This window comes from Strongylocentrotus purpuratus, unplaced genomic scaffold (assembly GCF_000002235.5).
Source record: "Strongylocentrotus purpuratus isolate Spur 01 unplaced genomic scaffold, Spur_5.0 spur5_scaffold_7, whole genome shotgun sequence".
NCBI lineage: Eukaryota > Metazoa > Echinodermata > Echinoidea > Camarodonta > Strongylocentrotidae > Strongylocentrotus > Strongylocentrotus purpuratus.
This window is the reverse complement of record NW_022145613.1, coordinates 39,316,427-39,377,409: the sequence shown is the minus strand read 5'-3', so window position 1 is coordinate 39,377,409 and position 60,983 is coordinate 39,316,427. Positions and strand designations below refer to the sequence as shown.

Below are 60,983 nucleotides of genomic sequence, written 5' to 3'. Positions count from 1 at the left end.
CCTATATAATAGTTGGTTAACCCCATTACCAGGGTGGGGGGGGGGGGGGGTAGAAGCCCTCACTCTCCACCTGTCTGAAGGGTTTCTGAAATTATCTTGTGTAGAGTTGTAGTTCAAGCTCTTATATTGTAATGTTCATTATGAATAAATGGTGAAAGAAACCAGCAACCATTCGGGAGAGGGAAATCGGATATTGTAGTTATTCAGGACAATCATTTGCACTACGAAAATATAATAATGGTGTCCTCTCTGCGTTTATCAAAACCGAGGGCAGCTATGAAATTTGACAATAGAACATACTTACAAAACTACATAGTCTCTGTCTTACAGCTACGACTATATTGTTACTGTATGCCTGTACTTATTTACACCACGAATGAATTCAAGAGTATATGAAATGGGGGGGGGGGGGGGGGGGGCTTGGGTTTGCATTCAAGTTTTATTTCTGAACCCAACAGCGTGTCATGATGGTTTGATTTATTTGTTCATTATATGTTATGTGAAAAATTATGACGAGCCCAAATTCAAAATGTAAATTTACCTAGTTTTCTGAATAGGCGATACATAATGATACATTTGCCATCACACAACATAAAACAAACTCATAGAAAAATTAATTTCAACATGAAATAGCAACCATGAAAGGAGCCATTTTCCCCACATTGTGCTTAACAACTAAAGTAACCAACCACCTCTCTGTAACGGCGACAAAGATAATTATTCAAATTGACTTCTTTACCTTGAAAAGTAATTACTTAGTGCCGTGGAAGATTTAAAAAATCCTCATCGGTACTCAACAAGACAGCTAAAGAAATGCATTAGTGAAATGAACCAAAACCAATCTCGTCTCAGTTATGGAATTCGAAATATTATTCGACCTCCAAGGCTGGTTTTATATAGCACAATGAATGAAGAGGAAGCTGAGGAACATACATCGTACACTCATCAGCAGTGATGGGGGGGGGGGGGATCGGAGCGTGCCCCCAATCGAATGGCCCCAATAAAGAGGGGAGAGCGAGGGGAGAGATAAAGAAAAAGGAAAAAAGAACGTGAGATAATACAAGGAGATAGATTGCTCTTCAAAGCCTAGTATTAGGTTAATCGGTAACGAGGGGACAACATGATAACTCTTTAAAAACAATCTGTTGCATGAGGGGCATTAACCGATTATGATTATTGATAAATGCTTTGCGGTGAGCCGATCTACGTCCGAGATGTAGTATACAGCAGCGAAGGTAAAGACATGAAGATAGGAGTGAAAGATAGAAGACAAACGAGAAAAGAGACTGATGATATGCATGTGTGTCCGTTTACTTTAAAATGCACATTTTGTCCACTCTAAACATGATGAAGGGGGCAGGGGCTATATCCCCTTCCGGCCTGTTTAATCTGCTCCCTTAAATTTCGACTATCTATTGCAGCGTTTTTTGAATGATTACATAATAATGAATAATGATAATAATACTAATCAATTAATAATAAGTCATTATTATACAAATGATTTTATACCATAGTAGACTGACAGGGTTAGACCATATGGGAATAGACCGATCGGTGTTAGACGAACTAGTTGTAGACCAACCGCTATAAACCTTCCAGCTGAAGAAAAGAAATAATCATCTACTGGTCGATATCAATCATTTCTACTCGTATATTTCACTCCGATTCGTAGCTTTCTTGGCCTTTAGTAGACTAGAAGGCTTCAACCGTCCCAAATTATCGACAATTATTCATGAACACCGGAACTTTCGTCAAGAAAACTACCATCTTCAAGACTAATACGTTGGCAATATTCTTCAAAAACCTCTTGGTTGTCCAGTCCTAGGTGTATTCATACACAGATAAAAGCACTTCAGGGAAACTGATGTAAGGTACTCAACAATATAAATATTTCTTGAACTTAAATGTACTCTGTAAACTATTTTATTACGTATATAGTTATCAGTACTTCGTTACTTGCATAATTCATTTGTTCTATTGTATTTGTAATACTGTATGGTTATATATGTCATTTTAATTTGTGGATATTGAGTGGAAAAAAGAAATCTAATCAAATCAAATAATTCAAGACATTTGGTTTAAGATGCATTGCTATGTAAGCATATTCGTTGATCACATGTCGGATAAATTCGTAACATTACTTACATACTTCTGAAGCATAGAATCTCATGTAGTAGAACGATAGTGTGTTTACAACGGAAGACATACAAAATCTAATCCAAGTCTTGTTTAGCACAAAATGAAACCGTAGAATGTGGTTATTCATATCTCCGTGTTTGCAATAAGGTTTCCCTTCATTTACATGTTAACAATCTATATCAAAATGTAGATTTTTTTAAAAGAATCGAATTTACTACCTACCGAATGAAATTGTGATTTATAAAACATATATGTATCAAATGTTAATATGTGTGAATAAAACATGACAACATTTTTACATCTAGAGAAATTAGCAGGATAAACATCACAGGGTATTTGACCGTCTTCATCTCAATCACTGAAACGCCGAATATATCATGATGATGGTAACAAATATTTTCATGAAAACAGTATATTATCAACAAAACGTCGGTATTCGGAAATTCTGGGAAAGACTCATTGTTGGGAAAATTACTTCTGAAATTTAAAACAAATGAATTAATTAACTGCATTGGGCAAAGGGAAATATAATCGTTGTCTTGTTCCAAATATCAAGGTAGCGTATAATACATTCTTACGGTTAATATAATTCGTGTACTTTTGACCTTATTCTAAAATGTGTGTATGCTTTATCAATGGCTATGATTGGATTTAAAAAAGCAGCTTTTCCCATCGTGTCACATATTGGATATGAGAGAACTGTTCCGTGGCAAAGTAGATTTAAAGGCGCATCTTTAAAATGGGTCCATGGTTGCCGTTTTGCTGTCAGATAGATCTCGCAATATTGACATTTAAGGAATAGCCTTTGCTACACTAAACTAGAAACTTTGCTTTACATTTTTATTAAAAACAAGATTGCTTTGGTCATGGATATGTTATCAATAGAAATGTATGCGCTTCATAGCACTGAAATACCATGATAGACTGAATCCGATGACCGGGGTAATAATATGATTGCAGGGCCCTCAGGGAGAACAGTATGAATACTGATGAGGCTATCCTGGGTAAACAAGACATTATTATTATTATTATTATTATTATTATTATTATAGCAATAGGTTTAATATTAAACTTGTTGCCTAGTAACATAAGTAATGTAGGACCTATAGGGGTATATTCCAACCAATGTTGTGTGTGGAAAATCAAATCATTATACGCAGGTTTTTTTATCCATTCTGTTACGCCATCAGTTAGATGTTGGATTGACAAATATGTCAACTATCTTTAGTTGAGACATCCTTGAAGACAGGTTGGAGCCTAAAGATCTGTTAGACTAATTCGATTGAGAAAATAACAGAATTACAATCAGAGTCAACTATTAACAAAGATTTAGGGAATTTACCTGCTGAATACCTGAAAAAAAAATTCTTCTCAGCATCATAACAGCCTTATAAGGAGTTTGCCATCTGACGATTTATGGACAAAAGTGAATGTGAAAATAAAAAGTCATGATTAGAAAACGAAACATCATTCAACGTTACGAAGTAAAATCCCTAATAATTAAACATTTAATGTCCTGATAAATCTCAAATATAAACTACATAGCGACTGGATACTTGAATACCAACAGCGATGCGGAGGGAGGGGGGGGGGGTAAATAAGTGATACATACTGATACTTGTCCCTTTTTGTAAATTATGTCCTGGGGGTTTTGGAGGGTATTGCTGTAATAGTTGTAGTGCAATCTGGAAATAATCGAAACGTTATATTCACTAGACAAAATTTTCATTTAAATCCATATCAAAACACATTAGTTGATATTCACACATCCTAAATTTAACTTACATAACATAGAAGACAGTAGGCAATACAGCAAAATACTTTTAATATTATTTTGAAGATATGTTCCCAGAACTTCATGTTTATATACTCTTGTCTAGATTTAATATAATGTAAAGGAAATGAAGTGCACTCATTAAGGACAGGCAGCCTGGTATATTTTTAGAAGCAAAATGGCCACTACAGATTATTTGAATAAATAAAAACTAGCAAGTAATCACGTTATGAATTCCTTTCAATGTAATTATGAGTAGAGAAAATAAGATTAGATGAGGCGAGACGCACAGCTAGGACGCTGTAATCTAATAAAGGTCATTTATTAGTGGTATGATAGATGAAATTTCTCTATTTCGATATTTGTCTTACAAGCATTTTATCTTTATAATCTGGCGTTTGGATCAAATTCAAAGAGATTTCAATTCTTAATTCGTAAAACACACCGTCTTCCATTCTAGCAAGCAAGGAATACACATGCATCTTGAAGAAAATTCTGATGAAAGTCATTGTAGCTCAAATTTTCGATCACATTATTTCACAATCATTGTTAGAAACTAAAATATATACAGCTCACACAGTATACATGGTCTATTGTGTGGAGGTTTGATATTAAATTATCAACTAAACTCAAACAACGACAGTATAAGGTAACTACAAAAGAGAGTGACGGAAGTATTGACAAAGTATCCATCTTTATATTGTTTGATAAAGCGTGCATTTATTTTGACTTGTCTCTCCCCTCTCTCTCTCTCTCTCTCTCCCCTCTTCTCTCTTACAGATCGACTTATGAATCTGGCGCCTTACGAGACCCCATTCTTTCTCAATAATGTTCTCTCCCGGATAAAGGTTGGTTTTGCTGCGATGCTGCGATCAGGACTTATATAATCAAACAGTAGACACCACATAATCAATCGACAAAAAGAAATAATCGATTTTGATACATACCACACTCTTTCTAGCATTGTGTTCAATCCCCAACCCATCTTATCAGTTGGCGGAAGAGAGGTTTGAGCAACTTCTAATTGACCTCTGGGGAGCCAAACATAGGAATATAGTACCAAACGAAGTGTGGGTAAGTCCACTACAAGTACATATGTCTATATTTACAGTTCTCTAATTAAACAGTAAGCATTAATAAAAAATAATACATTTTTTTTAGACAAAACACACACACACACACACACACACACACGCACACACACACATATACACACATGCGTATATAGCATCTCTATGATGAAGCATCCAATTAAATTGTTAGAACTATGATTCTATATTATCTTGCAATTTTAGCGGAACTCTCCTCATATTAATATCAAGACTAGTGTTTAAACTACTCAACTACGGAATTCCTAAATGAAATAGGACATGATTGACATTTTTCTTCAAATAGACACATTAACCTAGAAACGATGTATTTCATAAATCTAGGTAAACACTGGGTATTATCAAAATCTTCACAAATAGTGCCTAAAGCTTTCTGATAAATTTATTTCGTTGAACAAAATCAAGTTCAATAAGCATTGAAAAGAATATCTTTTATATATATGACGACTAAGTAGCGTCTTTTTATGGGTGTCATGATTCATTGTAAGATGGTAAGGTTGGTCTACATTGTGGTCTAGTTACTTATCCTACAGTGTGTTTGAGATATACACACCTATGTCGCCTTTCTAAGCATTGACAGATAGATTAAGATTTCAGACGAGTATTTGAACCTCTGAATTCCCTGAATGTAACTCAACTCCGCAGTGCCATCAGCTGCCTGCAGTATGAATACTAATGCCCTTCAGATCCATAGACAAGTCATTGGTTATTCGATATCTATTGAAAGGTAGGCAAAAGCATCAAGTTTAACTTGATCTATGTTTGGCATACCTGAAATTATACTTTTATTCAATTTGTTACAATTTCCTCGCAGTTTGGATTTGCTTTAGGCCACGTTTCCAATTATCTTAAAGGATATTGCATAGGCATGGAAAGGCGAACATAATCCGTCTTCAACCTGTTCACATAATTCCATATCACATAGCCATTGATATGTTCAAATTGAGATACAAAACTAATAGAATGAACAAAATGTATTCCAAAAATGCAGACTTTCACCTGTGTTATTCCTATGAGTTATTATAGATGTCCTCACTTCAATGACAATAATCATATGTCATGTCTGTTGCATTGTGTCTTTAAGTGCTTGTACAGAATTACAAATAAAGCTGTCAAGAGTACAATTTGAGGTTTATGAAATCAATTAAAATGAAGATTTTATTGCAAGCACATGTGTTACATGCACTTTAAATATCCTTGTTTTATTCAATCAAATTTTGTATAGGTGTGAATTATCGTCATCTCTATGAAATTACAGACCTTCCAATTTCCATTTAGATTTTAAATGAAATAATTCAATTAAATGTAAATTCGCGTATATCTAAAGGGGAATGTAGGTTCAATCAGTTTGGTTGTCTTCGCAATTGCTATAGACTGACGTTAAAAATTCATCTCATTTGTTAAAGTGTAATGCATTCTTTTGTTTAGTTCTATGCGCATTTATAGTATCCGTGGAAAGCTGATCAACTGGATCATCAAGTTTCTCACAAAAAGAAGGCAAAAAGGTTGTCGCCAATAATGTACAAGACGAAGTCTCCGGCATTCCGCAAGGAACATTACTGAGTCCTTTGCTGTTCTTTCTATATATTAATGACATCACATCAATTTTCAAGTATGAAATAAGCTTATTTTCCCGATAAGTGCGTCGAGTATAGCCTGACCGAAAGCGAGAAACTCCAAATGAACATTTACCAACTTGAAAAATGTGAGGAAAAATGGCAGATGGGATTTAGTACTAAGAAATGCATTGCCGTGAACATGGGCACCAAGAGGAAGAATTTGAGATTTCTCTACAAGCTACATAACTAAACCTAGGACTCAGTTTACCACCATCAATATCAGGGGGTATTCGTATCCCACAAAGAGTGTTATGACCACATTACAAAGAAGACAAACAATGTTCTTGGCTCGGTCTTATGAAACAGATCCAGAGAGGAGACGTTGCCATCCCTAAGTCGTTAAAGCCTTTTGCTGTTGCCAGATCTCATCGATCACAGTTAGCAATAGTCAGCAATTAGAGCAGACCTTCTGCAGGACAGATGCCTTCAAGTTCTCATATTTCCCACGTACGTGTATAGACATGAATAGACTACATGACAGCATCATCAATATTAAATACCTTGACAGTTTTAAATCCCAAAAGTTAAACTATTTTAAATAAAGATCATTCCAATATATATTAAACATTAATACATTTTCTAAGAATCGTAAGTGGGAAAAAAAAAGCGAACATGATGGTCATTTACATGGTATTATCACATTGCCATATCATAATGTAAAAACGATGATGACCATATCCCCTTAATGTGTTTTATTGTTGATTCTCATGTAAGCGATGTAAATGCATTCCAATGTTTGTTTCATTTTGTTGCTATATTTGCTGGCGAGACCCGACTCCCTGGTTTCACTATTTCATAATTACTATTATGACGTTACAATTTTCACCATGTTTTTCATACATAAAATCCAGTTACCATCACAATGATCTGAAAATTAATAGGATGTTTTTTTTTCTAGGGTTTTTATTCTCTTCTCTCATAAAGAAAATTGTACATAATTTATAACATTGTATACAAAATTACAAAATCTTCACATAGGTCTAAATATATTTGCGAGTGAACTTTTACATTTCTATACAAAGTTACAAATAAATTAAGTTACACATTTACAGATGAAAAATATTCACATAAATCAAATTATATTTTCACATTTTAAACAAATCGCAAAAAAAGTTCGTATTGTCCTCGACTAGTTTGCATATATAAATTTCAAAATATTTCTTTTCTTTTCCACAATTTTTTTTTCTTTCTTAAAATTTTCTTTAGAGAGAAAGGAAGGGTTATGATTAAAAAAAGACAAAAGACGAAAGAGAAGAAGAAAAAAAAAGTGAAAGAGAACACCTACTACCTCCGTCCCACGTAATACTTAAACACATAACAAGTAAAACAGTATACAAAACACACACCAACATCAAAAGAACAAACAAAAGAAAGAGAAAAGAAGAAGAGAGAGAGAGAGAGAGAGATTTTTTCTTTTCTTTTTAGTAATAAACTATATAGATGCCTGATTATTCATTTAACAGAATAATTCTGTTAAATGAATAATCAGGCATCTATATAGTTCATTACTAAAAAAAAGAAAAAATCTCTGAACAGCTTCGTCTACGACATCTTCGAGCGAATTGCCGGCGAATCTTCCCGCCTCGCTCAGTACATTAATAACTATTATCGATTTTTTTTCCTTCTTCTTCATTTACATTTAAAAGATATGAATCTCCTGAATTAGTTTTCATGTCATACACTAGATTGGTGTTATCTCCATTATTATATTTATTCTCTGAAGGCGAATTCCTTGCAATCAAGCATTGAACACCCACCGCATATAGGTTTGAAAGCTCATTAATAAAATGAGGACACTGGTACACTAGTGAAATCTTACAAAGATTCAGCATTTACGTGACGCCATCCACTGAGTGAGGAGGCTTGTCCGAGAGCGTATAGCACTAGTAACAACTGTATTTATCTTCTTTACATTTGAGTTCTCTTACTTTGTATTCGTGTCATTGATCCCAAGAAACAAGAAGTGAATTACCAAAGTGGGCTCTCTAATATCAGAAGTGTAAGTGGTATTTCAGCTTTGTGCTCAAGCTATTGAGATATATTGTCTGTTTGCATTGTTTCGTTCGATCAGAGAGTTCAGATGTATGAATTGTGATCTTGGAGCATACGATCCGGCTTGAATGGTGGATAACAAGTATCGTTAAATCAAGATAATCAGAGGTTGATAGCAAGCACTACGAAATCAATCAGAGCAAAAGTTGAATTGTCTTGATAGGAGATTGAAGGAGACACGGAAACTATCTGTGAAGAGCTCGTTTTACTCTGCCAATCTTTAGATGGACATGCACATCTTAAATATTCTAATTGGATTTTAGTATAACTTCTTCATGTCATCGATAATATTGATCGCCATTTCCCCTAGCATGACTCCTGCTGTTCTGCTGCCTCTGGGCTTACGCACGCATTGATCGCTTAGGCAAATATTTGGCATGTACAGCAAAACGACAAAAATGTAATTCATCATACTTGGATCGATATAGGAATGCGATTTCGGAAATTAAAAATATTCCAGTCGACCGCGAGATGAAGCGCGTTCTCCACACAAATCCGGAAGAAAATCAGTTAGTAAACAAGAATATAACTTAGCATTAGGATTCAGATTGGATTTGAATTACGATCTTCATCAGACATATCTGTGTATTTCATTTCTGGATGATCCCATTGTGCCGTCTCGTGTACATTAATAGTGATACTCTTTCCTACTAGTTGCTGATTAAATGAAAGGTTAAGTGCAGTTTGTCATGCAAATACATTTGATGGAATATTCACAACGGTGTAAATGATTCTAACTATCCTGATATGATCTTCATCTTCTACGACAGGGAAAGTACACCGATCTAAACCTGAACATCTAACAATTAAAATAATATATCTACCTCACGGACTCTCCTTATTGTTGTTACATTACAGGCTTGGAGTGAATCCACACATTGTGAATATTGGACATGTGATAAAGATGGCCTTGGATGATGCATGTTATTCGATGGAGAACTATCCTCCCGGAGTGGTTATTCTACCAACATTGTTCAATGAAGATCTACATGTATGTTATCCTTTAACTGACTCTATTCGGATAAGTCTTTCTATGGTGATTGGTGTGACAGCTAATGTAGGAGCTCTAATCTTGATATGGTTTAGCAGGAAACAAGAGCATGTTCCTACTAGTTATAACATACCCAACGTTCTAGTATTGGTACTCTGTGCTACAGACCTGACTAGACTCTTGTTTGGTGAAAGTGTTTGGATAGTAACTATTCTATATGGCTCTTGGATAGGAGGCTCTGGAAGTCTTCTCTATTCTGACTTTGTCAGTACGATGTGTCTTCGGCTCTCAGGGTTCGTTGTCATCTTCATGGGTGTTGAACGTTACCTCAGTCTTCTTAAACCTTTCTTCTATGATAATAGCGTAACTTTACAACGTATATTCATCGCCATCTTTGTCCTAATCATCTACTCCTTTGCTATGGCTTCTTTTCAAGTGACTGGTCAAGTCTACGCCATACCACATACATGCAACTTATCTACAACTTCCTATTGCTTTACATATAGAAACACTACAGTGCATTGGACCTCAGTGATTTATACAGCTTACGATATTCTTACAGTAGTTGAGAGTCTTGCTAACATTGTTATTCTGGTGTTTTGTAACGTGTTTGTGATACGCTGTATGAGACGGATGCGACAAAGGATTGATATGGTGTGCCCTAGGAATAGGGATGAATACATCAAACAAGTAGATATGATACGCGGAGTATCTGCGGAATTCTCCCGTCTTATGGTTGGCATCACACTTGTCTTTGTCATCACAGTCATTCCATACGAGGTAAGCATTTCATCCTAGATAAAATCCTGCTATTTTTATGTTTCACGATTTATCTATCCGTCTTTTTTTGTCCTGAATGTTCTTGAGCCTTGATTCTGGACCACTTTTTATCTTATTGATGGTTTTATCAGGTCCATAGGAACAACATAAAATCACATCGAACAAGTTTGTTTGGAAAAATTGTACAAAACATGAGAAATCAAGGAAAACCCTTCTAATGAGATCTTGATTAATTGGTAATGAGATTATAATCATAATTAAATGATAGCCCGACCAAGGCCTTATCATTAATAAATGTTGCAATATGAAAAATATCGAAAGAAAAGACAATTTAGTGTTATACATTATATACATAAATACTCAAAAAGGTGACGAATAGAAAAGGTCGAGAGAGAGAGAGAGAGAGAGAGAGAGATGGGGGTGAGAGATAAATATTCATCAAACTAAGCAAACGCAATAAAAGAAGGTCAGATATACAGACAAAGAGAGTAAGAGAGAGAGAGAGAGGTGGAAATAGAGAGAACTGGATAGAGAGATAAGAATACAAATACCCCGGTGTATGAACTTGGATGAATAGATAAATGGCGCCACATTACGATGCATTGTAGCATGCAAGAAAGCTTTGTGCAGTGAAGATGATTCAGAGCTTAATGTGATTGTAAACCAATCTCAATATATGTCACATGTAATAGTAGATCTAATGTCTCTTTGTTGACCCCCAAGCTATCATCGTATTGACCTTGTCACGTTAATTTCCGGCCATTTACTTTGTTTAAAGGGGTCATATTCTCCACTCTCTTTTCAGACCCTATTGTACCCTATATCATTATAACCATTGCTTGCAGGGATTCACGTCTTGCTCTAGATTGTCATCCTTGTTCTCTGACCCTGCCTTTTTTTTATTCAGCTTCCGAAAAAAGAAGAGCGTGCTTTGGAAGTTATTTTGTCTTTATTGAAATAATAATAATAACAATAATAATGGTGGCTTCTTATATAGCGCACATGCCCGTTACGTTGTGACGCTCCTGGCGCTGCCCGAAATGAATGCTAAATAATAGCCTTATGATCAATTATGTATTTTCTAATATACTTAGATACGTTAGGGCGTTAGAATGTAATGATCAATATGAACGCACAATACAGGTGAATGCATATTGATATCGAACTGGATAATTTAAAGAAGCATTGGCGAATAAAGAGAGAGAGAGAGAGAGAGAGAGAGAGAGGGAGAGAGAGACAGAGAGAGAGAGAGACAGACGAGGGATGTAATAAGGAGCAAAAGGCCAAGTCCTGTAGCCCACCCTCTGAAAAAGTACACCGATAAAAAACAATTTCAAACTGTGATCGTTGTATTTTTGTGTGGAATCCGGCATCGCATGTGCATGTGCAAACGGTGACCATTGAAACGTCGCTACATTTAAAATGAAGTTTGCTTATAGCAAATACACCAAAACATTGAAATCCCCAACAATAAAAGTGCGAATTACGAGTATGAATATATATACAAATATATATAAATTTAAGGAACTAAGCTAAAGGTAACGTCCTTCCTAATTCAAGCACCTTAATAACATTCATACACATACCCCACTGAGTCTGATCGTTTATTAGATTATTATCATATGATGCTACTATTCCCCTCAGCTAACATTGTTGAAAGTGTCCTTTCATTTTAAGGATACAACTATTTATAAATGTAAGTATTATGTTGCTTTGTTTTCATATATATTTTCCTTTAAAGAGAATTTAATAAGTTAATAATGTTCTCAAAGATTACGATGGCGTTTTCTTATATGAAGCTGCAATGTTTCAAACCCCTCCTTTCATTGGTATTATTTATGGTAATGAGGGCCCGTATGTACAAGAATGTGTCCCTTACCGCCATTTCTCCTGGCAAGGTAGGGGTGGAGGGAGGGGTAGGGGCACGTAATTCTTATCAAAAGAAAACTGAAGAAGATTGATATGATACCCTTTACTACATCTCCCTTATCTTAGTTCGCGTATACTTTCTGAGTAAATATAAATGTGATAATAATCTTGCTCCTATTGTTACAGGTTTCATTTCCCGCAGTGCTTCCCACATTGTCCCCAAATCCCATATACTCAGTACGGATGGTTGCTCTTCTTGTCTAATGTTTTTTTACGAAGTAGTTAGAGACCTCTCTCCCCAAAAATAAATATAAGGGTCGTTGATATTATCTTTAGTTTTTTAGCAACGTTAGTTGCACTGATTGTTCAAGGCTACCATTAAAAGAGAGCTGGCCAAACGACAAGTCGCAGACAGATTTGATATAGCTGAAATGATCCGAGTAATAAAGGATAAAACATCAATCCTTAATATGATATCATCAGCCTTTCTCTTCGTTGCACTAAATAAAAGACCTCCAGTTGAACATGTATTCATGCTATTATGACTTCAGTTCACTCAAGACCTCTTTCAATATGGCTGATAGCCCTGACATTTTAGTAACCGATAAAATTCTGTTTATTCTCATCCCAAGTTGTTCAGTATACGGTTGTAGTTGAAAAGAAATCCATTCTAATTGACCTCAATCCCACTCGTGAAAAACCGGAGCACACCTGACAGAAGCATTTAGCATTTTTCTATCCATTCATTGGTCTGCTTTTTGTATTTAAAAAAAAATAGCAATAACTCTAGAAAAGGAAAGATCTATGGAAAGCGAAGAAAAAATAGCAGCTGAGACGAAGCGAAAAATTACAAAAACCGTGTTCAGAAGGCGTTCTCTGTTTTTAGACACAACCATATGATTAATTTGAGCCATGAGACTGTACATGATTGGCCGTGTCTCATTTCATCTATGTTGACTATGTTACTATATGTATAGAGCTCCTGGATCATATATTTGATCAATAATTTGAACAGCTGTACGTCCTGAAATATGAAATGAAGCGTTCGTAAACACCTTTTTCCCGAAATTTTGATAATTATTTTGCAGTGGATTGCGCCTACAGTTTTCATTTATCGTTTTGGGGGAACATAGTACGCTTTGAAAGCGCTTAATCAGCTGAACATCAATGAAATACATTATGGCCGTTCTTATTCATCGAGGTTATGTCCATATAATGTACCATTTATAATCAAATAAAAACATTACAAACACTTTTAAAAGTACAATCTGTACATAGGATCTCCATTTAATCCTCGTAATATTTTCTAAAAACAAGTCATTAACTAAAATCAAATGATATTTTCATGGGTTTTTCTGTTCATTTCAAATATGTATAAATCTCTATTAATAGCCTCAAGGATGAAAACAAAGCATCTTACATGTATGGCCTATCGGTCCTCATAATTCCTGTATGGCCTAGATTACCAAATTGATTAGTTACCAATTTATCATCGCACAATAATGTTTTTGTAAAAGAACGGTAGCAAGCCACACAGGCGCGTACGCAGGGGGGTGGGGGGGGGGGGGGGGGTTTAACCCCCCTTGAAAAAAAGTGTCCTCTTACCCCCCCCCCCCCGCTTATTCAGCGGCTGGCTAAGTCGTTGCGAAGGGCCGATTTTACCCCCCCCCCCTTGAAAAAATCCTGCGTACGCCATTAAAGCCACATAACACATTGGAATCCATCGATGGTGGTTAAGTGTAATTGATTGCTAGATATATTTAGTCCTTCTAATGCTTCAAAGAATGTTGCATTGGTTTTGATTTTTTATGTCTGATATCGATCACTTTTGCTGTACTTTCTTTTGCTTCACATACCTTTAACCTTACAAACAAGCCAAAATGATCTCAATTTTATAGAAGGTTTCAGGAGAAGAGAAAAAGGAATACCACATCATGAGAGACGAACTCCGGAATACCTGACTGTCTTAACCTCAGAGAAGGAGTTGCGTTTTTTCACAGTTAATATTGCTTATGATTATGGAAGTCGCTTTACCCGCAATATAATAAGTAGATGGGGAGGGGAAAGAGAAAAAAAGATAATGAGGAGAGAGAGAGAGAGATAGAGTAGATTAATTATAAACAGAGAGGAAGATAGAGAGAGAAAGTGGCAAAAAGAGAAAAAGAGAGGAAAAAATATAAGTGTGTGTCTGCGTGTGTGAATGTGTGAAAGACAGACAGATACATAGGGACGGAGAGAGACAATTACCAACGGCGAACGATCGAGATGAGCGATGAAAGCCCTATTTTACTTCGTTCAATCGCACTCTAAAATGGTGACACAAATGTCGACAAGGCAATATTAGAGAAAAAACTAACGTTTCGATGTAGAAGCATTAAAAGTGTAAAGTTTTTAAATCGTCATCATGTACAAAGTGATGGAGAATCATTACCGCAATTAAGTAACCTACTAGGCGATTTGATATTAAAGGTACTCGTGATATTACGGGTATTAACGGAAACGGTATTCGATCGTGGTGATAAGCAGCATAAGAAAAGATCATCATAGTCATAGAACAGTGGCGTATCTACGGGGAGTGGACAGTGGGCCCTTGGATGGGTGCAAAACAAGCGAAAGATAGAAAGAGAAATGGGAGAAAAGGAAGGAAAATCATGATCCTTGAACGCTTGAAGCGCCCCCACACCAGTACGCAAGGTAAAATGCATCAGGCTTATATTCCTTTTCAGGGTTTACAATACGCTCGTAATTCTGCGCCCCAAATAGAATATAGTTTATAAAAAGGTCTCAAAGGGTTTAACATTCGAAAATCGTAATGTATACATAATATAAAATCAATGCTCTTTATCCCGACCTAAGCTCTATATTCCTTTTCCATGCCAAGTTTCAATACTTCAAAATACATTTTCTTTTTAAAGTCAGTGTCTACCCTCCCTAGCCGAATAACATTTTCCCATAACCTTTCTGGTGCCCTTCGGAAAGTGCTACACAAACCTCCACACAAAAAAGCTACTGTTGTATATTCATTGGTATAGAAATACCGATCAACAAGCGTCTATTTTTTGCATTTACGTTTTCCTTGGTTTCATTTAACCTTTGGATGTGTTGATCTATACGTATTGTATCATCCGGTCAATCTCACCTTTCACAGTCCAATGGTGAGTCGGAAATCGATAAATCTTACAACCTGAACTAGAAACGACATACATGTGGATGCGTTTCAGCATTTTTGTCAGGCAGGTAGAAAGCAGCTCGCTACACGGTGGGATAGATTACATTATAAAGACTTACACAAATAGAAAGAGGGGGTGTAAAAAGAAGACAGACATACGAAAAAGAAAAAAGTGGAGAGTGGAATGAGACAAAATAGATGAATAGCTGAAATGAGAGAAAGTGGAAGAGAGAGAGAGAGAGAGAAAGAGAGACAGAGACTGAGACATAAGAGAAAGAGAGAGAGAGAGAGAGAGAGAGAGAATGATGAGGAAGGGAGTGTGTCTTTTCTCCTCGTTCCGAACTCTTCCCAACACCATTCAATTCATTTATCTTACCCATTAATTAACTCATTGTCCATGCTAGGTCTTTATAATTTCAGTAACATTTATTGTAAATTTGAATACGTTCCCTTTCTTGCAGATAATCTATTAAACTGAAAATTTTGTTTGTTTTTCGCATGAAACAAAAGGAGTTAGAAATAGAAAAGAAAGAGAGAGAAATAGAGAGAAAAGGATAGAGAAGGAAAGAGAAGGGGAAAGTGAAAATGAAAAGAAGACGATAGGACCTGTCCCACCTTCAAATACGAATGAACCAATGTCTAATCAAAAGTTAGACTAGGGACCAACGCTCCGCCACTGTGCGATCAGATGAGCAGTATACTGTCTCCGGTTGCTAGGAGACCGATGCTCTCGGTAACAAAATAGCATGTCATTTAAAGGTACTATGTCCCATTTGCAGCCAACATCAAATTCTGTAGAACTTTGCAGGAATTATGAATATGTCAAGTATGTCCTATCGTGAAATTTAAACGTTAGCAGTGTCCTAGTATTCAAATTATGCAAGGAAACCCGATGACTTTCTAGACTGCACTGTCAGACACTAATGAGTGACTGACTGACTTATTTTTTCTTTGGTAATAACATACATAAAATGTGCTGTAAAGGGTACATGAGCATTTTGTGTACATCAATAACCCACTTCTTGTAATGGCCAACATTAAACTGATTGAATCTTTGCGCAGCACAAAACGTACGACCATTCGGTACAAGGGTCTGACAATCAGACTATTTACTAAAAGGACTGCAATCCCTAAAGTCGATCCGACAACTAACGGTCGTTATTTTTCCAACAAGAAGACATTTGTAAGCCCTTTCGTTTTGAGGGAAGTTCTAAATTAGTATTGGATCATGGAAAGAAGGAATACTTAGTCGAGTTTGTCCTGTTGAATCGGATAGTCCTCGATAAATCGAGTGTTTATTCAATCTGTATGACAAATAAAAGATGAAGAAATCCTTAGCATCGTTGTCTTGCGATTGCTAATCACCAATACACAAACCATTAAATATTGACTTTGTGAAACAGGTATATCCTTAGTTTGCAACTTTGCATCAAAATCCTCTTTTTGTATTTACCAATTGTAAATGTACTTCTTATCAATTCACTTTAAATGTCAAATGAATATTTGCAATAAAGATTGAATATCCATTCCAATCTCATCTTAAGTAATGCCTGTGTAATAATTTGTTCTAAAAAAACCTGTCCTTATATATTTCGACTACAATAAAGAAAATACAATCATGAGCTCTCCAGTCCAAATATTCTCACACTGTATCATCTATTGATGTAAAATTGATACAAACCAACATCTGTTTCATTTACCCACTTTCTAAATTGAAGTGTTTCTTACAATAAAAACTTCTCAAATCTTACTGTTAATGCCACCAAATAAATCTAGAAATTGATGCATTATTCATTAAAAGCACATCACCACACATATTTAAGACAATGATGGTAATAACCTAACTGACCGAAAATACTCTCGCCATACCTGGCCATACAAGTTGTGTACATTCCACGCTTGTTAGTTACATTATATTTTAAATCTAAATTTCCACATTATACATTTGCTTAATTGCATTTGAACCCATTGCTAATTTAGACGTACTCGAAACCGTAGAACACAAATTACCCCTCGCGGAGACATTTGTGACAAAACTGATACATCAAAAATGGTGGACAAACACGTTCGTTCTCTGACTTGATGATGTGGCTCTGAACTTACATTTGCCACCTACCGGTCCCAGATATTCTAAGGTGTCCTTAAAGAAACACATGTGATCTTTTTAAAGGAAATTAAGAAAACGTCTTAAAACATGAAAAATCATCTAAATTCTTGCTAGACAAATAACAAATGAAAAAGTGACATTTTCACCGAAACAAGTATTATCTTTCAAATGCCGATGGAATTAACCTTTTCATTTGTTTGGCCTGCAAATCGGGCATAGTACCGTTTATAACAGCAGTCAGGATAGATATCGCGATTAATGATACCGTCTCTAATATTCAATATAGACTTTCTGACATAGTTTCGGTTATGAATTATGTAACAGAGCAAAGTATCTCTCTAGGTGAACTATTAATTTCCATTTACAATACTGTTGCTGCACCATCTTGAATAGGAAGACGCAAGATAAACTACCCAAAATTTTCGAACGAGCTCTTTGCCCTAAAAAATCATTACAGTTAAATGTCATCAAAAAGGATAAACACACTTGAAAATGAGCAAAAGAGATTACTGAAAGGATATTTCATTAGACATAAATCTGAATGTGGGAGATGAAGGTTTATGTGGCCAGTTTGCACCGATCCCTGTACAGGTGGAAGAGTGATCGACTGTGTTTGCATACAGGAAGCCACTAGTGTCACCAGAAAAAAAAGCCTCTGAGATGGAAGCATTTTCAAAGTTTCAAAATATGCAAGAAAAAAAAAATTCTAAAAGTTAGCATCTGTCTCCGTGAGAACTAGAAGCAGTGGCATGGTGGACGCTTAATTCAAAACCTTGGTATATAGGTAAATTATAAGATGCATTCTGAAATACAAATAGAACAGAATTATTTTTTATTCAATTCCTTTCAAAATATGAAATTCAAGTTCAAATAGAATTCAGTTTAATTGAACGTTATTTCAAAGTTATTTCAACACATTTGAGTAATGATTGATAAATTTAAATGAAAACTTGTCGTATTATAAATTATTTTCTGCATTGGAATTAATTTGTGTAAATACTCATAACTGACTGACAGCTCACACTTCTCTTTTATGCATCAATGGTAAGATAGCTTGGTTTATCTAGCGCAGTGTTCATGCGCATTTATCAAATTAATTGAACTGGTATTTCACCATGAGATGACCTGAATATATAAATCAAACTTTCTATTAGTTTTTCTCATCCCTGGGTAATTTATTCGATACAAAAGCAAATCTTGCAAATTTCAAACCTTAATACGATGGTGTGGTGCACTCATTTAAATCAATTACCATTCGCTCAAGGATCATGTTATCAGGGGCGGCGATCCCAGAGGGACGGGGGGGGGGGGAACACGTTCCCCTCAATTTATTTTAAGGGGATCGCCCCCCTCCCCCGGAAAATTTAAAAAGTGCAAACATATGTATCGTAATTACTGACTAAAGACTGCAACGCACTTTTAGGCTCTGGTGGGCCCAAGAGTGCAGCGTTTAGATTAATAAAAATACAATATTTTCTCACTAGGTCGCTCCGCTCCCTCGCATAATATCCTTCAAAATGTACAAGTAAAGCTTACTAAATATTTACAACCATTCGGACTGTACACTTATTAACGACAAAGTAAAAGTGAAGTGGGAAAAAAATTATTGCTTTTTCTACTATAGTTTTGCTAAGGAATGTAATCTTTTAATACACCAAAACTTCATAACCTGTGAAGGGATAGTCACTTGAGTCACCTTCGCCCCTCTCGTTCACTTTATGCTCCCTTGTCCCTCGCATTTCGTCCCCCGGTCATGAAAAGAAATCGCCACCCCTGCATGTAATACATGTCTGATATGATAAGTTAAAGTATCACGTAAATCAATATTTTTGTTAATGGTTAACATGGTAAGTAAATTTGATTTAATCTGCAGATGCAATATTTGGTGTTGATATCTGTTGGACGTAATAATTAAAAGTTAGCTTACTTGTTGTATTGGTTAGTAAATGATTCAATGGTTTATTAACATCAAGTATTCGACATGATGAGATGACCTTGCATCTCTACAGTTAGTACATATGTATTGAAATGGTATATACAGAGGAGCATAAACAAAATTCATATTTCATATTAATACATGGAAAGAGGCATGGACTTCATACGCAAGGAACTTGAAGGGGGTACGCCTTGGTGTATCTATATGCATAACATATTTTCCCTCTGCGGAAGAATATGGTTAGGGTAAATTCAGGCGAACATAGAATAGAGAAAATGTCAGGAGTATGTGGCTTCATTCATGTAAAATATCCTGGATTATATAATTTTGTATTTAAAAATAACATCAATACTTTCATGTTTGAGTCTCTATACACCATTTCAACATTTACATTGATACGTTAAGTGTTGTCACGTTTGTAGTTTCTTCACTGAAAGTAAGGTAAAGTAAAGAAAAAAAAATACACATAATGGACTTTTGTTGCGGTACACTTTTTCAAATTTGAATTGTATTGATATACGATAAATTTCACTCTTTTGTTGATATACAATCCTTAAGAAATTAGTATCATCCAGCAAAACAAACCGAAAGGTAACCTTATAAAAGTAGACAAAAATATTTTATACATAATATAGTTAGGTCATATGAGATATACCACGGCATCGAATAATATTTCTAACCAATTGCCGACAAGAAATGTTATTTCTTCTTCGTGCTGTCATTTATACTGTCCTTGTATGCTAATGTAATGAGTGGAGTTCTACACGCCTATCCTTAACACGCAATTCCAATTATATCAATTTATCTATTGATCATATATATATATGCACCAGCCTTCCTTGAAATCCTGAAGTAGGTCGCATTTTGTAATCATCTGTGGGATGTTATTGGTTTCAGAAATAACCTTTACCATAATCGCTTCAGAGCTACGTTTTGTGTCAACTTCGAGACCCGTAGATTTCGTAGAAAAGGAGTTTTCTAGAACAAGATGACTTCAGACAAAAACTCATTTAATTTCTAATTTCCTGAGAGAAAACGAAGCTCGAGAGACCATTTGCAATCGTTGAACCTCAGATGAGAGATATGCTAATTTTCTGCTGAGGCTCCAATTATAAATTGTACGCTGATCCCACTTCTATTGAATATACATGTAGGTCGGTGTGACTGTTAATGGTATAAGCTTTCTTAGCTATCAGGTAAAATAGCCACCACAATGCAATACAAAGTTGCTCTGATATTGAAACATACCTGTCAATTTTCAAGTTTATTATACGCTGGCTGTATTTCCATTGATGATGAATGTGTGTGTGTGTGTGTGTGTGTGCGTGTGCGTGTGCGTGTGCGTGTGCGTGTGTGTGTGTGATGCGTGTGCGTGTGTGTGTGCGTATGTGTCTTTGTTACTTGAGAGATAACAAGCGGAATGGCAACGTTTAACATAGATTTATAAAATATCAAACCAAATTATTTTATTTCGTAACCATAATAACAAAAAACATTTTGTTGAGGCTATATTCTTATTCAGAATGCGTTTAAACATAAATCAGGTGGAATTCAGGAGCACAATTACGTTCGAATTCCTCTCTTTAATTAACGTTATAACGTTTTAAACTATAGAGAAATGATGATGGTGCACTCGATATTCCCTACTAACAAGTTTGAATTGTGATTTCACTTCTCCAGGATCGGAACACGATGTTAATGGGGAGAGTGTAATGTACTAGCAATTTCGCAAAACATTTTCCTTGAAGAAAAGAGAAATTTAAAATTAAAAGAAACTGTCAACGAGGCTAAAAACAGTTTGTCAGTTTTTTTAAAAACTTGATGACAAGGGCTGAAAGTAATAGTGTTTCACTTACCGCTGACAGAAATTATAAATGGGATATCACACCCCCCCCCCCCATATCTACACCGCAATCCAATGAATCACCTGCTTCTAGGGTGCCTCAATATTCTAATCAAGAAGCTCGACTGTGATCTGTCTCTTCCTCGATACTTCTTTATCCTAACAATGAGATTGCCTACAGAAACAGAGTCTGTTGTCTAAATGTGGAAGACCCGGTTATCACAGGATTGTAAAGCAGACATTTATAATCAGTATTACAAATGTACCAATTTTGAAAAGGTTTCAGGGCTACCTAGCAGCTGAAAATGAAGTCGGTGAATTATACCAATGGGAATCCATCCTACATAGCACGGGCATGTTACACAGACAATGAATTGCTATTACCCTAGTCAGACGCTGACCCTCCAAATAAAAACTAAATCGACCTACTTGTGCAAACAATTTGTGAAAGGTTGGAATCCAACTTATGGTTGCACTGAATGGATGAATGAACATAAAATTTGCTTTAAAATGTTTAGTTTGCAATGTTTAGAGTGCAAACATCGAATGCTTTGCAAAATCTTTTCTTTAGCGATGGCATTCGTAATGCTAGACAAAATAAATCATAATGGCACCTCTGTCACGATGTGATGACGTCCCTATTCCCTGTGAGCTATTTCGAACCCCGAAGATAATATTTAATTCAATATTTATGCTCAAAATGACAGTTTTAGATTGATAGGCTAAATAAATCTTCTAATTTATTAAAGTAAGGTACATAACGGGTTGCAATTTCTCCACCAAAGACCCGTCTACCCTATGATTACGTACTATTATTTTGGCTCTAATTTGCTAATCAAAACACCTCTGAAGGGACATTATGCATGGGAAAGATTCAAAGATTGTTTTTTTCGAATGACAAAATTTGCTTACTTGATGGATTTTGTTATGGAAAAAACTCCCAATTTCCGATTAATGGTTTTGAAGCCTCCGACTTGCAAGACATTAATCTCTTTGTGTGTTACATTACTTGTCTTGTATGTAATTTCGTCCCATGTGTAAATGCCGTATAATAAGTCTGTCTCCGTTTTAACATTATAAAGACCGCCTTACATTATGTTTCTCATGGTGTTAGTCCGGCGTGATGTCACGTTGAATAGGTCAAATCATGAGGACAAGACGAAACAACGCCTCCCCTAAACCAATCCACTGTACAGACCAAGCTGTCATTATTATATCTCTCTGCTTGGAGAAATTGGAGTACTAACTGTAAAATTGACGTTTGTGTTGCAGGGATATATGATTGATTGAATTTCAGCTTAGCATATGATTCAGTTTACTGCAATTGTTTTTTTTTATCAATTGTAATGTTCTGTGAACAAGATTTTGGGTGTCTTTTGTGTTTGGGGTATTTATGTCAATCTCGCTTTTGCCGTCTCTACAATTGTCCTCGTGAGCTCCTTCAAATCCTCCTTTATTTTTCAGAAACCACATAGGCCTTACGTCAGCTTAGTTGTGTATGTATTGACACAAGGTCTTCAGGCGTATCCGGACACCTAACCCATGGACATCCAACCCCCCGGATAACCACCCGGGATAACTACCCCGGACAACTATTGTTGTGGGGATAGGGTAAACGGTTAAAACCCTATGGACGCCAACATAACAAAAACTCAAAACTACATTACGTTCATCGGTTTTCCCGTGTGAACTGTCACCTGACTTAACTAAGCACATGTGCTGTTTGAGTGTGAGCCCCACTTCAAGGATAGATGTAGGTGGGTAGGGCATGATCAGGTTCCAAGATGCCCTTACAACGATAACTTTATCACCTTCTGTAAGGGGAAAAATACTCTCCCCCTGTAACCTCGCCAAGCCCCCCCCCCCCAAAAAAAAAAAAAAAAAAAAAGCTACCTTCATATTGCGCACGTATCAATTTCAAGGAATGTCTAAGGCAACTACAAAGTAATAGTATTACCCTAGTATTAGCCCAGCTGCCCTAAACTTCTAAAGCGCTAAAAGTATTCGATGAATAAATTCCTACCAAAATCCATTTACTACACTTGGACGGAGAGTGACGAATGTAGCCAAAGGACATTATTGCCGCGGCGGGACTCGAACCGCATACCATGTGATCCACAGTCCGGTGACGTATCTACTAGACCACGACATCTCTACAAATGGCAACACTTATGATAGCTAATCAAATCATGGTATATAATTTTTATCAATAGTTTGTATCAATAATGCACTGAAAGAACTGTCAGTAAAAAAACAAACTTGAAGGCATTACTGTACAAGACCATATGAACACATCCTGATTTATAGAAATCTCATATCAATATTGGGATTTTCAATGGATTAAATCTATGGGACAGGTGCGGTAGTTATTAATCATTAATCTTTGCTTGCTGCTCTTGATAGATCCTTACTGACTTTTTGTATTAATCAGAAGTCAGCAGTGAAATGAATAAGTAAACAGGGTCATCGTTTAAACATCGACTAGCATACCACTGGTCATACATTATATATTGAGTGTCCATCATTATTCAGATCCTCTTTCAAGAACCATCTTCTGAAGGCAGATGGTTCTAAATAAATTATCTAAAGTCCGTGTATATTGCGGCCTTTCGTGACTGCGACAGCTTGCTTTTACGACACCTTATTATATTGTATGGTTTTTTTTAGATGTAGGTCCGTGATAAGATAACGATTAATTGAAGAAACGATAACAAAAAGTGTTATTCGTAGCATTGTCAGTCTGACTATCGTTATAATGATCTTTTCTGTCTCTATTAAGTTGCTACGGTTTTCCTCTATTTTCATTCTTCTTGTCTTCTATCGAATTTTGTCATGACATCTTCTTATCCTACTTCCTTTTTCTTTCTCCCTTTTCATTTACGTTTTCTATTCGGCCTTTCAAATTTGATCATGCTTATAACAACCAAAATTCGTTGTTGGTGGACAGAAATACTAATTTGAATCGTAAATTTGAACAAAGTTCTATTCGAGTTCATATCTAATAATAGATATTGGTTGTTGGTTTTAATTGACCAGTCTATTTGGAAAATGATTCCCTGGTATAGTTACATTCAACCTAAGACTACATAAAGATTTAGTCACCTTCTTAAAAATAAATCTTTCAAATATAAGAAAGATAATGAAAAATATAATAAGATATCAATTATTGAGTACATGTATTATTATATACAAAAAGACATAAACTAATGCAATGTTATTATTTCCGATCGTTTATTAGTGGTGATTTGGTGACCACTTTGTCACTCAATCCTTTAGAAACACTGATTTTGTATGGATTTATAAGTATCCTCATGATCAAAGAAAAGGGGGTGGCCAAACTAAAAGACCTTTTCCACATTAATGTGAAAGGGGGTTGAATTGGACAAATCGAGATAAATTTAGGTAAACAGATGGAAATTGGAGGTGAAATGGACGAGTACAAGTTTATCGAAGAAAACGCAAAACGGAGTAAGATGCTACTAAATGCAACATTCCTTTATGAATAAAGTACTTGTGGATTGCCGGGAGGCAAGCTTTCTCTTACTAAGTTTACTCCGGTTTTCAAGTCAATAAATTTATCTTCGAATAAGCTGTATACCGCCGTTGAGAAGACGAACGAGAGCAAAAACAACAAGAATTGAAGTGCGAAATCAGCATAATGGACTCTTGATGATCTGATTGCGGCGCCTCCATAATTAGTGACCTGAGTTCATTTTCAACTTAATGCCAATTACTGTTTCATGATTCTAAACTTGGATTAGTATTGATCGATTGGGAAATAAGGCACTCTATAGATCGTTAAATTGGGAGGAGGTTACAAATCCGGTAGATATCTTAATCTTTTCCACGAAAAAAAGTAATATAGATATAAAGTGTTTCTCTATTGGAAATGCGCAAATTGCGTTAAATTGGGAGGAGATCATAAATCTGTTCTAAGAAAAAACTTCTATAGATAGAAAGCCTTTCTCTATCGAAAATGCGCATCTGTCATGTATGTATATAGAATGGAATACATCGTTACAAAACAATTTGGGATAATGCGCATTTTCATCACGTGAAAATTCTGATACCCGAGCAATTAATGTAAAAATAATCTTTGTTAAAATGCTATTGCATATAAAGCAGTAAACTGCAGTGAAAGAAACGAAGGTGATTAAAACTGAGGATTACGCCTACGCTAAAAGTCTAGAAATTAATCTTCGTCAGAGGGTCATATAGATTTCGTATGAACCGTCCGAATTAGACTAAAGAGAGTGGGAAGACAGGACAAAAGGATGTTAAGCATGAAATAAATTGAGGAAGAGATGAGAACGGAAATGACAGGAGACACTGAGAAAGGGAATCAAATACTAATTTCCTTCATATTCTTTCTTTTAGCTTGATAGACTTAGGAAACAAGAAAAGGATTAGTAAGTATGTCCGTTTGGGATTTAAGCTGACTGTTTACACAATGCCATAAACGCTCTTGACAGGTAGAGAAACTACTTGAAAATGTTCATCCGTGTTGCTAGGCGACGTGCACACTTATAGGACAGGGAATAGACGTAAAAACAGAGCATGATGACTATGAAAAACAAACATTCGTCGTCTGCTGATAACCTAATACACTTGCCATGACTTTTGTAGATATCAGTAAGGACTGGGGGGATTGAAATGGAGCTCATGCTACATTACGATAAGAGAACATCTCAGTAAGGATATGTCCTACAACGGTTCACACAAAACGGTACGTTTACATACTGACCTACGTCAGTTCTTTTTTTGACCTAGACTCAAATATTAATGTTACGCTTCTTGAATAGCACTTTTTGTTTTGTTAGTAGGAGCATATAGAAATGACCAACTTATATATGAAGAGGGCGCTTGAATAAGTCAATGATTCATAAAAGGTGCCAAGGGAACGCTGCTTAGAGATCCAAGAAGATATAATAATTATGGATTCTACGACTACTCCGGTGGACTCTAATGTAGGAACTCTTTTTCACATCCTTCTATGGCCCCGTCATTATTCTAGGATATATTTCATAGATGACAGAGTTTATAATTAATTTATAATGTGAAAAGATGTTACCATATTTTTAAAGAATGTTTTAAGTTTCAGAAAATGTTACAAGCAAAAATATTGCGAAAATCTAGATTGCTCTTATTAGTTCATATAATAGCCTCAAGTGGACTCGGATCGACAGTAAGGTGTTTTGACTTCGTTCCATACCCTATACATCATCTTACTTTTGTGTCCTGTTAAATACTTATCTCTCCGAACAGGAAAGTAGTAACATGACTCATAATCAATCCTCAGACAAGTACTATCTTTGAAATATTCTCGGACAAGTAGTGTATATCTTATATTTGCTAACAAGTACTTGACATTTTTACAAATATTCTCTACAAGTACTTAATTTGTGTCTGAGCAATCTTGATGTTACATGAAAAACTTGATAGAATGATCGTCAGAAGTAGAACACCGGGCAATATCATTTCGACATAAGATGGCATCAATTTAAAAATACGAAATCGAAATTCAGTCACTGAGCCTTAATAAATAGATTCTCTTTCTGAGTGACACTACCTCCATGTTTCAGAAGGATTAGAGCAGGACTTCTCAAAGTCTGGTACAACCCAGGACGCTCTACTTCTTCTTTTTAAAGCTTCCTGCAATAAGATATAGACCTAAAACAAGCCTCATTTAATTCAGTATGACTAGTGTCATTAATGTAAATATTAGGAATACATTGTCTCAGTCTGAAACACAATTGAATAGTGTTTGCTTAGAGTTCGGCTCACCAGCAATGAATAGTACATTTCATATTCATTTTATGTACACGAATGACCGTAAGAATTTCGCGTGAATGGCATCCCATATTTCGGACCTTTTAGCATCATGGAAATTACATGTTGACCGTCAAGGAAGAGTTTGAGAGCCCTGGATAGGATTAGAGTTTTAAAATCGAGCGTTGGCAGAAAGAAACATGAAATCGATGTGTACATATTGATTAAGAAAATTACACTAGCTGCTCGTTTCTTTTTTTCGTGATTGAACGATAAGGAGGTTATAACTTTGTAACCCCTCACACACCGCCTAACCGATTCCATTCCTATACCCCCAAACCGAAGGGCAATTGATGTAATATGAAATGTTTAATTTGGTCTTTGTCGGTCTGGTATCAGTCTCGGTGATGTGACTGAGATTTTAACTGTAAGATTTACAGTATAAACCAGTTTCGTTAGTCGTAAGTACCATAGGTACAAATAGTTGTTTATTTTCATTCGACTGACATTATATTAATAAGCCTAATATGCTTCATGAAAGTAGCCGAAGAGAATATAAAGATGAATATTCTAACTAACGATAAATAGCGAACATCGCTTGCTATCACCATCGTATGGTGTGCTTACCATGGTGTGAAAAGGGTAATTGTGAACGGAGTTACTGTAACGTGGATTAGGCAAATCATTGTAATCACTGACATTCTGGTCACCTATATACAATATAATTGAAAAAAACCTCCATAAGCTAATCAAACGATGTGAGAAATATATAGAGAGAGAGAGAGAAAGATAAACAATATAATTATAGACAATACAATATAATTGAAAAAAACCTCCATAAGCTAATCAAACGATGTGAGATATATATATATATATATATATAGAGAGAGAGAGAGAGAGAGAGAGAGAAAGGTGCAGACAGACATTGCAGAAGTATACATATAAACATACCCGTATAGAAGCAGAGGAGGGGGGGGGGGGGGTAGTTTAGAAATCTATTCTAATTATGGAAGTCAATTTGGAGATACAGAAGCTCATGGTTGGTGGTGATTCTCAGCATAATAATTAACGATTTTATTCTGCACATCACAGTGGGCACGAGGAGGTGTGGATTAAGAAGGAAAATATATGTACAGAGAGAAGTTAGAAGTAGAATTACAAATGCGTTATTACATCTCATTCCGATTTATTTTAAGTATACAGGTATAGTTTAACTGTAATTCGATAACATTGCCCCAATATCTAAGCAAGTATTTTTCATTTAAGCTAATACCCCCCTTCACATACACGGATTTTTTTTTACGAGTCCTTACGGATCGCACAAATTCACGGATCTTTCACGGATCCTTACGATTTGGCCACTTTTACGACCGGTTTAAAAGTTATTACGAGCTTTTTGTGGGTTATTACGGATTTTTACGAATTATTACGATGTTTTTTACGGCAACAGTCCACGATTTGTTATGAGTTGTTACGGATAACTAAGAGTAACTAACGTGTTAGTTACGATCTGTTTACGTGTCCTTACGATTTTTAGCCAAAAAAATAACAACTGAAAATGAAGCGTTCGAATTTGCAGCTTTTATACCTTTCCCCAGTTCGTAAACAGTTCGTAAGCATATGTAAAGTATACGTATCTATTCGTAAAGTACTCTTAACTACATCTAAAAATGCTCGTAATAACCCGTATCAATCCATAACGCCATCGTAAAATGACCCGAATAAAATCGTAAACAACACGTAAGCACACGTAACCATCCGTAAACAACACGTAAGCACACGTAACCATCCGTAAACTGCTCGCAATAATTCGTAAATAATCCGTAAACAAATTGTAAACTAACCGTAACGAATCGTTACAAAAATCTGTTACGAGTCATTTACGGATTCTTGCGAGCAGTTTACGGATGGTCACGTGTTGTTGCGAGCGGTTTACGGATGATTACGGATTGTTACGAGCCATTTACGAGCTATTTACGGACAAATCAATCCGTGGACAATCGTAAGAAGATTTTTGACATGTCAAAAAAATTGCCTCTCCTTTCGCGGATGCTTAAGAGTGTCTACGAGTTGTTGTGAGTTGTAACGAGTTATTTACGGATATAAGCGAGTTATTTACGGATGCTTGCGATTGACTAATAATTGGCGATCCGTAAGGACTCGTAAGAAAAATCCGTGTATGTGAAGGGGGTATAAGAAATATATGAGTATTGTAATTGCTTTGTGATTGTGCTCGAGTTATTTACGGATGCTTGCGATTGACTACTAATTGGCGATCCGTAAGGACTCGTAAGCAAAATCCGTGTATGTGAAGGGGGTATAAGAAATTTTTGAGTATTGTAATTGCTTTGTGATTGTGCTCGCATGTAACAATGTTACATGACAACAGGACACTTCAGTTCGGTTGGTAAATATATTTACGTACATATAAACATCGATTTTGGTTGTCTCTTTATTTTCAGATCTGTGTCCTGTGCAATCACTTCGAAGTAGGGTTCTCGCCGACCTTTGACTACATATCAGCTGTTTTATACATGAGCACTACGACCATCAACCCACTCATGTATGGTCTCTTCAGAAGAAAATATCGGAGAAAAGTCTGGCGCAAGGTCGTGAAGTTATTATCTGCTTGTCGGCAAGGAAACCGAGTGCACCCTCATGTGGACATAGAAGGAAAGGAAGAGATTCCAGCCGTACAGGGAGATGGAACTGGTAGATCATCAGATACTTAAAGATAACTCCATCTTGTAGGAAAGGATGAGATTCCAGCCGTAGGGAGAGATGGTACTGGTAGATCATCAGAATACTGGACAATAACCAGCGGTAGCGGGAGATGGGACTGGTAGATCATCAGATACTGGACAATAACCAGCGGTAGCGGGAGATGGGACTTGTAGATCATCAGATACTGGACAATAACCAGCGGTAGCGGGAGATGGGACTGGTAGATCATCAGATACTGGACAATAACCAGCGGTAGCGGGAGATGGGACTGGTAGATCATCAGATACTGGACAATAACCAGCGGTAGCGGGAGATGGGACTGGTAGATCATCAGATTCTTGGCAATGACTCCATCTTGCTCATGATAGTGATTGAATACTGTTATGTCTCCCGTCATGCGATTCAACCAAATACAAAGAATTCATGTTATAAATCTACAACTCCTCGCGTTTCTCATGTCCTTTCAGAGCCGATTAACGTGGACGTAAAAGAGAGGAATTTGTAAAGTCATGAAGTAATTCGGTAAATGTATGAAACATATTTTACTTCAGGTGGTTAATTCCCTATAAAGTCATCGTATATGTTACTTTTAGTTTGTCTAACCACTTGATCCGAACCACTGGTGTATGTAGGGGGGGGGGGGGGGCTAATGGGCCACTTTGTACATCGGCTAGTTTGAACTATATACAGATAATTATGTTTAGATGATTAGAATACGTTATTCAAGGTGGGTATACATACTCAGAAATCATGGACATTTTCTCCAATGTTCATCGATCGGTCACAATGGGATGTCGTAAAACATCTCTCAAGTCAAACTTAAATATGAAACTAAGGGGATATTGGACTCAGATAACAGAATGGCGTTTTATCGCTCTAACCTAGCTAGAAATGTATTGAACTGTTCCTTATGAAACTACAAATGATGAAAATTAATTAAGGTAAATCAAAGTGTAAATTTGCGATAGTGACAAGGAGATAAATAAAAGGTAACCCTCGTTCCACTAAATAATATATAATAATATAAATACGCTCCCGATCCGTACTTTTCATCGCTATAGGAAACCTTTCCTCATTTACAAATTACTACATTATTAAAGTGGCATACGTTGCAAGGAACGAGGTATTTCATTCCTTGTACGATAACGATTAATTTTTCAGACATATGACTCTTTCATATCCAAAAATAAACTGCGTGTGACTTTCATAAAAAGGTTGGCTACCTCAGCATCCATTATCATTACATCAACTAAAGAATAATATTGTATTGGATTTGGAACAATCTTATACCCTAAGCAGCACCAGTGTTGTTTCTGCATTCTGTCCGTAAAAAAAAGTTACATAAAAGCTTTATTCTAGAAAATTGCCATATATTGTGAACGGTTCTGGATTGCAAACACTTTGCAGAAGCAACGATCCAGCGGAAGGACAATGCATGAAGTAATGTGATAATCTTGGGGATGGTTTCGACTTTTAGGTGCAGGGAGAGAGAAGAGTCAGTGTAGCATTGTTACAATAACTTAGAAATGTTGGGGACTAATTTATACATTTCATGATAGATTATTTTTTATTTTTTTAATTAAATTCCCAGTTAATGTGTCGAAATGTGTCAATTTTCATCATTATCTCCTGTTTTTTGTCCTCGCTCTAATTATTGAATGTTATCATGTATTAATGTATGATTTAAATAAAAGCTTGAGTGCTTGAAATTTATTTACTTATTTCTGTTTCTGTTTCTGTATAATCATTTTGTATAATTTTAAAATAATATAATTTCTGTTGAATTGGATCGAATACACATCACTAAAAAAAGGTGGGTGCGTGGATGGGTGGGAGAGAAAAATAGAGGGAGAAAGAGAGAGAGAGAGAGAGAGAGTGGGTAGAGATATATAGGCCTATACACGTCAATAGGGAAATAGGGCGGGATGGAGGAATACAGAAATAGAAAGGGGAATACAGACCCAATGAGTTATTAAGTGAAAGGAAAATAGGAAATAAAAGAGAAATTGTGAATAGAGTTAGCAAATATTAATCATAAAGGAGAAGATTGCTCTCTGGGGAGTCAAGTGGAGGAAACATTCATAAGCGAAACTGACGCTGACGGAATAAGAGGGAGTTAGAGAAAGAGAGAGGGAGAGATTAAGAGGGGAAGAAATGTAACTAGTCTATGAGGAGCACACATTGGTGGAGCAAGCCATACTTTGGTGGTATTTGTGTAGAAGACATGAATGTCTTAAATATCGGTTTCTTCGTTAAAGGGAATTCCTTTAAAAAAATCGTGGATTTAGCTCATGCTGCAATCATAATCATAAACCTTTAGGTCATACATGAATCCCATGACTTTTACAAGACAATCGCTTGTCTGATTCTCAAGATATCTATGATTCAAATTAGATATTTCAGAATTCGTTTTCCTAACGGTTTTTATAACACTACAGTCTACTAAGAAAAATGAGTATGGTATAACCGGTCACTCAAAGATTTTTACTTTTTGAGGCACTTCATGATCATTTTGAAACGCAATATTTTTAGGGCTTCAATATTAAATCATATCACAGACACTGATAACACGTAGGGCCATGCATCTCGGAGTAAACATTGTTAAACGATGCCTTTAATGAAAAAAAACAAATACATATTCAATGTTCAATGGCAGTATTCAATAACTCACCTATACTATAAGAACCATTATCATTCAAGCATGGCTAGTATTATATATGATTTAGGAGACCTAAGATGTACAGAAGTGATCCCGTCCTTTAGAAGACAGAGACCTTTTTCGAATTTTGTCTAATTATAGGAAGTGTGGTATTTGGCAACAGTACGTTTGCTGCTCCCTATTCTATAAAAAAGAAATCATTTGAAGATTTGTTTAATTCCACTATACAGTACTTTATTTTCTTTATATTTATGTTTCTTTTCAATTCGGTTTATAACTTATAATACTATTTAATACAATGTCTTTACTCTCATTTTCATCCACACACGTCCTCCTTGAAATGGAACATAAGAGGGCGACATATGATTTACAACAGTATTCGGCGTTGATCCATCGGAAGATATTTTCAGAACATCGTAAATCTGTGTATAATTACCCTCATTAGTATTAATACTGAAAGTCCTGATTTAATCAACGATGGAATTGCTCTAATAAAATGATAAGGCACAGTTTATGACCTCGCATGGTTGTAGACATACTCTATTGATATTAGCAAACGTACTCTCGTTGTAAGGTTTGTCCGCATCATGTACGAAACTGAAAGATACTACTTTACATGTTTATTTTTTACTAAGCACTGTTTAATGACAAGCGCGGTGTTCACAATTTCGATTTCGCCATTTTAGCCTTCAAGTGCAAACATTGCTGGTCAGATTCATTTGCTCGCCATGACTTTTAAAAGTGGAATTATTTCTTGCATCCGTTGCATTTTGGGGTTTATACTATTCACTAAAATGTGTGCCGCAGATACGTGTAAGTACAAGTATGGCACTCATTTTCGTTATTGTTAAGAGAATTTATTAATTGATAACATAAATAGTATAACGGGTACAACTTACCAAATCGTATATGTGTTCTCCGGTTTCTACATCTTGCGAGAGAGCAAATTAGGTAATCAAAAAATACACGGTATAATGGTAAAACGTTATCTCGTCAGGAAAGGACACTAGTCGACATATGGATCTATAAGATTACATATTCATACACTTCGCTGTCTGGATATGAAGGTAATCGAGCATGACACCCCCAAATATTTATCTGGTAACGCTTGCCCGAAAGCCGTTGGTTGGCATTCCTGGGGGGAAGGGGTGGGCTGCAAAATTTTATTAAAACTGATTTTATGGAAGGCATATTCTGGCAAGGTTTATCCAGTTTCTTTGTATATTCTGGGACGACAAGAGAGTTGTAGTCCTCCTCGAGCGGACGATCTCACTGAACGTAGTCTGTTGGGGTTGTAAGGGGAAGGAGAATGGTTACTAAAAAAGTTAAACATTAAGATAAGTTTCATTGACATATCTACGAATTCTTTGTTACAGCCTATGTTTGGTTAGCTGGTGATGCTAGTTCTAATCTGTCGTCCATAAACCAGACTGCTGAAGAAGATATTATTTGGATTTTAAATACAACGATCGGCCATAGGATCCGAATCTCCTTTCTAAATTTTGATTTCGAATCGGGCCAGACTTTCATGGACATTGGTGATGAGACTAACGTAGATGGAAAAAAAGTTCGTTTTAGGGACACATCAATTTACACACGATTAGCGAGCTTTAGTGGATCAGATCTACCGAGTGTTGTGACATCAGTAGGTAACACAGCATGGATAAAACTCCGTGTCGGCAGCCGAGAAGATTGGAAAAGGCACTTTGATATGACTGTCACATCCACCGATACACCAGGTAATAATACAAGTCAACCACTTGCAACATAGGTCTAAGCCCTACTTACTTGAATCAGATTTTGATTTTGATTATTATAGGCTAGCTATGCTGTCAATTTAAAAACTGTAGTGTAATATATTTTAATTTGTTTCATTTATTTACTCTAATGCTGATCAAATCCAAAAGTATTTCCCGGAAGACCCGGCAATGATAAAATTTGAATTATTTATTGTCACATTATTGTTTTAAAGAGGTATTGCAAAATTTCAAGAGAGTGAAAATATCCATGATAATTATTGTACATTATAATTCATTCTTACCTCATTCAATTTCTCATAGGGTGTAGATATCCGGAAGTTACTCTCCTAGTGGTAGTTCTCTGGTAATTCAAGGGTCGTCATAGAGAGAGAGAGAGAGACAGAGACAGAGAGAGAAAGAGAAAGAGAAAAAGGGGGAGAGAGAGAGAGAGACAGAGAGAGAGAGAGAGAGAACGTTCTTAATACCGCTTCTTTCTATTTTGAGCTCTATGTATTAATGTTAAGGATATTCATTTTCCATCAGATATAACGGAAGTAAAGGAGGATGAAATGACGTCGATCAAGTCAATGAGTTACCCGTCAAACTACCCAAACAACTTCTACCGTCTATGGGACATCCAGGCTCCTCAAGGCTTCGTCATCTCAGTCATCGTACGAGCATTCGACATCGAAACTGGGAACGACCACCTGTACATAGGTGATGGTGTTGATAGATTCACAAACCATGGAGAAGAATGGCAAGACTGGACAGGAAGGTTCCAGGATGAGGTATTAGCATTACGAGACTTCAGGTCGTCTACCAATTCAATCACGATGATTTTTACCACTGATCAAAGCACATCAAGATCAGGGTTCTGGATCCAGTTGCAGACTATAAAGATACCAGGTGAGCTTCACACCACATTTCACGTTTTCAAATAAAGTTAACAGTATTTTGACTTATTTTCATGTTATGTATTTAGAGAAAATGATAGGGTACCAGTTATTTCCCTAATATGCACATTTTAAATGGGGTCCCACATCTTCTATTATTTACTGTTAAATTCTTTATCTTTACAACATTACAAACCGTGAGAGGTGGGATACATAATTCCAATATGTTGAATCAAGATAATTTAAAATAACGTAGCATAACGTAACGAATAAAATGTAATAGCATCCTGTTCTTTATAGCTTTGAGGCAAGAGGAAAACGAAATGAAATGGTTCTTGCCAAATCCTGGTAACTATAACATAGATTCAAGTTCTTTCTTCGAAATTTTCAAATTAAAATTGTGTCGTCGTCCGTTGCATGTCATAATACTTGAAGTTATGCTATTTCTATATTTTCAAATTTAAAGGTATAAAAAAGACACCTAGCCCATCCATTCCGCGATAACGGGAAAATCACTCTAGAATATCAAATGTTAACTAGAATTAGTCCTCAACCAACCGAAGAATGTGGGAATATAAAATTGTTATCATATATCATTAATATCTAGATTTCATATTTATGTAAGTCAAAGCAAATTAAGTTAAGAACATCACCCACTTTTCCTATCAGGAGGGCTGTATGTAATTGAAGTTGTATGAACAATCACGATTTGATATCAAGAGGCAAGCCGCTTGTCTTTGTAAATCCACCTGCCCGTATTCTGTCCTGTCTGGAGAAAAAAATCCCCAAAGTAATTTCATTTTTGGTAAGGGACGTTCCCTACGATTGGATTTGAAAACAAATATGCATTCTTTAATCATACAGCGCAAACAACAACAACAACAACAACGGTTAATCAACTGATTCCATCAACCCGTTTATCTACGTCCCCAACTTGTATGTAAATTATGATTCAATGTTAAATGAATAATGCTTAGTATTTTGTTCCTAGCAGCCAATTCCATACTTTTAACTTTTAAAACAAATTACCGCTGTCTCTTATTCCACCATAACACATCTCTTGTATCTCGTTTCATTAAACATTTTAATTCATTATAAACATTCGGTAAAAAATACAGTTACTTGTATGCGATTTCTCTTGACCCGAGTATCTCCTTCTGCGATTATAAACGCTAGAAAAAAAGCATGAACATGATGCATATGGAAGACAACCTTCAGATAAACTGAACCCAAAATCGTAAGTGCTATAATGAAGTGCGTTTATCTCTGTATTTTTGGAATCATCGCCTCAATTGCAAAATAACTTTAATGTATAAAGCTTCCATCAAACTTCTGATGCTAAAAGTAATCATATGCAAGATTGTCCTCATAAGCTTTTATCAATGTATTTGATATTTTGTAACATGATTGAAACGACCACATATTTTTCTACTCAGTTATGTATCGGACATGTGTAAATTATTTTGACCATTGTTATGTTTATGTTTGTATTTCCATCTGTATTTGAAATCCAACCTTTTAGTTGAAATAAAGTAATAATAATAATAAATAATGAGACTAATGATAATAAACCGTGTAGGTAAATCACAAACTTAGATAGCGATACACAATAAATCTTATATTTTTGGTGAGGGACATTTCCTATGGTTGGTATTAACAAATGTGTATTTCTTTAATCATACAGCGCAAACAACAACAACAACGGCAAATCTACTGATTCCATCTACTGATTTATCTACCTCTCCAACCGGTATGTATATACTTCAATGAAAATGAATAATACTGCAACCAATTCCACATTTTTACTAACTTTAACGAAATTACCACAGCCTCTCATTCGACCATGGTACATCTCTCTTATCTAGTTTTTAAAAACGTTTTAGTCCTTTAAAAACATATGTGTACATACATAAACAGTTACATGTACTTAGTATGAGACACTCGGGTTAAAAGAAAGCATAAATATTAATTATATGGAGGATAAATCTCATATTAAGTACTTCGATGAAGTGCGTTTGTATTTGTTTCATGCGCAATAAACAGAATGATTTGCAACGAGTAATCGCAAAATACCGTAATAAATGCAATTGCGATTGTCTGCGGTTTACTGCGACCGAAGTCTCCAGTGGAATGGACATTATTCCTTTGCGGCAAGTCTGCGTTTTATTTTAAGTTTCGACTTTGGCAACTGATTTGTATTTCTTTTTTTTTCTTCTCATAAAATAGACTATATAGGTTTTTCAATATTGTGAGCGATGCATTTTGTATTTATAGTGAGAGTATTTTTATATCAATACAATTTATTCGCTGTCTTTATCTAAACAGATTAAAACTATATGCTACATGTGTCCTCTTGTTGAGTGATCACATGCCTTTAACAATGCAGACTGATTACAGTTATGCTTATACTTATAATTATTCAGAGGATACTGCAGAAATGTTAAAATTCTATTTTAATCTTAATGATGATTGATTGAATCATCACGCCCTTTCCTTCAAGATTTAAAAAGCAGACTTACCGGGTGAATTTAAACAAATAATAATGATTAAATCAAAAAGAGTAATAAGATTTAACTCATCCAGATTTCCTTTCACTGAAAATTGAGACTGAGATGGTTTTTTTCAGCTGACTTTCAAACTGTTCTGTAGATTTCAGCTTTCTCGGTATGGATTTTTTCATAGCTCCCCAAGAAGACAACCCATCTTATTCTACAACCCCAATGGCAGATTCATCGACGCCCTGTCAAGGTTGGTATGCTCAGTTAATTCATTTCTGTTATCTATTTACAACATATTATAATCGTGTAGGTCATTTTTAGCGATATAATGTATCTTCTTTTAAATCACCTCCACTTGAATACTTAGGGAAATTTTAGTGTTTGAAACTGAAACCAGCTTTGTCATTATGAAGCACATGTCAGAGCGGAAACAATAAACATCATAGAAATAAGTCGGGATTGAGCCCTTGAACATCTAAGAGGAGCTCGCATTGAGAATAGACAGAACAAAATCGTGAGGGGCCCCTCCGGAGCCCGCACGGGACCTGTAAGAGAGAGGGGGGGGGCACGGTCCCTTTACGGGCTTTCTACGGCCTAACGGTCAGATGAAAACGCTGGGAGAATTGGGAGCAGCCAACTCAGGACCACGGCGCCCGTACGGCTGGTAAAAAAATAACCCGGCGCCCGTAGGAAATGTATCCAAAATGTCTGTATTTACTCGGCGTACGGGCCCCGGACTGTATATGTGAAAGCTCGAAATATTCATGATCCTGGTGACGTACAGATCAACAGAAATTATAAAGTCTTTCAAACAATCATTTTTTTTCTTTTTTTCTAATTATATAAGAAGGGTGAATTTTGGCAGCAAAACATGTCTTGTTCCCTATTCTTTCTCAAAATAACAAAAGTAATCATTCATTTGGTAGATTCTTTATTTTTTAATGCAAATCATTACCATGTGTGTCTTTTCAATTAGGTTTATTACGTCAAGTACTAATATTCAAATGGATAGCAATGCTATCAACATCGATCCTGATCCTAGTCGTTATTGGCTGTGCATTCCTATTGATATGTCGACGATGGCATCACACAAGACGTGATGACCAGGTAATATGTATTTCAATATTAAATATCATTATAATAATAATAATAATAATTACGGTGCTTATATAGCGCCTAACGCTTACTTTGTCAGAAGTCTCTAAGCGCTATAATAAATACATAATTCATAATACATAATACGCTATAATACAATAATATTGCCTTCAGACATTTCATGACTGCTGTTTCGCTTTCAGATTCATCAATAATAGTGTTAATATCATAAATATTTTCATATCTGAAAGAAAGATAGAAGTAACAAAAAGAACACACACACACACACAATCCACATGAGGAAGTGTAGAAGATAATTTGTTACCTGAAGTGTACTAATAAGTTGCCAGGAAAAACGAAAAAGAATCAGAATCCAAATGTCAAGCAAATTTCCATTTAGCTGGAGCCATGATTGTAAAAATGCAACTCTACTGGTGTGTGTACTAACATATTTCAGTACGGAAAAAAATAATTCATTTTCTGCACATTTGGTAGTTTGTAACAATTGATTCAGAAATTTGACAGAATGGATTTCTCTTTGAATCAATATGGTCATTTTACACGAACGCGCGCCTGCAAGTGATATATTTTATACGGAATATCATATGATAACTGATTGTATACAATTGCTTTTATAATTTATTTTACATAGCGGTCTAGCAGCGTAACGATCAGAAGTCCTGGGTCACATAACCGACGTTTACATATGCGAGATGCCCAAAGTGATACAAAGCTTCAAACTCTACCTAGTAGATCGTATGAAACCATCCCTGAACTAGCTCTACACCGTAGAGTCACTCATCATCTAGGGCCAGCATCTAATACAAATGATGACCGAATAGACGAGTCTGGATACACGATTCCAGGTAGAGATGATGAAGAAGGTCACACTTCTTCAATAACAACTGGTGAAACAGTATCAGGCCATCATGATTATGATGCACAGGTTCAACATTCGTACTTCGATGCCGATACGCCTGATGACAATTTAGGAGATTTCCTTCCTATCTACGACAGTTCTATCAGGCCAACAAGCATCTCCCTGGAAAGTACTGATGAACTATCGCATTGTTATTACAACACGGCAGAGGGAATGTCTTTGAACTGTTCTGCAGACGCCCTCTCCGGTAGATTAACAGAGAGGCAGACAATCCCACTCTACATCAATACGCCAATCAGAAATTCGGACCAATAAAATAAATTTTACTTTGAGCTAATTTGGTGTATCCCAGACTGATGACAATGATCAGATAATAGACAGTTCTGAGGAAACGATTGGGTCAAAAGGTATCGACGAATTCGGGTATCTCATTTGAGATGATTAGGTTTAAATCCATATAGTTACCTGGTTGGCAATTATTATGTTCAAGAAAAGTCGAGATTTGTAAACTTTGAAACAGAAAAATCTCGATAGGAAAGAATTACATAGACACTTGATGGTTTATGTATTTGCGCGTACTCACTATACATTTCACCAGATATACAATTGTATTTTCGTAGTATGTAGTATATACAGTAGCGTGGTCACGGAAGTATAAGCACTAGTCGGAGTAATCTTAGTTGAAGTAAAATTAGTAATGGAAGAAACATAAGTAGTAATAGCAGCTGCAGCAGCAGCAATAGTTGTAGTAGTAGTTGTAGGGGTTGTAGGTCTTTGATCACGGGCTTAAAATGCTTCTTGATTAAGGAACTCCACTGGTTACGTCTACAACAAGAAAACACATTCTTTTTTAAGGTCTTCAAATTCTTAATCGTCATGGCACCTGTCTACCCTCCAAATATACACACCAGTTCGTAACCTTCTCTGAATAACTGACAAATATAACAACTAACTATTCCTAAATCAAAACATAGAACAATATCCCACTTTTTATCAGAAAATTAACCTCTTACCTCTTTTTTCTGTGTAAATTAATGTCATTTACCTATTTTGTGAGTTTACGTGTTTTTCTTCACAATCTGCAATTTCGAAAGCGAAATGGTACTCTTCTGTTTTGATATGATCGATATTATTAATATTAAGGGATCGTTGTAGTAGTATAAGTAGTAGTAGAAGTTGTAGTAGTTGTAGTTGCAGTACTATTCGTGTTTAAGTAACGGTAATATGCTATTATTATCATGATAAGTAGAAAGAGCAAAAAGAACTAATAAAGGAAGTAAAAATATGATTGTAATGATAGAAGCCATAACATGAATACTGTCAGTATGATTATAATACAAATATTATATACCAATCACCCTGACATCAGAGATCTAAACCAACCAAGGACATGCCTCTCTATGTTCTTCAATGAATAGTAATTGTAATTCTATACATTGTACTTACTTGAATACATCTTTTGAAAATATTTGATTAGAACAAAACTTCATCACATCCCACTAGCCTTCAAACAATTTCTTTCTGTTTCGAAACCTTTCAATACTAGTGGATTTGAGAAGAATACGTGATATGTTTCGAGTGGGAAAGGAGGAAGAAGTAATCTGAAAATGGAGACGAATGAGTGATGAATATGAGGAGAGACAGAGAAAAGAGAGACAGACAGACATACAGGGATATAGAGACAGAGAGAGAGAGAGACAGAGAGACAGAAATAAACCGTATCCATGAGTGAGTACTCCCTTTTGAAAAGGGTAGGATATTCCAATGTATTTGTTTAGTAGGCTACACTGCATTTATAAAATAAATATTTTGTATCTGAAAACTGATCACAGAATGCACACTCTACCATTGGTTTAATGTTTGTAACTTAATATAGGTTTTTGTAAAAAGTTACATTGGAATGTTCGACTTTTTGTGAGGAGTATATCCTCACCTTTTCTTGGATACATCCCCCTTCTCTCTCTCTCTCTATATATATAACCCTACATAACCCTAACCCTGACACTAACCCTTATGTTTACTTAATGACTCATTTTTTCACTCCAAATGTCCCTCCAATGACGGCTTTAGTAAAATTACAAATATATAGAGAAAACAAATTGGGCCTTCTAAGAGAAATAGAACGTGAAAAACGTTAAGAGGACACCAAAATTGTCCTTATTGTTTTAAAAAAGTTTAAAACTCCAAATGTCCCTCTAATGACGCCTTTAGTAAAATATATATATGTGTGTGTGTGTGTGTGTGTGTGGCGCGTGTGCTGCGTATGCGTACTTGATGTGGAAAAACAACTGTATTTTATTTCTAAGATTGATTTGTATTGTTTGGAATCAGTGAAAAAAACTATTGAAAAAAGTGCGTGCGTGCGTGCGTGCGAGCTTGCGTTGGTGGTGTGGGCGGGTTTAGGTCACTGGGTTAGGTGTCGTGTGGTTTGGGAGGGGGGGGGGGGGTATTTGTTTTATGTTACAACTGATTTCATTTTTGTTTTCATCGATTGTACAATCCATGTAATGAAAATGTTTTGAATTCATGTCAAGGAAACAAAACTGTAGTTTATTTCTAAGATTAATTTGTTTTGTTTAGAATCAATAAAAAACAATTGAAACAAAAGGGGGTAAATGGATGAGTAGGGTATGCGTGTACGAACGCGTGCGTGAATGGGTGCATGTGTGTCTGTATTGTTAAACAGCCAAAACGGTCATTAATATCTTAAATTTATTTTTAAAATATTTTTAACGTTTTGAAGTACAATTATGATTGTAAATAAATACATCTAGAGCCAAGTGCTTGAAACTGGAAGATATGAAGCAAAACTAATTTTGTTGTGGTGTTAGAAAAGTTTTGCACCTTCTTTTTCTTTAGTATTTTAACGTACATTTAACGAACGACGAAAATGTCATAATATTTCATGACATTTCATCTGACCGTTTTCACAATTTATTTCTGTTTTTATTTCGTCAAAGGCCGAATCTATATTGTTGTCATAAATTCTTCTCCGTTTTCACACTGTGTTTCACAATGTTAAATTGGGCCGTTTTCACACTGTGCTCCACAATGTTAAATTGGGCGCTTCACACTGTGCTTCACAATGTTAAATTGGGCGCTTCACATTGTGCTCCACAATGTTAAATTGGGCGCAGTGTGAAAACGCCCCAATTTAACCTTGTGGAGCACAGTGTGAAAACGCCCCAATTTAAAATTGTGGAGCGCAGTGTGAAAACGCCCCAATTTAATATTGTGGAGCGCAATGTGAAAACGGCCCAATTTAACATTGTGGAGCACACTGTGAATCTATCGTTATTCACAATGCGAAAACGCCCCAATTTTACATTGTGGAGCACTCTTTGAATCTATCGTTATTCACAATGTGAAAACGCCCCAATTTAACATTGTGGAGCACACTGTGAATCTATCGTTATTCACAATGTGAAAACGCCCCAATTTAATATTGTGAAGCACACTATGATTCACAGTGTGATTCACACTGTGAAATTCACAATGTGACCACACTGTGAATCTATCGTTATTCACAATGTGAAAACGCCCCAATTTAACATTGTGAACATTCACACAGTGAAATGCCCACCACACTGTGAAACACCAAACACACTGTGAAACGCCCACAATGTTAATTTGGGGCGTTTTCACATTGTGACACATTATATTGTATGAAATTATCACACTGTGAAACGCCCACCACATTGTGATACAAGTTTAGTTTTTGAATTCTATGTGAAATATTTCAAATTATATAAAATGTAGTCATGTAGAGCTTAGTACGTATAAATACGAAGGAGAAAAGGTTTATAATCAATGTCTCACTTATAAACTCAACTTTAATAGAAAGATATCGCTGAAACATCTGAAACTAATACAGTAATCTAAACATATACATGTTAGAGCCTTTATGAGGTAACTTAAAATGTATTTCAAAAGCTTATATTTATTTTTCGCTCAAAGGATTTATGAACATACATCCTTTTAAGTATACCAATATTGCAGTAATACTATACTTACAAATAAACAAATTTTACTCTGTGAATGCCAACATATTGTAAACGAGAATGAAAACAAAGACAAATGAATCCAAACAGTTTACATTAGATAGTAGAGATACTTCTGAAAACAGAACTTGCTATCTACAGTGAAATCTCATTATAATAAGCACATTGGTGTCCACTGAATTGACCTCTTTATATCAGATATCTCATTGTACTAGGGTTTAAAACAATGAATTACAGAAAAACATGGAATTGTGAAAAAAACCTTGCCGTATCAGTTACCTCTTAATACACGTTATAGAGGTTCTACTGTATAACATTGAGGCATAGATTACAGTGACGGCAAACAATTAGCACATATCATTAATATTTCCCTGAAAATGTATTTTAAAGGTGTTAAGAAACTCGTAAAACATAATAAAAGCACATTAGCATGTTACAGCAGTATAAAAAATAGTTTTAGAGCTTCTCTGGCAATATCTCTTAAACATTTTTGTAGGTATATTACATTTATGAACATACATTTTATGGCTAGTCACATTTTCCAAGTATAAAATATCCACACATGATTATGTAACTTTGGCAATTGCAATGTATCAGAAAATCTTTGGCACATACAGGTTCTTCATAAACCTATTAAGATGAAAACAAGTTTCAAAACATCTCTGTCAATACATCTTGAAAAAAGTTGAAAACATATCTAATTTAGGCAGACACGTTTTTGCTTTTATGGCTACATAAATCTCTACAACTAATACTAATAAATACCTGAAGATGAGAAAAAAATAGCTTTTGCTCATGTTTTCACAAATAAATAACCATACACTCTATATACGGTGGCACAGAAAAAAAGCAGAATGGCATACATAAATATATGTACTTCCTAAACTACATAAGTAACTTATGATTTGTTTTGTTTTGTTCTAGCGATACTATACTGATGTTAGGATATTATAACTAGATGGAACTTCCGACTGTGTAGTCAAAAATAGTACCTCCACTATCATGCAATTTGTTAAAGCCCGAATTATCATCCCCCAGATCTTGAGATATCACTTCAGTCCACCGTATGGTGTATCACGTACGTCAGGTCTGGTGTCGCGAATATACAGTGCAAATTTAAAACTTTCTATAATATTCTATGTGCAGTTAAAAAATTCTTCTTCCCCTTCTAACGGAGATGGACATTTTGTACCTCTTGCTTAAAAGGTAGCAAGTTCCAAAGCATGATGAAATCAGGGAGTCCTTGTAAATTGTATTTGGAATTGCTGGGTATGACCATGGTTGGATGTTAACACCGATAGAAGGTAGATTTTGAGAAACTCTGAGTGCAGGTTGACAGTCCCGTACACCATCACCATCTTAAACCATGCCCTGCGTTCTCGGAGAGATGGCCATTTGAGATGTTGCAGCATTGGTGCGATGCTGCTGGTATGATGGTAATGTCCAGTGACAAACCTTGCGTTGCGGAGCTGTACCATTTCCAGCCTGTGTATGTTGTCCCGGGTGAGGATCCCACACTGTGCACGCATACTCCAGGATTGGGCGAACAAGAGCAAAGAAGAACAACGTTTTCGTCTCACTTAGGCAAGGCCTAATGTTCCACTGCAAAAATGCACCGACAGAGCTGGCTTTATTTGTTGTTGTCCTTATGTGATCTGTCCAATTCAGGTTGCTCTTGAGGTGAACATCAAGATATTTAGCAGTTTCCAGTCTCAAAAAGTTGCCCTTGGATGCTGTATGACCATTTGACAGGCTTTTTCCTGCGTGCTACCCTGGTGTCCTTCAGTTTTTGGCCCATCTTCCTCTTATTTTCTGCGGAGGTCACTCCTAGCAATCTTCCCATAGCATATTCTATGATGAAGAAAAAAATAAAAATAAATGAGAGAAATGTTACAACTTCGAATTCAACTGCTAGCATGAACTTGTAATCATTAACAATGATAGGTGATGAATACAAAATATGTAAAAAATCTGCATATCCACCCTACATTACCTGAAAAGAAATATCATAAAGTAAATGTTTTCCTAAATGACATTTTGCCCTCCCAGACATTACAAATTATTCGCTTTTGTGTTAACAAGATGCCACGTATAAAACTAACGTACATTGTAAACGGTTGTTAAAGATATGCTTGAGTAAAAGTATAGGTTCGTAAATCATAAATTTGCAAATAAACATGCTGTATAGCATCGAATATGAGAAAATATTGCTTAGATACCAGATTAAAGGTTATAGTTTCATATTTTGGACTTTGGTCTACATATAATTAGTCAAAGTCTGAAATCAACTGAATTTAAAAAGAAAACTTTAAAAACGACATACATTCAGCAATTTATTATGCTTTTTCTAATCAAAAGCAATTTCCCATTAGCATTGTTAGTACTATGAGCCAAGGGGCACAAAGTATATTTTATAGTAAAATGCCTCACCAATGATGGCATCCACCTTGTCTTGGTCAAGCAACTGCTTCCCTTATTCTCCTCCTTTAATCTAAATGCTGAAACTATGCTGTCTGCCATCTCCTCATAGGTAAAGAGCATACCCATGAGTGCAAGAACAGCACATGACCAGGATTGCTTGTGTAGCTCCAGCATTCCCAGCTGCACTTGGGTCAAGTTTGTCCGAACCTCATGTATGGAACTGTGGAACAGAAAAGAAATGTCAAGTATTACTGAAAAGAAAAGCACGTTTACAGATTTAAATAAAATAATCAGACATACGCAGCCTAAATTTGACATACTCGGTATGCCACACTTCGCAACCCTACGCAGATCGAGTGTGAAAGTTGTAGTACGACACAGTTCACAACCAAACATTATTCATACTACTCCTAGCTCAAGGAAACGCTAGAAAGACAAATTTTCATACATTTTTGGACATTATTATTGAACATATGTCATTTCTAGTGAGCTAGGCCTATATTTTAGTTTTATGCATTTTCGTCCGACTATTTTTTACCGACAAAAAAACATGAAATAAATTGTAGCAAAATTTGTTTCTTACCTGAATTTTTTCATGACTCGGAATATGGGATCATTCTCTTTAGAATCTAGGGTTGATTTGGTTCATATCTGGAAATATCTGCACTTTTCTCGGCAGAGTTTTGTGATATAGGGTCTAGTCCAGCGCCTAAATGCCGGGGCGGGGGGGGGGGGGGGGGGAGGGGGTACTCACGTATATTGGGTATACGGGGATGTGCCGCTCGAAAAGATGACTTTTTCAGGAAAGATCCTTAGACATGGGTCCCCTTTTCATTAAAAATATCCTTAGACATGGGTCCTCTTTTTCATTTATTCCTTTCCCCTCTTTTCTCCCTCATTTTCTCCGGGATTTTAGGATTTGCTCCTAAATACTCGAGCCTACATTGTAAATGCCTAAATCTCTACCATCTCTAAATAAATCTGGGGCTTAAACAATGCCGGGGAATCCTTCTGTGATTGCATTTCCAGTGTACGAGGTGTACGTAGCTCGTAAACTCAACTAGACCCCGGGGTACCACATATATCAGGACCCCATGGGCCCTATATCGGGTACTCATATGGCATAATGCGCGCTAGGTATGTTATCCGCCCGTATAGGGTTCGTACCCCCCGGGAACTTGTAGCGCTTCGCGCGCTGAAAATGATATGATCGGCAGATACCCTGCGTACCCTCTGCCCAGCAGCCGGGCAGCAGCGGGGCTCAAGCAGGGAGCTATATAGCCGATGCTTGAGAGCTTGTGTACGGGTACGTTAATTAAAACAGGAAAAGTCCTTCAATTAAAACAGATGCTAGAGGTGCCAGCGCAGTATAATAATGTTGCATGGCGTTTTCATCTTTAATATGTGTAGCCTACTTGTAAAATACATGTAGTATGGTACAGTTTACTAATAAAGAATTTTATCGAGAAACTGCAAAATGATTGGCCATTGTATTATTACACACATAGGTGCATTACTATCCTTGCTGTGTATTAAAAGCTGTGCTATTGATTCTCAACATTTCAAACACCACTGTACAAAAATCAACCAATTTCTCTCAAAATCGGTACTTAAGTGACGATTGATGACACCTAAATAGCAGTAAGATACATTTTTTCAACTTTCTGATGTTAGAAGGAATAATTAAAAAAATCAAATTGTGAGTCCACTGTCAAACTTGCCGATCAGCCGCATCGGCATAACTGTGTGTATCTGTGTGTTATGAGTGTATTGACTATTCATGTATTTAAATGCCGCCTATTAACACGTAGTGCAGTGCTAAAGGTCAATACGCATTAGCGTTAACTCTCTATATGCTTTGCTGGAGTGTGTTATTACAGCTTAAAAAATGTAATATTTGAAATTTGAAATCCTTAGACGTGGGTCCATTTTTCACAAAAAAAATCCTTAGACATGGGTACCTATTTACAGCAAAAGGACCCTTGGATGTGGGTATGGGTTCGGAGGTCTCAGCCGCACACCCCCGTCCGACTATAATCTGAGTACCCCCCCCCCCCCTAAAATGGCCGATATACACTACTTAACAGTTTGTGTGTTTAACATGCTCAATTGTAATGTCCAAAAATGTTTGAAAAAGTGTCTTCCTAGCGTTCCCCTGAGCGAAGTACGTATAGCAAAGATGATACTCACCATTCAATCCCAGCAAACACAAAACGTTTTTAAAACGTTTACAGAACGTTCTTATCAGGTTCCGTACGTCTTCGTCCATATTAAACGTTTAAAAAACGTTTATATAACGTCTAAGTTGGGACCTTACATTCGCTGCGGAGCTAGGTCTTTTGAAGACGTTCAGAAAACGTTTTTTGGACGTTACAAATTAAACGTTCTTGGATAGGTCCTGTAAAACGTTTACAGAACGTTTTATTCAGACGTATTTTGTTGAATTTATTTTTTATGTCCAAATAAATATTTCTTAAAAAATACCAGCTGGCGAAATTAGACCACATGCATACGCTTGGGGGGGGGGGGGTCGAGGTGTGTCAAACTGATGCACTCCTGTGGCGTAGAGATGGAGGGAGGCACGTGCATGCCCCCAATAATTTTGAGGAAAAAAAATAGAAAACATAAGGTGACATTATTTGAAGAAAAAAGAAATACATAAGGAGTGACCCCTCCCCCTCACATAATGTTTGTGCCCCTCCCCCCCCCCCCCCCCCCCCAGCCCAATCAGTCCGACCGCGCTACGTCATTTACTATGCTCCATTCAACCACGTGTATACAAAGTGCGTACGCACCGTATATACGTACCACTGTATAGGTCAGTGAATCGTATCCGGCGCGGCCGGTGCGGCGCGCTCGCTCCAGAGCTTGCCGCGTGTTTTAAACTGACTGCCGAGTTGACTGCTTGATGACGTGACATCGAGATTTCAAATAATCTGTTAGACTGCGACACCGAGGTAAGCGTTATTTTAACATTTTGATATCTGTAAGGAATTTAAGCTTTGTTTGATTGATTTTGAAGCATGTAAAATGAAATAAAATATTGATTATTTGCATTAAAACTAAAAGTACGGCAGACTCTATGTCGCATGTGCAGGCCGTTGAAACTTTCATTGCATTGACTGGTATGGTAATTGGGTAGGCTAGGGTATGTGCACACATAACTCCAGGAAGCTCCGATGCCGAACGGCGTCGGAGCTTCTTGGAGTTAGTGCATACCTGAGTTAGTGCATACATAGCTGCATTACTATCCTGGCTGTGTGTATTAAAAGCTGTGCTATTGATACTCAACATTTCAAACACCATTGTACAAAACTCTTTCACTAAAAATCGGTACTTTAGTGACAATTGATGAAACCTAAATAGCAGTAATAAAATACAATTTGTTCAACTTACCGAAGTTATTTTGTTAAAAAGAACAATTTAGAAATTCAAATTGTTTGTCTACTGTCAAAATTTGCTTACAGCTAGCCGCATCGGCATGATATAAGTGCATTTGTGTATTATGTGTGTATCGACTATTCCTTTTGAGCAAATGCTGCCTCTTAACACGTAATGCAGTGCTAGAGGTCAATACGCATAGTATGGACTCTTTGCTGGAGTGGGTAGGTGCGCATGGCTCGTTACATTACATGGTAATCGGATGATTAAAACAGTTGAGTTGTTAACTTTGCTGTCTGGAAAAATCATGGAAAGTTCCCATCGGGATTTAAAATGCTATTTCGTGAAGAAAATAAGTCCCTCGACTACCAGCTCATTTCTTGACTTATTTACTATTCCCTCAATAGCATTTAAAATCCCACGGGAGTGGAACATTCCATGCTTTTCCCTCCACCACCATTTAGCAACTTTATATTATCCCAACCCCGATTACAACAGGTTTGTTTTTTAGGCAATTGAAATAGCTCCCAAACCACCTTTTTTGTATGGATATTGTTTTTTAGAAATACCGAGACCTAGATTTATAGTCCTATCTTGTTCTCAATTTCGTCTCTTTAAACAAAAATCTTTTTAGTTCAGATTACACATTATTTAAAGAAATTGATTTCCAATAACGTAGATTAATAACTTAAGGATTGATTTGTTTTATTTTTACATACAGGCAACTATGTGAAAGTGCAAAAATATCGCCAGGAAGGCAGAGGACACGTCAAACCTGGTATCGGAAGATGATGCTGTGTAGAAGCGAAAGAGACGTCTTTCCCCCAGAGATTTAGCAAATCTTCTAGTGATTCCGGAAGTGACGCTGGTAAGTATTTGTCTCTTGATGGTTAGTAGTGCTTGGCTCAGCCAGAGACTTATAATTTACATCTTATTTCTCGTTTTCTTCAAAATCCAACAGATGATGAAAACCTAAGATAATTTATTTGGGATAGCTAGACCTGCTTTGTGTCCCAGCCATGCAAAATGATGATTAATAGATGTGGCACCATTCCGGCAAAACTGGAAATTAATTTGTAATCTAGGCATAAATTTCGGACAAGAAGTTTGCATTACCCAAAAGTTTGTTCAGTTTATGAGAATTCTTGTCATGTCTTGATATCCCTTTTAACATCTGCAATGTGTCTCTGTTTTTCAGATCTTGAATCAGTTCGGACCCAAGAAAACAACATGTACACGGAGGAACGACTAAGGCTGTGGCAGCAGAGTTACCAATGCCGAAACTGAATGCGAAGTCCAAGTCCACATCGCATTTTTCAGTTCCAACCCACAACTCCAGCAAGGGCTCGGGCTTCGGAAAGTAAGTTTTTTTCAGATAGCATTTCACAAACGAAAGTTTCTGAGGTTTTTTTTATCATCAGAACATATACTGTAGAGCGTATAAACTAACAAAACAACATTTGCCATTTGTACTAAGTTGCTACACTAAAATACTGTTGGATTGGATAAGTGAGGCAGATTATCTTGGCGTACATGTAATTTATTTCATTAACAAGGCATGGGTATAGTTTTCTTACAGAAGAGTCGCTTTTAAATCCTTACAGTATGTATACTTTGTTGGAAGCGCTGCACAGGTGTCGTCTTTGAAGCTGGGTGATATATTCCTGAAGTGACTAAATTGGACAGCTATCAAACATATCTCTCCAAAATATCCTATTAATTTGCTGTCAAACTTTTTAATGACTTGAACTGTTATTATAATGTATTTTATGTGTCTGTTTTTTTCTTCTCAGGCAATTTTCAAGTGCAGGTACTGTGTACGCTGCAGAGGCTGGAGGAAGGGCAGCAGCAGCTGACGCAGTTGGTACAAAAACTGCTTTTGTCCAAATCGGGAGCGGCCGTTGATGTGGAAGACCTGAGGGAGCCGTTTACCGAACCAGTGAACACCAAATTTTCATTCAAGGTAGATTAAGATACCTTCATTCAGGGGCAATGCAAAAATCCTAAAACTCATATTGAGACCAAATTTGACCATTTCAGCTAATAATGGAGAAACTTTATCAGCGACATAACAGTTTTGTTGGTGCATCTTTTTGGATTGAATTGCCAACATCTTGTTGAGAATGCAAGACAAAGTTGTATAGGTCTGTAAATTTACTACTTTTTGTAAGGATGCTGAAACCGATGGCCCGAATTCACAAAGGAGGTTTGAGCTCAAACCTTGGTTTTCGTACGTCATATGACGCGTTTTATGCGTTTTTTACAAACCTGGTTTGTAAAGAACAAAAGGAGGTTTGGCGAAACAAAAGGAGGTTTGAGCTCAAACCTTGCTTTGTGAATTCGGGCCAATGTGTGTGCTGCCAAACTCTCTTATAACCTTGTCTTCCATATTCATAGACCCTTAAATTTGAGTATTCATATTTGCCTGTTAATAATTCATATCAACTAATTTCTATCAGTTTATTGTAAATAGCTTTTTGTAGATTGTTCATGTGTTTTGTGTTGATTTTATATTTGAAGTAAGATGCAAGGTCCAATGCAAGGCTTCTGGGAAATCTTGACCTGCCCACTAAATCTTTGGTCGATCAAAAGGACAATTTTGTACTCGGATTTAAAGGGGAAATCTACCCTAGAAATTTCACTGCTTCAATCAAAGGAGACAAATTTGAACAAAATTAAAAATAAGAAATGGGCAAACTCGGTAAGGAAAACAAAGTAAGGAAACTACACTTTTTTTACATTTTCTAGTAAATTACTCTCGGCTATTCAAATTGACAATGCTGATGACATCTTGAGTAGCTCTAAATTCACTTTGTACACAAAATTTCACATTTTCTAACCCCCATAGTCAAAGCATGTTGTCTAGAAAGCTATTCGTCATTAGTAATCTGAACATACTCTGATTAAAAGCTGTGGAAATGTGTAACTTTAAGGAAAATTTAGAAAATATGAATGTACAAAGTTGATGGATAGCTACTCACAGTTGGTGTCATCATTGTTGCCAATTTGTAGAGCTGAAAAGAGTGTAGTTCCCTTGTGTTTTTTTGCCGTACTTTCACTTGAAATGTGACTTCTTAAAATAGTCACATTTTTATCACTTGTAGAAGTTGATGAGAAAGTAAATACATGTACTCTTTTGAATAGTTATAATTTGCACCGGATGATGAAGCTAATCCTGGGTGGAGGCACATAGTTAAATCGGTTATTCACATGTATTTAATGATAATTTGTGACATTTTGTTAAAAGGTTCTGGTGAATTTATTCACATTGAATTTGATATAGTACACAAAAAATTAAATCCACTATTTGGTTTTACCAAAGATCAAGACTTATTGTAGAAAGATTTCTTAATCATTTGCTGGGGCATCTTTTTGGCATGAATTGCCAGGTTCTGTAAATAACTCAAATTGCTTTTATAAAGTGTGTTACCAAAGTTGCTATATGTGTACTGCCAAATTATTGACACTATTCAAAGTATTCATTTTATCTTGCCTTGTATATTCATAGAGACATAGACCCGTGAATTATATGAGTATTCATATTTGCCAGTTAATGAGGCATATCTTCAACTCATCTATCATTTTCTTATGTTTTATTTGTAGATTGTTCATGTGTTATGTATCTATAGTTTTAAAGGGATAGTTTAGTATTGGTCAAACTTAACTTTAAAACCAAAACCTGCACCATCACGGTGCAAAGTAATAATTACAAACGGCCAAGTAAAGCCCCTGTTATTATCAAAATGACCTGTTACTTTCAGTTTCTGCATTTAATTTTTGTTAAAATACTAATTAAATATCTATATCCATTGCTTTTTAAAGAACTATTCAGATTTTTTCTTCTTCAAAGTAGTCTTCAAGCATTTTTAATATTTTGAATAAAAATATATTTATGGATATTTCAGCCGTTTGTGAACCAATATTGATCAAAAAACAATTTATTCTGAATATTAGAATTGTATGTTCTTTCGGGGGCACTTCGGGAAATACCAATACTCTTTTTCAAATATACATGATGTACTGTATTGCCAAGCCTTTGTACATATTTTGTAAATATGTTTGATAATAAATTCATAAAATCAATCAAATACATGTGTGACCTAGCGTTTATTAAAAATTCACTGTATATTGGACGTTCTTAAAAGGTTTTCTGAACGTTCTTAAAACGTTTCCAGGACGTTCTAGACGTTCTTAAAAGGCTTACTGAACGTTTTAAAAACGTTTCCAGGACGTTCTAGACGTTCTTAAAAGGTTTTCTAAACGTTCTCAAAACGTTTCCAGGATGTCCTGGACGTTCTTAAAAGGTTTTCTGAACGTTTTCAAAACGTTTCCAGTACATTCTACACGTTCTTAAAAGGTTCTCTTGGACATTCTAGACGTTCTTTAAACGTCCTGGAAACGTTCTAGACGTTCCTAAAAGGTTTTCCGGACGTTTTTAAGGTTCTTAAAACGTTCTTAAAACGTCCCAAACGTCCGACAGGTTTTCTGCAGGTCCTTGCACTTAAAAGCAAATCTATAAAAGGTTTTTTATTGGTTCTAAAAACGTTTAGAAAACGTTCAAAAAACGTCCATTTGGAACGTTCCAAAAAACGTTTTCAACCTACCACAAATAGACGTCTTTAGAACGTTTTCACAAAACGTTTAGGAAACCAATTTGGAACCTTTTTAGAACGTTCAGAAAACGTCCAATTGTTACTTGGGATGACAGCCACGCAGCAGCTCGGCAGCAGCCCGTCAGCACCCTCGCCTGATAGCTATCCTAGCCGTTGGGAAACTTCACCATGCAGGCCATGTCCGCCATTCCAGTTATGTTCTCATCCGTCAACACGTCTTTGTAGTTGTACCAGGGCATGTGAGTTAAAGTCTCACCTCCCTGGTTGTACATATTCATCTTATATCACGGAAACTTGTTTGGCCTCGATCCAATACACGAGTATTCGATTTTTTCTTCAGTTGTTGTCATCTTATTTAAAACTATACCGGAACAAGACAAATTACGAACACAATCAAGGACCACATTCCTGCCACATTCTTGAAAACGAAGAGAGCTGCATGCACGCGCACGTGGTATCTATTGTACGCTATACGGGTAGAGTTCAGTGTATACGTACACAAAAGTATGCTACGCGTGGTACGGTATGGCCTTTGAGCAAATACATATGCAAAACAAAACTGTTAATGATCAGGATTCACAATGTGGATGAGGAATTCATTATGTGTACTGTATTTATAACACTGACCACACTATGTAAATCTACTGTTTCACACTGTGAAATAGTTTTCAAAGAGCGGCCTCATTATGAATGATACCGCTCACACTGTGAAATATTTGTCACAGCTAGAGTGGCCATACTGTGAAATTTGTACAGGGTGGCCACACTGTGAATTTTACTTTTCACACTATGAAATATTGTCCTCAGGGCGGCCACAATGTGAATTCTATTTTTCACACTGTGAAATATTTTTCACAGAGCGGCCACATTGTGTATTTTATAGTTCACACTGTGAAATATTTTCCAAAGGGCGGCCACACTGTGAATTCTATTTTTCACAATGTGAAGTATTTTTCACAGAGTGGCCACACTGTGAAATTTACTGTTCACACTGTGTAATGTATCTCGTAAGGTATTCACACTGTGAAAATCTATTTATCACAGTGTGAAATATTTTTCACAGTTTGGTCACACTGTGAAATCATTTTCACACTGTGAGCGGGTACATTCACACTGTGAAATCGAATTTCACAATGTGAATACTGTGTGGTTTACCACATTGTGACGGTGTCCACACTGTGAAAACACTCCGTTCACAGTGTGAACTGTGTGTTCACACTGTGTTCACAGTGTGAGCTACGTTTTCACACTGTGTTTCACACTGTGAATGAGTGTGAATGAGTGTGTTCTTTCCAGCAGGGTATAGCCGAGTCCACTCTCTTTATACCCAGCATACTGGTTATACAATGAAGAATAATTTGCCACCAAAGTGACAAAGAAATTATGTAATTTCCCTAAATCATACCACAATAGTGTTTGTGTTGATCCATTGGAAGATATTTCAGAACATCACAAATCAGTTCAGAACGAGAGAGAGAGAGAGAGAGAGAGAGGGGGGGTAAAACAGCGCGCACTGCACGTAAGAATCAAATATACGGCGTATGAAAATAAGAAGAGATATATAGAGAAAAGAAAAATTAAAAAGTCATGCAGGTTGCTCAGTATTTCGATTTGTATTGTGAAGAAACATAACAATATTGTAAGACATATTCTACAGCGAACCACAGCGAAATCATGGCATGTCATGCAGGCCTTCAATTATATTTTTTGTTTACATTAATAAAATTTAAAGAGTAGACAACGATTTAAAATGGTTTATTGACAGGCTGACAAAATGTAGGTCAAGAGGTTGTTTACATTTTTGAGGGAAATTCACGCGCTAGGAAATGTAATACTTTGTATTACATTGGAAGGAAATGTACAAGCGTATGTACGCTTATCAAGCAAGCGCGGAAAATACCGCCAGCAAATTAAAAATAGCACGAAGGGGCTTTCATTCTAGTTATGGCTTTCATTTTGAATGGACAAGAAGAAAAATTTACGGAGTCTAAAACATTATTAGAGGATTTGGATTAATACTAAAGTTAGCACTGCACTGGAATAATTAGTTGGATATATAACGCTGAATTATTTCTTCTCGTGAGCGACCAGCGGGATTATACTCGGGTTTTGGGCTGGCCTTTGTCGTTGGGCCTGATTAGAAAGGAGAGTCCATATCATTATTTTGGCCTGGTCGCACATCACACAATGGCATCACGGCATAGGCGGGATCGAATGCTGCGCTTCACGGACGTGGCAGTCACCGGCAGTGCACCACATCGCCGGGTGAGTCTCTCTTAGTTTAAGGGAATCGAAAACTGATCCGAGGGGAAACGGTTGCACCATTTCAATACACGAAATTGAGGCGGGTAGTTGTCCCGTAAAGGCGGTCCTTATATATTTGAAAATGCGCCCGGGAAGTGGGGAGGCTTTCTTTTGCTCATATGGTTCACTTCCTCTCACCAAGCATGAGTTCAGTGCCATGATAAAGAGATGCATGTCATACAGAGATATGTTGGCGGCCAAATGTTGGCTATGGCGGGCTGCTCGGACGCCCAAATACAGCACATGGGTCGATGGGCTTCCTCAGCGCATCGCAGATATATTGATACGGTTGTTTAAATATGAGCAATGTTGCAAAGTACCGTTGGGGTTGATTTGATTTGATTTGATTTGATTCGCCAGGTATACGTACAAAATATAACAGAGTGAATGATGAGGTTAACGTGTCCGGGGCCAATAATGTAAGGGTGAGGCCGCATACACAGGAATGAATATATGTACAACACACAGAGGAATAAGTCCCTCGCCTCGAGAGGTTAAATAAGCTAATAATAATAATAGCAATAATAATAATAATGGTGCTACAACATGAAAATGAAAACGAAGTCAAGCAGACAACAAACATACATGCAGAACAAGAGCAAGAAAACACAATGGGATTTCAAGTTCACATTAACGCATGTTCTTTGGAATACAAAATGCTGCCCAGTCCTCTTTTCTTATTTTGTCCACAGAACAAATATGGATAGTAGGCGACTCTATCGTTTTCTGGGCCCATCGCAGGGCGGAGCGGACTGGCTGCGCCGATATGGATTTGGGGACGGTCATCCATTGGGCTGGAAAGCGGGGCCTTCGCTTGGACCAAACAAACGCATGGCTAGAGTCGATTACCAGTGGCCTGACGAAGCCGACCGTTTTAGTGTTACACGTGGGCACGAATGACATAGAGGGATGTTCGAAGAGGGCGATGGCGAATTCGGTGAACAGATTAATCACATCGAACACTGAGACGACAATAATATGGTCTGACAGCCTAGAACGGGTAGAATATAAATTCTGTAGTCCGGAAGAGCAGAAAAAATTAGACGATAGAAGGAGGGCCACGAACCGATACGCTAGCGCCTTGGCCGGCAGGAATGGGGGAAAGGCCATTCCACACCCCGACATAAGGCATAAGGATAGGGCTTTATATAGGCCGGACGGATTGCATCTCTCCAATGAGGGTTTGGACAGGTTTATCACTGACCTGAAGGAGGGCCTGTCCTATCTCGGTTCATCCAAGTAGTTAAACAATGATAATGTTACAAAACACGTTGTTCTTATATTTCAATGTTCTTATAGTTCAGTGTTCTTATATGTCAGCGTTCTTATATTTCAATGTTTAAGTCTGTTCGGGTAGCAAAGTAAATCCCGCCCAATAAACAGAACACTAAAAAGTAACCTCTTTTGGGAGTGTATTTTAAGTGATTTTAAAGTATAGCGCCTTTTGAACTAGATTTAAACGTTATCGACACGTGCCTTCATTTAAACAAAAAAGGTATTCCTGTTCACGTTTTCATCTAACCTAAAAACCACCAGTTTATCACGCGACTGGAATAACGTGATTCCACTTACCTCTGTAAGTGGAGTGTTTATGACCAAATAACCACTTGACCAGGCAACGAGTTTTTTGTCCGTTAACCGATGGTGGCGATAAATACGTAATTATTTGGTCTTGTAAGCACCTTTATCGATTGGTTTCACAGGTTATCCAAGGTTGATGGTAATAATCACGTTGCTTACACCGGCTAATCGTCTTATTGTTCTGTCCGTGAATCTCTGGTTATATTAAATTAGTAATTCGGAGGTGTCTTACACACCTCTTTAAATGGTTTCAAAGTTACCATAAATTTATTGGTTATGATCACGTGGCTCAAGCTGATTACTAATCTAAGCTGTGAATCCATGATATGTAGGTGTGAACAATGAGTAATTATTAGGTGTCTTAAAACACCTATTTAAATGGTAGTCAAAGTTGCCAGCAGTTCCGCGGTGATAATCTCGTGACTCAAATAGAATATTAACCTAAGCTGGGCATACGTGACTTTTAGGTGTGAAAAATTAGTAATGATTAGGTGTCTTAAAGCACGTATTTAAATGGTAGTCAAAGTTGCCATAAGTTCCGCGGTGATGATCCCGTGAGTCAAACGGATTATTAATCTAAGCTGGGCATACGTGACTTTTAGGTGTGAAAAATTAGTAATTATTAGGTGTCTTAAAACACCTATTTAAATGGTAGTCAAAGTTGCCAGCAGTTCCGCGGTGATGATCTCGTGACTTAAACGGAATATTAATCTAAGCTGGGCATACGTGACTTTTAGGTGTGAATAATTAGTCATGATTAGGTGTCTTAAAACACCTATTTGAATGGTAGTCAACGTTGCCAGCAGTTCCGCGGTGATGATATCGTGACTCAAACGGATTATTTATATAAGCTGGGTATTCCGTGTTTTTCAGGTGTGAAAATGAGTTATTCTTGGGTGTATTGATGGTTTCACAGTTACCATTTAAGTTCCGTGGTGATAATACCGTGACTGTTGGCATATTTTTATGTTCACCAGTTGATAACTGACTGTTGGCATATTTTCATTGCACCAGTTGATAACTGGAGTGTGCATATTTCCAGTTGCACCGGTTGATGACTGAGTGTTGGCATATTTCGAGTTGAACCAGCTGACACCAGTTAATTTGCATATTGAAAATGGGGTGCGTGCAGATCTATGTTTTTTAAACAATTTATCTGAATTTACAGCATATTTCTTAATTACTGATGATTTAGTTATATGCAATTCATTTCGAAAATAATACAAATATAAATTACCAGTTATTAGGACATTTCGCTACTTCGTATAAATTACATTTAGTTAAACATGAATAAGGGAAACATTAACTATGAACTAAAATAATTTCAAATGATTCATCTCAAGTCAGCCTCGTAATATTCACGTGAATTTCACGCAGATATTTTGACTAAAACTATCACTAACGCTTCACGTGTTTCTGTGACGCGATAATTTCGTTTATGAAGATGTAATTTCATAACCAAACAAACACGGGAGTATTAGGTTTACAAACCAAGGTCTCCAAGATAGGGATAATCACGTTATTATAATGGTGATATTGCAGTGACAATTGCGTGATTTAGTGTACGTGTGTTTTAAGTTACCTAGTGCAATAAACGTATTAACACATTTATGTAAATGTCAGGTGTTTGAAGAACGTAACTGTCCTCAAGTCGATACCTTGATATTGACGTGATTTTCACGTGATTTTGTTTATTGGGCGCAAAAAAGTTTGAGTCCGGCACCGCAAGATCATGTTCTTGTTGTTGGGATAAGAGTGCCTTATTTTGGGAGTAACAAAGTTGTGGAGAGTAAATAATGGTTATATGGGGCAGGTTTAGGTGGACATTGGTAAATGACCAGTAAATGCTTCATTTCGAAATGGGCATTAACGGTTTAGTCACTTCTTTGAGGGGAATGAATTAGGCATAATGATGTGCCGGTGTTGTAGAGAAAAGTTTATTACGATACTCTGTAGTCTGTTAGAGGGTTATAAATTAGCTAAGGGCGAAAAAGTACATGCCTGTACATGTACATTGGTTAATTTGGCCAATTGAAATGTTAATTCCACCAAAGTGTAAATAGTTAAGCATAGATATTCCCTTAGGGCACAGAAATCGTTCATTACAACAAGTTAATACGCGTCAGGGGACAAAACCTAATGAGGTATGACGTATTGTTTTCATTTACATACAGCCAATCAGAGCCCATTGGTGGTACTGATTAATGAATATTCATATAACTATCACGAGTTGACCTTATTCGCATACGCGCAATGTAAAACAGATTAAACCAATTAGCGCGTAGTGTGCACATTGCATACGCGCGCGCCAGTCGTTGAGAGCCGTTGGGAGGTCATAAGGAATGAATATTTATGAAGTGATCCCGCGCTAACCTTATGCGACATCATACTCTAACGATAGTTATCCAATCAGCATCGCGTATTACAATTGTTGCACGCGCATGCTATTGTGTGTACACCTATGGCATGGGCAAAATGGCCTTGCTAGCTAGTCGGATTGACAAGGTTTATGAATATTGACAAGGTACCTATGGCGAATTTTTGCAAATTGCCACGAAATTTCTCATGAATGTGCATAAGGATCTGTTGCAACTACTTATGTAGGTTTTTTGTGAATGAACAACGTGTCGACAGTGAAACGCCCCGCCAAAGTTGGAAATCCGGTTGGAAATATTCCACCTCGCGTCAATGTGAAAACGCGTGTTGTGGCAGGCTAATTGCCCTAGAAAGTGCCCTGTAAGCTATTTTTCAACTCGAAAGGTACCTATGTAAAATTTTCACAAAAGTAGACAAATTTGGCATCTACAGCAAGTCTTATACCTGAATTTTCATAAAATCGGGTTCTTTTGTACATCAAGATATATTCGGGGAGATATGAGCTCGTAAAATGGACAGTGTGTGTAAAAGCCCATACCTGATTGTGCGCCCTTTTGTGGTGCGTTTTGAATACGCTTGGCCTCTATGGAGATGTCCCTCAACTTATTGTAATGTGATGACAACGTTGTGATTTGGCGGCCGATCATATATAAATATATTC

At 36.5% G+C, this 60,983-nt stretch overlaps 1 protein-coding gene and 1 long non-coding RNA gene across 2 annotated transcripts; both read left to right on the top strand.

Annotated features, from left to right (window-relative positions):
• The first annotated feature begins 8,190 nt into the window (after positions 1 to 8,190).
• On the top strand, positions 8,191 to 30,500 carry LOC105441389 (trace amine-associated receptor 13c-like). Its single transcript, XM_011672461.2, has 2 exons — positions 8,191 to 10,464; positions 29,620 to 30,500. The coding sequence occupies exons 1-2, from the start codon at positions 9,598 to 9,600 to the stop codon at positions 29,887 to 29,889; spliced, it is 1,137 nt and encodes a 378-aa protein (XP_011670763.1). The 5' UTR covers positions 8,191 to 9,597; the 3' UTR covers positions 29,890 to 30,500.
• An 18,397-nt stretch (positions 30,501 to 48,897) lies between these two features.
• LOC115919922 lies at positions 48,898 to 53,536 on the top strand. Its single transcript, XR_004062059.1, has 4 exons — positions 48,898 to 49,024; positions 50,170 to 50,316; positions 50,647 to 50,808; positions 51,242 to 53,536. It is a non-coding gene; the product is annotated as an uncharacterized LOC115919922 (long non-coding RNA).
• The last annotated feature ends 7,447 nt before the right edge of the window (positions 53,537 to 60,983 follow it).

Excerpts from the sequence above, each read along its gene's own strand:
- LOC105441389 (XM_011672461.2), top strand. The coding sequence starts at position 9,598 with ATGGCCTTGGATGATGCATGTTATTCGATGGAGAACTATCCTCCCGGA. Across the intron at positions 10,465-29,619 it reads TCACAGTCATTCCATACGAG|ATCTGTGTCCTGTGCAATCA; the intron begins GTAAGCATTTCA and ends CTTTATTTTCAG.